Source organism: Dromiciops gliroides, chromosome 4 (assembly GCF_019393635.1).
Source record: "Dromiciops gliroides isolate mDroGli1 chromosome 4, mDroGli1.pri, whole genome shotgun sequence".
Taxonomy (NCBI): domain Eukaryota; kingdom Metazoa; phylum Chordata; class Mammalia; order Microbiotheria; family Microbiotheriidae; genus Dromiciops; species Dromiciops gliroides.
The window spans coordinates 30,872,240-30,933,365 of record NC_057864.1 but is presented as its reverse complement, the minus strand read 5'-3'; the positions used below and the strand labels follow the sequence as shown (position 1 = coordinate 30,933,365).

General features: G+C 43.5%; 1 protein-coding gene across 1 annotated transcript; it reads right to left on the bottom strand.

The window, feature by feature from the left end:
• Positions 1 to 17,885: 17,885 nt before the first annotated feature.
• On the bottom strand, positions 17,886 to 51,987 carry LOC122755585 (cytochrome P450 4B1-like). Its single transcript, XM_044004205.1, has 12 exons — positions 51,808 to 51,987; positions 37,072 to 37,213; positions 36,644 to 36,688; positions 35,949 to 36,076; positions 34,013 to 34,137; positions 33,581 to 33,732; positions 30,905 to 31,008; positions 28,600 to 28,790; positions 27,685 to 27,818; positions 21,841 to 21,905; positions 19,726 to 19,808; positions 17,886 to 18,054 (listed from the first exon to the last, which is right to left on the bottom strand). The coding sequence occupies exons 1-12, from the start codon at positions 51,985 to 51,987 to the stop codon at positions 17,886 to 17,888; spliced, it is 1,518 nt and encodes a 505-aa protein (XP_043860140.1).
• Positions 51,988 to 61,126: the final 9,139 nt, after the last annotated feature.

Sequence of the window (61,126 nt, the reverse complement as noted above, 5' to 3'; positions counted from 1 at the left end):
CCTAAATTTGATGAGGATCCTACAGCAGGTATCAGACAGTTTGGGGCAATTTATAGAGGATCTCAGCCCACTTGGAATGATGTCACTGATTTCATGGAAACAATATTATCCCCAGGGGAAAAGAGCTGATATAATAGCCACAGTGAACTCCTTAGAAACAACAGGAAAAGTTGCTATTGGATGGCCTTTAGAAGACCCTGACTGAGGGGCAGCTAGGTGGTGCAGTGGATAGAGCACTGGCCCTAGATTCGGGAGGACCTGAGTTCAAATCTGACCTCAAACACTTAACACTTACTAGCTGTGTGACCCTGGGCAAGTCACTTAACCCCAATTGCCTCACCAAAAAAAAAAAAAAAAAAAAAGAAGAAGAAGAAGAACCCTGACCAAGACCCCAATATCCCTGAGCATTTTGATATGTTGAAGGAAGCAAGAGAAACATTGTTGAAGGCAATGGAATCCTGTGCTAGAAAGACTGATAACTGGCAAAAATTTATAGATACAGCTCAGGAACCTAATGAATGACCTAATAAATTCTTTCTATTGGATCCCTAGATGAAGTTGGAGTTTCAGGAAAAATTCAAACAATTGCAAAATTAACCCCTCGCATAGTGAATCTGTGAAACAGTAGAACATTCATTTCTACTTTTGCCCAACTCTCCTGCAAACCTATTAGGTAGTTACCTCCTTTGTAAACTTAGAGCAACCATATCTTGTTATCCACATGGTGGCATTTCCCTGGAATTGCCAGAGGATACTGTTCACTTACTGCCAACCTTGATCTCAGACACTCAGGAAACAGTGGGGAATACATTTGAAATCTCTTCTGATATTCCTGAGTCCCTGTGGGCTTCCTCCTCTACCGATGTAGGTCTTCTTAAATCTGCTGTGCCTGTTATCATTGAGACCAAAGATAGACCAGCACCATCCATTCCACAATATCCCTTATCTAGGGAAGCCATTGAGGGAATTTCTCCTGTAATTGAGGCATTGACAAACCAAGGCATAATTATCCCATGCCCCTATTCTTTGTGCAATACTCACATTTTGCCAGTTAAGAAGCCCAAGACTAGACCAGATGACAAGCCTGTTTACCATTTGTACAAGATCTGTGAGCAATTACTTCCTATATTATACCTAGACATCCAATAGTACCTAACCCTGCTCCTATAATTTCCTCAATCCCATGTGAAGCAACATGTTTCACAGTGGTAGATCTCTGCTCTGCTTTCTTTTTGATATCAGTATATCAGGATTCCCAATACTTGTTTGCCTTTACCTGGAAGAATAGACAGTAGACTTGGACCAGACTCCCACAGGGGTTTGTTGACAGTCACACGCTATTCTCTCAAATTTTGCAACAGAATTTAGCCTCCATTATGTTTAAAGGTTCCACTTTAGTCCAATATGTAGATGACTTACTCCTGGCTGCACCTAATGCTGAGATTTGCCAGGAAGACAGTCGATACCTGTTATTAGAGCTACACAAATGAGGCCATAAGGTCTCTAAGTCTAAAGTACAATGGTGTCTACCTCAGGTGGAATATTTGGGTTCTGTTTTGGCTGCTGGTGCATGATCCATCTCTTCTAAGCCTGTCCAGACTATTCAACAGCTCTTGGCTCCCTCTACTAAGAAGCAGCTAAGGGCTATCCTGGGAGCGGCTGGATATTGTAGACAATGGATACCCTCTTTTGGTGAAATTACTAAGCCTCCTACAGCTCTAACCAAAAATTCTGTCCCAGAACCTTTGCAGCTGGATTCCCAACATCTTTCCTCTATAACAGAATTAAAATGGGCCTTATTATTAGCACCCACACTGCAATAAGTCTTTTACTCTTTTTGTACATGAACAGAGGGGAGTAGCTTCTGGGGTTCTGACTCAAAAATTAGGACCTGTCTAATGCCCAATAGCTTATTATTCTACTCAATTTGATTCTGTAGCTGCTGGTCTGCCACCTTGCCTTCAGGCAATGGTGGCTACTGCTCTTTTGGTAGAAAAAGCATCTGATATGTGACTAGCATCCGGAAGTTACATCTATTCATATAACTGCCTGTAAGTCATGTCAATCAATGCTACCAGCCAATTAGCTTAGAGCTGTTTGTGGTGACCTTCCCCTCTGGCAGGCCCTCAGAGAGCTTCCCCTTGAGGAGAACTGGGGTTGTTTCTTTTGGTTGGAGGTCCGGGCAGAGTAACCAGGATAGCTAGGCTTCCTCTTTCTGAACTCCATATGTTCTTCCCCTCTCTTTTGCTAACTTCTAAATACCTGAATAAATGCTTAATGCCTACAGACTGGTGCTATATGCTTCTAATTTAAGGCAACCACACATCAGATTTTTAGTCACACATTTAGATTTTAAACATCACACACTTTCTTTACTTTTTATGTATTTCCTTTTCGCTTAGATGTTTACATGTTTCTTCTAATACAAGTTTACATATTTCTTCAAAAAGAAACATACATAGCACCTGGCACAGAGTAGGTGCTCAATGAATGTAGAATGGATGAATGAATGATTGATGATCTCCAAACCTGTGTTTTCTTTCTTGGCTCTTGTGACACAAATGGAGGCCACTTAGTTAAAGGTGGGACCAACTGATGGGACAATGAACTTGCAGCCCAAATGTGTCTTGGCATCTGCAAAGTCAAGTAAAAGAACAGAAAAGTTCTAGATAAGGTGGAAACTTGCTAGCAACAATCAGACCTTGTTTTGGGGAACAGTACATGGGAACAGGATGCTAGTTATGTGATCTCAGGAGAAAAAGCTATTCTGTAGGACAATGTAACTGGCTTCATGACCTCCTTTGGCAGGCTCCTGAAAACCATAGCCACAGACTCAGGAACCAGACAAGGCAAATGAGGCAAAAGATTAAACACAACATTGAGGTCATTGGCTTTTCCTCCCACACAATGGATGGGGACAATCCCAGGCTGCAGTGCTTCCTGGGGCTCAAGTCCCAGAGGGGCAGCTGCACCAGTCAGAGTTCTGGGTTTGGAGGCAAAAGACTTGGACAGATATCTCACCTCTGCCTCTTAGCCACCTGTGGGACTCAGGGCAGGTCCAATCTAGGCTTACCAAATTGATGCATACCCAGAAGCCTTCCAATTGTCATATTTGACTCATTAAATACCTTCACACAGGTGGGGAGCCCTCATGGATAGACATGAGAATCTTATGGGATTGGAAGACTGGATTCTGTAGAACTGGAATGGGTTATAGAAGTCAGCTAGTCCAACTTTGATTTATAGTTGATGGAACTAAAGCCAAGAAGTATTGGCTGTCTTGTCCAAGGTAAAGAAACACAAAAACAAAACAAAACAAAAAAAACACCTCGGGCAATAACTTGCTCCTGGCAAGCTATCCTTGCATGGTCAATTAACAAATTCTCCTTTATGAATCAAGCCAGTATTACCAGCCTTTTCCGGAGTAACCACTGAGCTTTCCTGAAATTTTCTGATCTCTGTAGGAGGGAAGGGTTGATAGTCTTGACCAGGAACTTTTTGAGCAGGGGAGACAGTTACAGGTCCCTTTCAAATCTGGACTTCAACTTGGTAGACATCTGGGAGACTGGTTGGGCAAGACTCCCCCATGGAACTGATCATCACTGTGACCTCTCCAGAAAGCTTTAAGCCAGCCTGGGAAAGGGTAAGGAAGTGGTTCTTCAATCCATCCCTCCCAGAGGTCAAGACCATGTCCAGAATTCATTGATTTCCCTTTAAGGCATATCAAAGACACAGTTTAAAAAATCATAGGGGGCAGCTAGGTGGCACAGGGGATAGAGCACCGGCCCTGGATTCAGGAGGACCTGAGTTCAAATCCAGCCTCAGACACTGGACACTTACTAGCTGTGTGACCCTGGGCAAGTCACTTAACACCAACTGCCTCACCAAAAAAAATTCATATAGATGCTTTATGACCCTATCTAAGACTACGGTCTCACCACTCTGGGGGTGCTGAGGTTCATGAAACTTGTTTGATGTAAAGAAAAATTTTCCAACATTTGAAACTTTGCAGGGCTGTGCAAAGTCACCAGCCTCACTGTCTCCTACAGAACCATCTGCATCCAGGGGCAAGACACAAATCAGGACGACTGGAGATGGCCCTGGATGAAGTCAGAGACCTTGGTCTAGTTAAACTCAAGTCTTTACCAGGTCTCAGTTTGTCTGAGGCAACACTCATTCAGGGATTAGGCAAGGTAAGAAATGAGGCAAAAGATGGTCTTCTTTTTCTACTCAAAAAAAAAATAATATCTGGTAGTGAAAGACCCTCAGGGTTTATGCCCAGAATAAAAACAATTTCTATTTACACTCACTTTGAGCCATCAAAACCCAAACAATGACCAACACAGGCTTGGGCCAGGATTTATTACTGGCCAATCAGTGATAGCCTGAGTGATTTGGATTTAAGGCATACTCAAGTAGTTCCATTTGAATCCCAATGGACCTTGCCAAAGTCTTGTTTTTCTAGAACTTTATTGCAAGAAATCTACTTTCCTTTGGGCAGAGCAACCCACATATAAATGCATGATTCCCCATATGCACAGAGGGAAGAAGGAAGGCAGGCAGGCAGGATTGAGCAGTATTGCCCAGCTGGAATTATCCAGTTAGGTCCCCAGTGGGGCAGCTACTCTTACACGTATTGTTGTTTGTCCTTCGTTCTTGAAGTTGGCCAATGACATTAGGAAGGTGATACCTTTACTTACAAGTGAGTTGTATTTAAGTAAATCAGGGCTGTGCAAAGTCAACAGCTTTACTTCCTCCTCCACAGCCATCTGGGTCCAGTGGCAAGACATAGATTGACTGGAGATGGCCCCTGGTTTCCATGACTCACTCTTCCAAGCCTTTGAAAACACCAATGTCAGAGACTCTACTCCCTGTGCCTGGAATGGAAAAGAATTAATAAACAGTTTAAGAAAACAATGTTCCTGAGGAGCCATATGGCTTATAGGGTAGATGCAGATGGAGTCCATAGCCCTTCTTTTTTTCTTTCTTTTTTTTTTTTTGCTGGGCAATGAGGGTTAAGTGACTTGCCCAAGGTCATACAGCTAGTAAGTGTCAAGTGTCTGAGGCCAGATTTGAACTCAGGTCCTCCTGAATCCAAGGCCAGTGCTTTATCTGCTGCACCACCTAGCTGCCCCCATAGCCCTTCTTCCAGCATGTTCTCTCACCAGATATCATCACACCACCAGAGTCCAGCTGAAGACAAAGAGGTAGAATGTTGAGCACTATCTTTACATGTAATTGGGGGGGGGGATAAAATACTATTAAGTGAAAAAATGTTGGTTATTATTTCCACAGATTTACCTGTGGCATAAAAGAAAAAAATGAGGGGACCTTCAAGAAATAAAAGGGGAAGTGTCATTCAAAGGGAACTTAAAAAATTAAGAGAAGAAAGATAATATGAGTTGAATTAATGTTCCATGACTGAAAGCCTTTTACACCCTCTAAGCAATCAATATCTTTTTCTAGGAGAGAATATAACATATTTGACAACTCATTGATACTTTGCCTAAAGATTTTTCCCAAATGGAATACATTATTCCCAGAGACAGTATATTCGGATTACTTTAAAAGTAAAAGTCAGTTCTCTCTCTCTCTCTCTCTCTCTCTCTCTCTCTCTCTCTCTCTCTCTCTCTCTCTCTCTCATTCCTAATGCCTTTGGGGGAGTTTTGGGTCTAAAACAAACATGCTGATTTATGAGAGAAATTAGTTTTACTATTGTATTCATTGCCAATTATTTAATTAGAATGCAGGCTTTTCTCTTTAATTTCCTCAGTAAGACCCAACTCCTGTTAAAGTCAATCTCTGAAGGACATGATTAAATTGATGAGGTTACTCGTAGTCCTCAAAGAATATGCTCTTCAACCTTGGACAAGGTACTACCCAACTAAGAGACCCAACTTCTGTTTAGAATATAAATAGAATCCAGTCTGAGCAAGTTCTTACCCTGGGGAAAGGAACCCCTGTCCTTCTGCCCCTCCATTAGAGTTTAGGGTGACCCAGCTCATGAAGGAGACCACTAAAGTGGTCTGGATGGAGATAGATTCCCCTGTCCAGATTGTTAGAGATAGGTGAGGTTCATGATCAAGTCACGTTTTCAAGAGCAGCTGAAGATTTTTAGCCTATCTCCTTATTAAATGTCCACCAATCAGGGTTGATTTTTACTTGTCAAGGACATTCCCCTTCAGAAGGGTTATTTAAAGCTTTTAGGATATCCATTGGGGGGTCTTTGGTTTCTCTTGGTAACTAGCCTAATTAACAGCTAGCTTAATTAACAAATTATTAATTACCCAGAAAATCTTGTCTCTCAGGGTTTTTCATTTGTTTCATCTACTTGAGTGGGAAATTTTGAGCTCTAACAAAAAGGAACATGATGCCCTTGGGGTATAATGGAGAAGTCAAAAAACTGGAACCATGTGGGAAATTTATGAGTGATTTTTATCAGATGTTCAAGGAATAGTTTAACTACATAAACTGTAAATATAAGGAAAATGGTACTATCGCAATCTTTTTCTGATACAAAAATGCTCTTGATACCTAAGCCAAAAGAAAGAAATAAAATTCTAGACCATTAACCCCAATGAACAATTCATGTAAAAATATTTATATATAATATTAAAAATATTTTAAAGAACAAATGCTCTATGACCAAGTTGGATTTATACCAGGAATGTAGCGTTGAGCTAACATAAGGAAGACTCCAAATATAACAATCCATCATAAATAATGAAAACAATACAATTTGATCAATATATGCTAAAAGACTTTTTATAAAATCCAACACATAATCCCACTAAAAAAGAATAGAAATAAATTCATCTTCCCTGAATAGAGTAATTTGCATTGATCTAAATTCAAAAATAGGCATTCTATGTAATGGAGAAGAATGATGTACATTATCACCACTATTATTTAGCATAATGTTAGAAATTCTAGCTATCACAAGAAGACAAGAAAGAAAAGTGAGGCAATAAGAATGGACCAAGATGAAGCAAAATGATAACCTTTTTCAGATGGAATCATGGTATATTACAGAGCCCTAAAAAGTTATAAAGATTTTTAACAATCTATAAACAAACACATATTAAGCATGAATTACTATGTTTCAGGGCCTGAAAATACAAAGAGAAAAGGAGTTCTTACCTTCCAGAAGGTTACCTTCTTTGGGGAGGAAAGGAATTTGCCATTTTAACATATAAATAAAGGATATGTACAAAACACACACACACACACACACACACAGAGTGGTTTAAGTCTGGAACACTACTTGGAGAATTAGGAAATATCTCTAAAGGAAGGTGGCACCTACACTGAGTCTTAAAGGGAGTGAGGCATTCCAAGAGGTAGAAGTGAGTAGACAGGCATTCCAGGCATGAGGGGCAGTCTTTGCAAAACCACCAGGTGGCTGTGGGGGGAGAGGGATGATTGGAATGTTATGTATGGGGAACAACAAATGGGCCACCCTGACTGGAGTGTACAGTGGGTGAGGAGAGCAACATGTAATCCCCTAGAAAGATGCCCTGGAGCTAGATTTTAAAGAACTTTAAGTCCCAAAGAAGGAGTTTCTACTTTGTCCTGAAGGCAAATGGGCACCCACTGATATGTTCTGATGGGAGGGAGACATCATCAGAGCTGTGACATATCAAGGGTATCTGTGGAGCCCAGGATGGTCTGCCTATCATTCCTCACCCTCTCCACATAACTGGCTCATTTTCTTTTACCATCATACATTTCCCCGATTGGGTCTTTTGCTCAAATAACCATTTTAATAATGATGATGATGATATGGCAACAAGCTGGTTTTTCAGCACATTTCCTGATAACAGTGTCATTGACAACATCGAAATTTATAATTTTTTTTACCATGAAATATTTTCTTTATAACAGCTGTTAGCAGAGACACCCACATTCCACACACAGAATATTACAAATGGTAAGTAAAAGTTTTATTCTGTTGTTGGGAAAAAAGGAGACTCTCTATTCATCTGTAGCTAGAATATTATAAAGTTTTCAGGTTCAAAAATTTATTTCAAGATACTCTGATAAAAGAAGTCTATGAACCATTCTTATTCAGATAGAGTAAGAGCAAATATGTCAAAGTTGTCCATTGAGAAATAGCTAGATATTCCAAATAAAATGAGAATTGTGTCTATGGACTGATTAAATGATAAATAAGTAGCTTTTTACTTTTTTTTTCAATTTTATTTTCATGTCAGTTTTTTACCAGTTGGGAAATATGTAGAATATTACTTTGTAAATGTATTCTCCATATACCTTCTAACTTTTCACAAGCATAATGACTTTATCTTTCTGGATCTGGGTATGAATGTGATAGCCTTGTACTCATTTATTTAGAATACTCCATTTTTCTAAAAAATCCACCAAACATGCAAACTGCAGGGGAAACTTTAATTACAAAATACATTGATTTCGGGGGCAGCTAGATGGTGCAGTGGTTAAAGCACCGGCCCTGGATTCAGGAGGACCTGAGTTCAAATCCAGCCTCAGACACTTAACACTTACTAGCTGTGTGACCCTGGGCAAGTCACTTAACCCCCATTGCCCCACAAAAAAAATACATTTATTTCATCTTTATTGCTATCAGTAAGAAAAATGGCAATTTATCTTTTTACTCATCTACCCTTCAAAAGCCTATAGCACAAGAAAGCCAGCAGGTTCTGCAATAATACAAAAGAACCTGTGCTCTGTTCCCATATGGTTACACAACTTTGCAGAGGAACTCTTGATAGAGCAATTTTTACTAAATTTTATTGCATAAGTAGTACCTTGAGAATCTGTATGAGGCACCTCACTCACTTCTCTGCCTTAGTGATGGGATTAATGATGCCCCATGGCCACACTACATGAAGGGTCACCATCTTAGCACTTAATGAATGTTTTTATTCTGGACCTCTATTGAACTCCATGAAGGGAGAATGAAATATATTTTTCACACATTCTATAATTTTATTTTTTAATTTAATTTTATTATTTTCCAGTTGCAGATTACATATAAGGATAGTTTTCAACATTTTTTTTCACTGGGTTTTTAGTTCCAAATTTTTCTTTTCTCTCCCCGCTTCCCTCCCTCCTCCCCAAGACAGAAAGCAGTCTTATAGAGGTTGTATATGTACAATCACATCAAACATATTTATACATTAGTCATCTTGTGAAAGAATCAGAGCACAAAGGAAAAACCTCAAACAAGAAGAAAAAAATACCAGCCCAATAGTAGAAAGAGTATGATTCAGTCTTCATTCATAATTCACAGTTCTTGTTCCTGGATGTTGAGAACATTTTCTATCATGAGTTCTTTGAAACTTCTGGATTGTTGCACTGCTAAGAAGAGCCAAGTCTATCCCCATTGTTCATCACCCAATGTTGCTGTTACTGTGTACAATGTTCTCCTGGTTCTGTTCCTCTCAGTCAGCATCAGTTCATGTAAGTCCTTCCAGATTTCTCTGAACTCCTCCTGCTCATCATTTCTTACAGCACAATAGTATTCCATTACATTCATATACCACAACTTGTTTAGCCATTCCCCTATTGATGGGCATTCCCTCGATTTCCAATTCTTTGCCACCACAAAGAGAGCTGCTCTAAATGTTTTTGTACATATGGGTCCTTTTCCCTTTTCTATGGTCTCTTTGGGATACAGACCTAGCAGTGGTACCACTGGGTCAAAGGGTATGAACAGTCCTATAGCCCTTTTGGCATAGTTCCAAATTGCTCTCCAGAATGGTTGGATCAGTTCACAGCTACACCAATAATGCATTAGTATTCCAATTTTTCCGCAGTTTCTCAAACATTTATTACTTTCCTTTTTTGTTATATTAGCCAATCTGATAGATGTGAGGTGGTACATCAAAGTTGTTTGACATTCTATAATTTTAATTAAAAACTTTGTTGCAGCTTTGAAACCAGTTTGAGGACTGAGAATAGTGACATATTCACCAGAAGCAATGTAAATAATCAAGCTTGGTTGTGGGCACACACTTTTAACTAGGAGGGGTCACCACCATACTGGGCTTGGAGATGAGTGTGTCTACTCCTCCAATGAATGGGGGAAGGACATTTTAGGAGGTCCTGACCAGTGATGGTGAGCATCTGTTTATAGGACAAAGGATTTGTTTTGTTCCTGCATAGACCAACATTACTGCATATGTTAGATAAGTGATAAAATCTTTACAAGATATATATATATATTTATATATATCACACATATACACATATATATACATGTACATCTATGTATATGCATGTATGCATATCTGTGTATATTATATGTATATGTGTGTGAATATATGTGTATCCACCACCTCCAAATACCTTCAGCCTTCATAAATTTTTGAGTCCAATAGACTTTCATGTACTTTTGCTTTGGGCTCTTTCTTTCTTTCTTTCTTTCTTTCTTTCTTTCTTTCTTTCTTTCTTTCTTTCTTTCTTTCTTTTGTTTGTGGGAGAATGAGGGTTAAGTGACTTGCCAAGGGTCACACAGCTAGTAAGTGTCAAGTGTCTGAGGCTGGATTTGAACTCAGGTCCTCCTGAATCCAGGCCAGTGCTTTATACACTACATCACCTAGCTGCCCCTTGGATTCTTTTTAATCATATTTACACAAATAAGATCCTTCAGGATTTGAGTAAAGAGATGTCATTCTTTTCAAATTTCCTAAAGTAAAATGTAAATCCTAGAAGCATTTTAAACTCTTTTAGGTGCTTTGGAAGTGACCATTAAAAGAGTTGTTGTTTGTTTATTTTTTTTTAATTTTGTTTTTCCAGGTCAATGCTCACTCCCTGTTGAATTAGTAGATGTAAAATGCACAGGACATGTTTAAATTTCCCCTTCCTGATGGATCATACGGGGCATGTGCATATATTCTCTGCCAATTTCTAATCTGCCATTTAGAATTTAGGGAGCCAACTTCCAGTCACGGTTGACTTGGGGAGTTTTTACTGTATGGACAGAAAAAAGTCTTATTTGCTACTAAACGACAAGAACTGATGGTTCAGCTACTACTGAGCCAGAACTTGGTGGATAAACAAAGGGAAATCTAAGCCTCCGTCACTTGTTGCTTTGCTTCTGTGATTGAGGAAGCTTTACTTTGAGCTGCCTCTCCAGGGTCAGGTCAAGGAAGGAGAGTTCTCCTCAATCTCATCTGATATGTATGTGATCACATGGCCACCTCTTTCTCTTTGTGTTGTTTTTTGTGATTTTAGACCGAGAGTGCCAAGATGGCATTGTCCAAGGGGTGACCTTGTGAGTTTAGAAAGGTCTGGAGTTTGGCAGCTGCAGTTGAATTAGCAGTGTCCACCAGAACAGTAATGAATGAAGGCAACACCAGCATCAAGAAAGGACAGACCCAAAAAGGACAATAGGCTAGTCATTTGAGAAAAGGTACCTTCAGGGAGTATGCCTCCTCCTGGTAAAGAGAAATGCTAAGTGAGGAGTCCAGAAAGGCATAGATCCAGGAAGCCTGGCTGAGTGTCCCATACAGCAGTTACACATAAAGGAGGCATCAAAAGAACTCTACAAACAGAGAAAAAGGACTTTCAGTCATGTAAGTTGTGAGGTTCCCCTTTGTCAAATAGGTCCTCTATATGTCAGACTCACTAGGAAAGAAGGAAAGATGGAAGGAAGGAAGGAAGGAAGGAAGGAAGGAAGGAAGGAAGGAAGGAAGGAAGGAAGGAAGGAAGGAAGGAAGGAAGGAAGGAAGGAAGGAAAGAAGGAAGGAAGGAAGGAAGGAAGGAAGGAAGGAAGGAAGGAAGGAAGGAAGGAAGGAAGGAAGGAAGGAAGGAAAGAAGGAAGGAAAGAAGGAAGGAAGGAAGGAAGGAAGGAAGGAAGGAAGGAAGGAAGGAAGGAAGGAAGGAAGGAAGGAAAGAAGGAAGGAAAGAAGGAAGGAAGGAAGGAAGGAAGGAAAGAAGGAAGGAAGGAAGGAAGGAAGGAAGGGAGGGAGGGAGGGAGGGAGGGAGGGAGGGAGGAAGGAAGGAAGGAAGGAAGGAAGGAAGGAAGGAAGGAAGGAAGGAAGGAAGGAAGGAAGGAAGGAAGGAAGGAGGGAGGGAAGGAGGGAGGGAAGAGGGAAGGAAGGGAGGGAGAGGAGGGGGGAGAAGGGAAGGAAGGGAGGGAGGGAGGGTGCGTAGGGAAGGAAGGAAGGAAGGAGGGAGGGAGGGAGAGAGGGAGGAGGGAAGGAGGGAAGGAGGGAGGAAGGCATGCCAAGCATGGCCGATAGGAGAATTGGTTTTATCTGAAAATACATATTTGTAGTAGAGGTTAGGGTGTATGTGTGTGTGTGCCTGTGATCACTTTAATCAGTCAGAAAGTGGATCGTATGTTTCATCCTGAGTCCTCTGGAACTGTACTTGATCATTGCATGGCTGCTGGGGGCGTGATGGACAGAGCACTGGACGTGAAGTCAGGAAGACATCAGTTCAAACAGCCTCAGAAACTGGCTGTGACCCTGGCCAAGTCACATAGCCTCTGTTTGCCTCAATTTCTTCACACATAAAATGGAGATAATAACAGCACCTGCTTCCCAGGGTTATTGTGAAGACTGGATGAGGTAATTGTAGAGTACCTAGCAAAGTGTTTGGCAATATTTAAGTGTTAGCTATTATTAGTTTCTTTACAATAGTCTTGTTATTATATAAATTGTTCCCCTGGTGCTACTCACTTTACTTCAAACTAATTCATACATTTTTTCAATCCCCTCCAAAACTGTCCCCTTCATCCTTTCTGACAATAGTATTGCATCATGTTTATATACTATGATTTTTTCAGCCATTCTCCAATTAATTGGCACCTCCTCAGTTTCTAATTCTTTGCCAGCACAAAAAAAATATTAAAAATATTTTTGTTCATATAAGTCTATTTCTACTTCTAAAAATCTCTTTGAGGGTATAGACCTAAAACTGCTATCACTGAAGTGAAGAGTAGGTAATTTTGGGGGGCATAATAGCTTTTGAGGCATTATTTCAAATTGCTTTCCAGAATGGCTAGATAAGTTCAAGTTCTGGCAAAAAAGAGAATAAATGTACCTGTGAGTTAGAATCTCAGGATTTTAAGCTTTGTATTTCTTGAACTATTGGTGACCTAGAACATTTTTCCATATGGTTGTTGATAGCATAAATGTCTTACTCTTGAAATTTCCTGTTAAAATCCTTTTACTATTTATCAATTGGGGAATGACTCTGATTTTTATACATTTGAATAAATTCTATTTATATCTTTGATAATGATGATGATGATATTTATTTGAAAAACCAGGGTCTATTCCCATTGGACTCTCTTTTCTTCTTTGGGCCACTTCAACCTGCCCTACCCCAAATACAGCCCATTCCCAGTCTCTGGTCTAGACTTCCCAGCACATAGAGAAAGGGGCGACAAGGACATGCTACTAAAAGGCCCTACAGATAGGGTAAGAAAAGAAGTGGAGGATGGAAGAAAAAGGCCTGTGTAACCTGGACTCTAACCCTTATAACTGAAGTTGGTGTGATTTTGAATTATTCTTTTTATTAAAGTGATGTGATATAATGGAAATATCTTTCATGTCACCTCTGGGTATGAAGTAGGGGAGAAATCTTGCTAGCCAATGCTTATCTAAGAACTTGGGCACAGTGCCTAGCTAGTAGATGTCTGAATATACCTGGAATGACCTCCTTTTCTCTCTCTATAGAATTACAACATGCCCTTTATACTCAGTATTCAAATACTCAAGCTGACCTGTGGTTTCATCCATTCAGACATTTCCTCCATCATTACTCAAATGTATTCCACTTCCTTAATTAGAAATGCTCACATTAAGCTATATTACAATAATATCCCATCATTCTATCCTTCCCTATGCTGCATGCTTCCTAGTTCTATCCTTTACCTTCTTTGAAACCTCTAGTTCCTCCATCTCTCAGTCATTAGTTCTGACTTTACTTTCTTCCTCCATTCTCCACCCTATAAGTAGCCTTTCACCTCTAAACTGTCCTAGGCTCTCACATTCCTCTTCCCTTTGTCATATTGCTGCTCATTTCTTGCTCAATCTCAGCATGTATTCTGCCTACCATCTATCTCTTCAATTCCACTCATGGGCTCCTGAATGATATTCAGTGCATGATAAACATGTCTTACAGTTGGAGGCCTGACTAAAAGATGCAAAGATTACAAGAACTCTTGGTGGTCATTGTAAATTAAGCATAACGATAAGTTATGCAAAATGATCAGAAAATCATCTTAAAGGCTCCCCAATAAGGTTCCTCTCTTTCATATGTTAAGATTATATGGGGGGCAGCTAGGTGGTGCAGTGGATAGAGCACTGGCCCTGGAGTCAGGAGTACCTGAGTTCAAATCCAGCCTCAGACCCTTAACACTTACTAGCTGTGTGACCCTGGGCAAGTCACTTAATCCCCATTGCCCCACAAAAAAACAAAAACAAAAAACAAATTTTGGGGCAGCTAGGTGGCGCAGTGGATAGACCACTGGCTCTGAATTCAGGAGGACCTGAGTTCAAATCTGGCCTCAGACACTTAACACTTACTAGCTGTGTGACCCTGGGCAAGTCACTTAACCCTCATTGCCCCACCAAAAAAAAAAGATTACATAACAAATATTGGGGCAGCTAGGTGGCACAGAGGATAGAGCACTGGCTCTGAATTCAGGAGGACCTGAGTTCAAATCTGGCCTCAGACACTTAACACTTACTAGCTGTGTGACCCTGGGCAAGTCACTTAACCCTCATTGCCCCACCAAAATAAAAAGATTACATAACAAATATTGGGGCAGCTAGGTGGCACAGAGGATAGAGCACTGGCTCTGAATTCAGGAGGACCTGAGTTCAAATCCGGCCTCAGACACTTAACACGTACTAGCTGTGTGACCTTGGGCAAGTCACTTAATCCCAATTGCCTCATCGAAAAAAAATATATATTATATGAGGGGCAGCCAGGTGGCACAGTGGATAGAGCACTGGCCCTGGAGTCAGGAGGACCTGAGTTCAAATCCAGCCTCAGATACTTAACACGTACTAGCTGTGTGACCCTGGGCAAGTTACTTAACCCCAATTGCCTCACTAAAAAAAAAAAATATTAAATGAGCATCTACGATAGATTAAAAACTTCGGAGAAAACATTACTCAATGATTCTCTATCAAATGAGATATAACATGGGGAGATGTGTGCTCACTGAATTGTTTGTCACAATTATGAAGAGTATCCAAATGGAAGAGGAATTACCACCCTCCAGATGGTCTTTTTTAAAGGTGCTGGTTGCATTGAGCCTTTTACCTCTGAAATTTGGTTCACAAACACTTACAAGGGGTCAGTGGAACAATCCACATGGGAAATACTAAGTCGATGAAGAATTCTTGTTTACTAGATTAGTACATACAGTAAGATGTACAGCCCCCTGAATAAGCCCACCAGTTCATGTATAGCAGATAGACACTGAGAGGAATTTGGGATTAAAGGGGAGATGGTACAGGCTGGATTGACTTTGGGGAATTGAACAGCAATTCCACAACCCAAAGCTGATCTCTGGCATCAGAGCCCATCTTTCTACCACCAATATGCTTTGTGGCTATGATCCATGGAATGCCATAAACTCCCCAAAATTATATCCACAGGATACCCAGAGTGTAATGAAGTGATGCATGGTAAGAGTAAGAGAGGATTATTGCATATTGACAGTCATAGAATAAGGTGCAAAAGACATAAGGGAGGGCATTCATGCCTGGAAAAGGGGTCAGACCATTCCTGTTCCAGGAGGGAGGGATGGCAGATGAACAGAGAGCATGGTATACTGACAACCATAATGTATTCTGAGGACCAGAGGTGGGCCTCCAGCACTTTGGGTAGATCCTCCATGGAGGACTTGTGGAATGACATGCAATGATATGACTTGGCTTAGCTATGATCTACATCAATGGAAGAAATGCTGATGTTGATGAGGTTCATAGACCAATCAGAGTAACAGTGCAGTTTTGTAGTTTACAAAGCCAATGTAACGTATTTGGAAAGACTTGGTGAAGGTCCATCCATGGGGTGTCACTCTGAGTGTACTCTTGTGTGTGTGTGGCAACTGCAACATATAAAAGCTATCTTCTCTTTGAAGACTCCTCTCCTTAACACCTTCCTTGATCCCTTCCACTGAAAGTGACCCTTCTTTCCTCCATTGGCTCAGACACACTTTTCCTCATGACCCTATTGGCCCTCTTCCTCATGTTTTACTCCTCTGTATCACTACCCATTTCACTAATGTCTTCTGCCAATGCCTCTTCCTGCCATAGAGGGAAAGGCCATGAGCACTGATGGATTCTCCCAAACTAGAGAGGCTTAAAGCACCACTCAAAAGATGAATAGTGGGTCTGCTCTTCAAGGACCAGTCCAGTGCTGTTCATGTGACTCAGTCTCATGGTGGCTACATTGGGGTGAAGATTGGGGCCATATCTACTGAGTGATGGGAGAATGGAGGTGGGGGTTAGAAGGGTCAAGACCTCTGTGTGTTGTTTAAAAATCTAAGTGTGGGTTCTAATCTGCCCCCCCCAGTTTCGGGGGGTAAACTGGCTAAAATCACTGATAAATTCACCAAGAGTTTAGGCTTTTAAGGGTTTATTAAAAGATATAAGATAGTAAAGAGAGAGAAAGATTGAGAACAGATTTTTTTTTGGTGAGGCAATTGGGGTTAAGTGACTTGCCCAGGGTCACACAGCTAGTAAGTGTCAAGTGTCTGAGGCCAGATTTGAACTCAGGTCCTCCTGAATCCAGGGCTGGTGCTCTATCCACTGCAACACCTAGCTGCCCCAAGAACAGATTTCTTATAGCATTGAAATCCTAGCCTTCCTAACCTCCCACGTGAAGTCCTGCCACCAAGCCGATGTCTCCAACCCAAAGAGGAAGAACCCCTCCACCAACATCTGCTTCCTACTTTGTGTTCTCCTCCCCAAAATGGGAGGCTCCTCAAGTTGATTGACTGGTAGCTTTGATAGACAGTACCTATGAGCAAATGTCACTTCCTGACACCAAGGAACTGACCACATGGCTTGCCCTCAGATGCCTTCTCCTCATGGTGGAGCTTTCCTATGGTAACTCTCCAGCAGGTCGCATCACTCCAATCATTACATCTATGAGGGGAGGGAACATCCCCACAGGTGAAGCTGCAGCACCTAAAGTTTTTAAATATTGGGAAATAAAGGCAGGGAAGAATATGATGCATTTGGAAAGTCTTCTGACAACGATGGTTAAATCAGGTGTTTGGGACTTTGCCCTATAGACATAGATATAGACATAGACATACATATAGATGAGTTTCTCTTCAGCTACAACCTCCTCCAGAAAGCCTTCTCTGATCTCCCAGCTGGAAGTGGGCTATCTTTCTCCTAGATCCCTTGGTCTGATTCTCTCCTCTCTTCCCATGCTCCCACTCTCTTTTTTGTACAGGACTTGGCTGAGCAAATAGTATTTCTCCCCAGTAGAATGCAAATTCCTTGTGGGCATAATTACTGGCTTCCCAATGCTGAGCAGAGAGCCCTGCACACAAGAAGTGATTAACAAAGTATGGATATTGAATTGAATGACAGGTAACTTATGGATATTATATATTGATATATATTCACATGTGGATATAGATAGATAGATAGATAGATCTAACACCATATAGACCCTGAAACTCCCCACTATTCCTCTATTTCTTTCTTAAGAAACCATGTGCTCCAAATGGCCTGTGACACTTTCATTAATGCATACACACTCCCAACATATGTTCCCTTAAATGCTTATGTCTTTATTTCTGCTCTGGAGTGTGAGCTTCTATGGAATGGGGCGGGGGACAAGAACCCTGTTTCTGCTTCACCAGCCAACTGCCCCAAAGTTCCCCTTGGAGGCCCAGGAAGGAGCTCCAGTCTCCTTCACTAGGTGAGCTTCTTCAGGTTGAGGTGAATGCCATTCTTGGAACGCAAAATCAGCTGTAGCTGCTTGATGGGTGGCTGAGTGAGGTCTGGGGAGAATTCAAAGTGCAGCAGGCAGAGGGCTGCAACTACCTTCATCTCTGTCATGGCAAACTGCTGCCCAATGCAGTTCCTGTAGCCAGAGTCAAGAGAAAAATGGCCTCAGCCCCCGGTCCAGAGAGGCAGGAACAAGTTCATGCCTGCAGAACCTGGCTTCATGGGAGATACAGGTAGGGGATCAAAGCTGCCAAAGTACTTCATACACACACACACACACACACACACACACACACAGACGCACACATACATACACTATCTCATTGAAGCTACACAGCAATGGCATGAATGTTTATAGCCATTTTACAGAGGAGGAAATCAAGGCCCCATGCTCCCCCACATCAAAGGTGTGATTTGAACTGACTCCAAGAGCCACCCCACCCCCCAACCCCGGGCTTTATCCATTAACCTGTAATACTGCTCTAATAAAAACTGAAGAACACTGAATAAGAGCTGGATGGAGTTCCCCATGCAAACCAGGGTGCTGTGGCAGGCACGCAAGCTAAGAAGAGGGTACAGCAGTAAAAGGGAAACTAGACCTTGCTACTGATGGAAACCAAGCCATGGATGCAGCTAGTCGACCAACCAGTCAGTAAGTATTAAGTGCCTACTATGTGCCAAGCACTGTTCTAAGTTCTGGGGATACAAAGAGAGGTCAAAGATGGTCCCCACTTTCAGGGATCTCCCAGTCTAATGAGGGAAACAACGTGCCAACACAACTGGAAATATACAGTGATTCTCACAGAAATCAGGCATCTGGCCTGACTAGAAACAGGGTTATCTAGGCAGTGTGGATCCTCCTGCTCCCATACTGCTCCCACACTTGAAGGTCTGCAAAGTTCTTTGTAAGTATAATTTCATGGGGGCAGCTAGGTGGTGCAGCAGATAAAGCACTGGCCCTGGATTTAGGAGGACCTAAGTTCAAATCTGGCTTCAGACACTTGACACTTACTAGTTGTGTGACCCTAGGCAAGTCACTTAACCCTCATTGCCCCGCAAAAAAAAAAAAAAATATATATATATATATATATAATTTCATTAGAGCCTCCCAACAACCCTGTGAGGAAGGTGCTATTCCTATCCCCATTTTTACAGATGAGGAAATTGAGACAGAGGTCAAATGACTTGCCCAAGGTCACACACCTAGTAAGTATGTAAGGTTGGATTTGAATTCAGGGCTTCTTGATTGTATTGTACCTACCTAAGTCAGAATATGCTGCCTGATCAAGTCAAGTTATATTTATTAAAAACAGTGCCTGGAACAAAGCAAGGGCTTCATAAATGCTTGTTGATTTGACTTGATTTGCCTGACTGAGCACACTAAACTCCATTCCTTGAAATGTTCCTACAATCTTGCCTTATTCCTCTTCTGTGAGATGGCTCTACCTGCAAAGAGGGTGGGAAACAGGCTAATTGCAAAGCTGGTCCCCCCCCCCCCCCGTGTACTTGTGAGGGGAGGGAAAAGGGAGCTTTCATGGGGGACTTAGGTGAGGATAATCCAGGTAGGCAGTATAGTGAAGGAGCCTAGACAATTCACTTAACTACTGTGTTACTCAGTTTCCTTAACTATAAAATGGGGGTAACAATAACAACCTTCTATAGCAGTTGTAAGAATCAAATAAAATATTTGTAAAGTGCTTAGGCAGGACATAGTAGGTGCTTAATAAAAGGTTGTTTCTTCTTTCCTTCCTAATTCTGGGATTCCCTGCAGTTTCCCACTTCCAACATGCTGAGGGACATCACTGACCTGGGCCCGGCTGAGAAGGGCATGAAGGCAAAGGGATGACGTCCTGAGGAATTCTCGGGAGTGAAACGCAGGGGGTCAAATACCTGCAACAGAAGAGGGGGCTTGGCTTAGACATATCCTTAGCACCCCACTCCAAGGAACAGGAGATGAAGGACTGAAGCCCAGTTCTGACCCTGACAAATCTCCTTGTGGGCTTTAACCCCTATTAAGCACCAGCTGTGTGCAAAGCATTGTTTAAGTGGGGTAAGTAATACAAAAATAACTAAAAGAAGTGGCAGAAATGTTGGGCAACTTCTTCACTGCCAATAAATTCTGACAGATCTTGGGGAGGAGGGAATATGTTATACCATCTAAAGAGGGCAAATAGCACACCCACTTTCAGAAAGAAAAAGAGTGAAGTATCCACAAACTGTAGTTTGTAGTGAGTTTGCCTTCTATACCTGGTTAGCTCTAGATTCTGCTATCAAAGGGATGGTTGTTCAGTGTCTAGAAAAGGAAGCAATGATCACAAGGGGCAACTTGACTTCAAAAAGATCTGTCATTCTTTCCTTCCTTCCTTTTCTCTTTTCCTTTCTTCATTACTCTTCCTTTCTACTTCCCTCCTTCCTCTCTCTACTTCTTCTTTTCTCTCTTTCTTCTTCCTCCTCCATCTGCATCCTCTTTTCATGGTTACTAAAAGGGTAGGTCAGGTGAATTTTGTAGGCATTGAGATTTTAGTAAATAACTTCTACAATCTTTCTATTCTTATAATTAGATGAAATTGGACATGGTCATAAGACTGGCCCCAGAATGCATTATCAATAGCTTGATGTCAGCTTGGCAGGAGGGCTCCAATGTAGTATCTTGGGGGTTGACATTTGACCCTACGTCATTTGCCAGTTTTATCCTGGATGAAGGTTATTTGGCATGATTACCAAATTTGTGGATGATAAACATTTGAGAGGTGGGGGTAAACACATTGGATGACTGAGGAGAAAAAATCCTAATGGGGTAGAAACTTGAACTGAATCTAGTCGATTGAAATTCATAGGGATAAATGTAAAGTCTTCCACTTAGACTGAACAAACTCCACAAGTACATCAGGGAGGGCTTTCCTGGCAGGGAGCCTTTCTGAAAATGCCTCTGTGTATTTGAATGTCTGGACACACTAGCATAGGCATCAGCAGTGTGCTGTGTGGCAGACACACAAGCTTAGTGACCTTGACCTTCACCACAATGTAAAACTTCCATGAATAAGGAGGCAATCGCCCCTCCACACTCTGCCCTGAACAAACCACACATTGTGCATTCTAGGCATCTCATTTTAGGAAGGACTTTGATCAGCTGAAGAAGGTCTGGGGGAGAGTGACTGGGGTGAAAAATCATGCCATATGAGGATTATTGGAAGGAACTGAGCATATACAGTCTGGAGTAGAGAAGACTCAAGGAAACATAAGAGTTGCCTTCAAGTATTAGAAAGGATGTCATGTGGGAGGGAGGTTGAGTGTTGGTCAGCTTGGCCCCGGAAGGAAGAACCAGAAGTGTTGGGGGCAAGCTGTCACAAGGCTGGCTAGTCTCAAGGCTGGGACAACCTCCCTAATGATGCAAAATGAGCAGGCTCAGGCCAGCTCTACCGGAGTCATCCTCCTGGGAAGTGAGTCTTCAAGCAGAGTCTTTATGAGAGCTTGTCAGAGATGGTGCAGAAGGGCTTTTCATTCAGGTAGCAGTTGGATTTGAACACCCCCGCTCCCCTGCAACTTGGAGGTTCTGTCATTGTGATCATGGAAAGGACTTGAGGAGTGAGGTTTGGGAAAGTGTCAAAGGTAACCCACATAGGACACTGGGTGTGCGGTGGTGCCACAGACAGAGACTGGGAAGGCAGCAGGAATATCAGATTCAGGAGCAAAGAAAAGAGATACTTCCTTTCCTTTCCCTGGCCTCACTGCATGTCATTCTCTGCCCTCTCTGCCTGTATCTTTGGAGTGGCCTTGGGCAATGGCATCCTCCTCTTCCCCTTCTCTCCCCCCATCTTCTACCCTTTTCCTCTGCCTTATCCAGAGACAAACATCTTCCCTGAGAACAGCCTCCCCTGGTCTGTGGGAAACTTGCCCTTAGGGACATAGAGGACAGGGGTACCTCAGGGTCCATCCATACAGTGTGGTTCCTGTGAAGAGCATAAATGTGCAGAGAAATCAGGCCTCCTATAGGACAAGGAGAAAGGACAAAGATCAGCACTGATCATTTTGGTAATAGCCTTCACATGTCTGCCAACATGCACTCCCATCCGTTGCCTGCATAGCCCCACCTTCCAGCTTCCCAAGCCATTTGTGCTCCCTGTTCCATGGAGGGAACTGTCATCCATCCTTCCATCTCCAAGGCTTGAAATATCAGTATCATCCCTCTCCACCCTCCAACCTCAAGCTTGTAAGTCAACAAGTCTACAATTTTTCTGACATCCATCTCCTTCTCTCTACTCACATAGCCACTCCCCTAACCTTATCATCTTTCTTCTAGACTACTGTCTCCGACTTGTCTCCTTGCTTCTAATTTCACTCCGCTCCCATCTATCTTCCCCACTACTGATAACACAAGTCAGATCATGCTACTCCTTTGCTCAAAACCTTTCAATGGTTCCCAGTTGTGAAATCTTTGGCCTGGCATTCAGGGCCTTCCACAGTCCACATCCCACCTCTCCTGGCTTTGTTTCATTCTGCTCCCCTTCTACTCTAGGTTTAGCCAAACTAGAGTGCTCATTGTTCTACCCTCAGATATTTGTACCCCTACCCCAGGCCTGGGATGAATGCCTTCTTCAGGAGGAACCTCTTGTCATTCTTGTATTTCTTCAAAATTCAGGTCTCGTACTGGTACTACTGCTGGGATCACCCACCATCACCCCCAGGTGTTAGTGCTTTTTCACTCCTCCATCTTCCTTTCCATATATTTATTTCTGTGCAGGTTGTTTTCCTCAGCAAAATATAAGCTATTGGAAGGCAGGGGCCAACTTCCACCTTGTCTTTTTACCCCCACCATATAGCACAGTGCCTGACACATACTAGGTGTTTAATAAACGCTCTTTGGATTGTGAGACAGTGTTAAAGCCTTTTATCACACAGGGCTGTGAAGGAGGCAGGGCAGGGGGTTACTGGCTCCTTTTTATGACAGAGGAAACCAAAGCCCACAGAGGATGTGAATTGTCCAAGTGTCTGGGAATGAGCCAGAGGGAATCAGAAACAGGAAACACCAGCTTCAATTTTCTTTCACATCAACACTATATTTAGTCAATCAGTCAGTCAGTCCATAAATATTAAGCACCTACTATGTGCCAGGCACCATGCTAAGTCAAGGACCTCACAGGCTTAATGGGGGAGATGATGTTCAAACAATTATGTACATGGGGGCAGCTAGGTGTTGCAGTGGGATAGAGCACCGGCCCTGGAGTCAGGAGTACCTGAGTTCAAATCCGGCCTTAGACACTTAACACTTACTAGCTGTGTGACCCTGGGCAAGTCACTTAACCCCAATTGCCTCACTAAAACAACAACAACAACAACAACAACAACAACAACAAACAATTATGTACATGCAGGATGAATGGAAGGTAAGAATGGAAGGGCTGGGGGGGGCGGAGTCAAGACGGTGGAGGAAAGACATTAAACCCACAGGGCTCCTGATATAATAACCCCCAAAATAGCAATAAAAGAACCTTTGGGGCAGAAAAACACACAAAAATAGGGGCTGAGAGTTTTCTCCAGCTATAGATAGATTTTAGGGGGCCTAACCCTGCAATTGGGCAGACACACCAGACACCTGCCAGAGGAATTTGCCCCAGTGCCTCTGAATTGGCTGTAGCAATGGCACTGAGTGCTCGGTCAGACTGAATGGCTGGCCCGGGGCGGGGGGGGGGGGGGGGGGGGGAGGGGGAGGGGTTAAGTGCAGGGGTACTAGTGGACTTGGGGGAAGGATTCAACTATCCCACCCCAGTGGGGAACCAGGAAGAAATCCTGAGTGGCGAGAGACCCAGGTAGGGGAGGGGAGCAGGGGAGCAGTCTCATCGGAAGCTGAGAACTACACCACAGAAAGCTTTGCTGATTGGTTGCTTAGTGAAGTAGGCCTGAGGTTATCTCTGGACCTGAGAACAGGCCAGGTGAGATTAAAGCCTGCCTCCCCTCAACCCAAAACACCTGGGACCCTCTGAAGCTGAGAACAGGAGTGGAGCCAAGAAGCAGTGCCCCCCAACCCCCACTGGAGAGTTTAAAATCAAATGAAAGTGAGGCCAGGCAGGCTGAGAAGAAGCCCAACCATCCCCCGGGCCACGCTGTAGCTTGAACAGTATGTCCTGGAAGCAGCGCCACACTTAAAGAAGGAGTTAAAAGCCAAGAAATAGTAAGCCAGGATGAGTAGGCAGAGAAAGCAGAAGACCATTGAAAACTTTTTTGGGGGTAAGGTAGAGCACAAGACAACCTCAGAAGAAGAAGATAATAACAGGGTCAAAGCTCCAACATCCAAAGCTTCCAAGAAAAATATGAACTGGTCTAAGGCCATGGAAGCTCTCAAAAGGGACTTTGAAGAGAAAGTAGGAGAAATAGAAAGAAGATGTAGAGAAAAGGAGGAAAGAATGGAAAGGGAAATGAGAGCAATGCAGGAGAGTCATGAGAAAAAAAGTCAACAGTTTGAAAAGCCAAATGGAAAAGGAGATTAAAAAACTGTCTGATGAAAATAACTGCCTAAGAATTAGGATTTAACAAATGGAAGCTAGTGACCTTATGAGAAACCAAGACACAGTAAAGCAAATCCAATTGAATGAAAAAATAGAGGGCAATGTGAAATATCTCCTTGGAAAATCAGCTGACCTAGAAAATAAATCTAGGAGAGATAATTTGAAAATCATTGAGCTACCTGAAAACCATGACCAAAACAAAAGCTTAGACACCATTCTCCAAGAGATTGTGAGGGAAAATTGCCCTGATATTCTAGAAGCAGAAGGCAAAATAGAAATTGAAAGAATTCAGCGATCACCTCCTGAAAGAGATCCCAAAAGGAAAACCTCCAGGAATATTATAGCCAAATTCCAGAACTCCCAGGTCAAGGAGAAAATACTGCAAGCAGCTAGAAAAAAAGGAATTCAAATACTGTGGAGCTCCAATAAGGATAAAGCAAGATCTAGCAGCTTCTCCATTAAAGGACCGAAGGGCATGGAATATGATACTCCAGAGGGCAAGGGAACTGGGACTTCAGCCAAAAATCACGTACCCAGCAAAACTGAGTATAATTTTTCAGAGGCAAAAATGGGATTTCAATGAGAAAGAGGTCTTTCAAGCATTTGTGATGAAAAGACCGGAACTGAATAGAAAATTTGACTTTTAAATACAAGATCCTGGAGAAGCATAAAAAGGTAAACGGGAAAAAGACTTCATGAAGGATATTAAAAGATCAAACTGTTTACATTCCTACATGGGAAGATAATACTTTGAAAACATAAGAACTATATCATAAGAAATTCACAGAAGACAGGGCTGAACTGAATATGAAGGGATGATATCTGTAAAGCAGTTATGTTTTGTTCCTTGTAGGGCAGACAGGGTGGGGTGTCTTATGTCTGGGACTGGATTTAGGCTTGGGGCCTCCTGGGTCCAGGGCTGATGCTTTGTCCACTGTGCTAACTAAGTAATCCATGATGACATCATTAAAATAGGGTTGAGGTGTAGGAGGAATAAACTGGGGGAGGGAGAAGGGGAGAAGGTCTGGGGAGAAGTAGTTCACATGAAGGAAACAAGAAGAAAGCTTATGGAGGAGAGTAGAGAGGGGGAAGGAGTTGAGGAGTGAGTGAACTTTAATATCATCAGAATTGGCTCAAAGAAGGACTAACATACATACTCAAGTAGGTATAATAATATATTTTTGCCCTGGGGGGGAGGGGAAAAAGGGGGGAAAGGGAAGGAGGAAAGGGCAGATTGGGGGAGAGAGCAGTAAAAAGCAAAACACTTTCAAGGAGAATGAAGATGTTCTGCATTACTGCACCAGTATGACATATTGAATTGCTTGATCTCATAGTGAGGGTTCAGGAGGGAGGGAGGAAGAAAAATTTAGAACACAGAATTAGCTCAGGGACCCTGATATCATTGGAGTGGGCTCATGGAGGGAATAGCTTTCATACCCAATTGGGAGGAGCAATCTATTTAACCCTGCAGGAAAATAGGAGGGGAAGACGATAAGGAAGGAAGGGCGGAAAAAGGGAGTTCAGAGCGAGGGAGAGGATAGTCAAAAGTAAAACACCTCTGAGGAGGAATAGGTAAAAAGAAGATAGAGTAAATGTCATGGGAAGGGAGTGGGATGGAGGGAAATAGTTATGATGATTGATTATAGTGGCAAAATGTATGGTACCTCCTTTGCTGGGCTTTTATGAAGAAAATTCTCTGTCAAGCTTAAGGTACTATATAAAGGTTATGATGAACAGGATACTATCAGAAAAACCTGGAAAGACCTACATGACCTGAAGCAGAGTGAAATGTACTGTATACAAAATAACAGCAATAGTTGGGGATGATCTGCTGGGAAGCATGTGGTTATTTTCAGCAAGGCAATGATCCAATATAACCCTGAAAGACTTATGAAGATTGCAGCTCATCTGCAGAGAAAGAACTGATAGTATCTGAAAACAGATGGAAATACATTTTAAATTTTTTTTCATTTCCTCTTTGACAATTCCTTAATCTGAAGTTTTGGGGTTTTTTTTACTGTTTTCTCTCACAACTAGCTAATATGGGAAATTTTCCATGACTACTCGTGTATAACTTATTTTGAATTGCTTGAGTTCTTGTGGGTGGGGATGGGAATGGAGGGGGGAAGAGATGTTGGAACACAAAGTTTTTTTTTTTAATTGATGTTAAAATTTTGGTTTTACATATATTTTGGAAAATAAAATTCTATTCAAAAATAAAAAAGAATGGAGGGGCTGCACTAGTAGAGGGAGTAGAGGGATTGGGAAAAGCTTCTTGAAAAAGATAGGCTTTGAGATGTCTTGAAGAAAGCCAAGAAAGCTAGGAGGTAGAAGTGAGGAAGGAGAACATTTCGGGGATGATGGATAGCCAGGAAAAAGACACAGAGATGAGAGATGGGGGTAGCAGGGGTGAGAAACAGCAAGTAAGCCAGTGTAATAGGAACAAGTCCTACAAGTGTAGATGAGAGTCAAGCACGAGATGGGACAGCTTTGTGTTCCAATTAAAGGACTTTATATTTGATCCTGGAGGTAACAGGGAGTCAAACCAAGTCAAATTATCAAGAATTTATTAAGGGCTTACTAGGTGCCAGGCACTGTGCTAAGCCCTAAGGATACAAATACAAGCAAACCAAAAAGGAAAAAAATGAACTTGCTACTGTATCTTTAAGATGCTATTGAATCTTTGAGTGTGGAATCATTCTGTAGGTCTCTGGGAAAGGAGACTTACTCAGGAGATTGTAAACTGAGATAGCTAAAGGACGGATAGAAGAAAAGAACTAAGAAAACTGAGTTAACTCATGGTATAAAGAAACATAAAGAAGATTTTGAAACGAGATTGTTTTATAGTTATCTTGTGAAAATTGAGTAATAGGAGCTGGCTTCTAGAACTGAGAAGTCAGGAGTTGTAATGATAGCTAAAGGTGACTAGCTGTGATCTTTCTTACAAATGATAGAATGTAAATAATTTGTTTTATTGTTACAGTGTTAATATAAAGTAATAATAATTGCCAGAATTTATATAATGCTTTAAGGTTTGTGAAGTGTTTTATGTGTACTCTCTCGTTTTATCCTCACAGCAACCTTAAGAGGGATATGCATCCCCATTTTAGGGATGAGGCATAGAGAGGTCAGGTGATTTGCTCAGGGTCTTATAGTTAGTAAGTACCTGAGGCTGGATTTGAGCCTAGGCATTCTGTGATAAATCCAGCACTGTTTACAAGTATAGGCTATGGCCCCGGGGATCTGAGTCACCTTCAGCCTACCTTTAGGCAGTGACCTCCCATCTGGGAAGGTTACAGGCTTGCTGAGTTGGCGGTACACCTGGGGCACAGCGGGATACAGGCGTAAGCTCTCCTTGATGCACAGGGTGAGGTAGGTCATTTTTGCCAGGTCTTCCCTGTGAGGTACACGGTTATCCTTTCAAGAGGGTCCAAGAAGGATCGCAGGTCCTGTGGAGAATCTCCCACTCCCAACCCCTCTCACCCTTCTTGATCCCTACAGCCCCATGTTCTAGCTTCCTTGGGGAGTCAAGGCAAGGATGGGGAAGTGGGGGGATGTTTCCCAGGTGCCCAGGTTGGGAGCCTTCCCATTTATTGAGCCCAAAGTTGATCTCTGTTGTTTCTCTCACCCTTCTACCCCAATCTCTAAGGACTCCCAGCCCTCCCGGGTACACAGCAGGCTAAGTCTGACCTCTGAGTATTTATTTGCTCGGGTCAATAATCCACCCAGAGTGCCCTCCGTCTTCTCTCTGCCTCCACAAGTCAAGCATGTTCTCCAAGACCCAGCCTGAAGCCTCTTGCTGGCTGCCTTTTCTGACCACCCCAGCCTTCAGTCTATGAGTCCCTGAAGTATTCACTTCCTGAGCCATCCAGGTGAGCCCCTGATCTCACACTCTCCTGTCCCTTTCATGTGAGCCTTGTCATCTCTGCCTGCCTGAGGGCTGCCTGAGCACAGGCTACGTCTCTGTACCTGCCTCTCCAACAGGGCTGGGAATGCAGGAGAGTCTGGCTCAACTTTCCCTCCCTTTTCTTCTCCTGGAATTTAGTTCCAGTCAAACTGACTCCCATCCCTTCCCTGATCCCCAGGGAGCCAGGAGAGAATGCAACAGGGACAGACTGGTTCTTTCAGTCCCTGGCACACTCCAGTTCAGAAATGGGCAGGGAAGAGGTTGCTCTCACCATTGGACAGTGTCACGACCCTGTAGGATTTCCTGGATCTCCTTCCGGCAGAGGGTCTGGTGCTCAGGGTAGAGGGCCATGCAGTACAGGAACCAGGAGATGCTGCTGGTGGTGGTGTCATGGCCTTCAAACATGAATGTGTCCACTTCAGCCCGTAGGTCCATGTCTGACAATTTGGTCTTGCTCTCATCCTGTGGGGATGGGTAAGACGGGGGAGGGAAGAGGAACCCAGACATTGCTCAATTGTCCATTTTATGGATTAGCCATACCTGAAAATTTCCTCCAAGGTTAGTTCCCTTTGGAACCTTTCCTCCAGCTCTGGGATCTCTCCTCACCCCCTTCTTAGTCCTCTCCCTAACACTGCCCCTCAGTATCCCTGCACACCAACATCTCCAGAGGCCTTCCCATAGACACACAGAGCTCTACTTCCCACACTCAGCCCCACTTCCCTCTCATTGCCTTGCCTATTCCCAAGTCTTATTGACTTCACCTCCACAACATCCCTCACAACCGTCACTCCTCTCCCTGCCCCTAGGCAGCCATCACCTTCCTCCTGGTCCTTCTTATAACCTGCCTTGACTATTCTTGCCAAGGGCTTCTGCCTGGTTCTAGTCCCCTTCCTCGTCCTAGTATAAGCTGCCTGGGCCACTCCACAGTGCCCCTTCCCCACTCTGCACCCCCCCCATAAGTAACCCTCCAATGTGTGGGGGATAAGGGACAAACTCCTGGCCCTGGCCTTCAAGGCCTTTCACAATAAGGCCCCAGTCAACCTTTTAAACCTTATTTTAATCTTCCATATTTTATTCCTTTTTTTACAGACAAGAAAACTGAGGCTCAGAACTGAGTTAAGGCCATATGACTAACAAGTCTAGGAGTAAAGATGGAACATGGGACTCAGGAAACATCTCTCTGTGTCTGTCTTTCTGTCTCTGTCTCTCTGTCTCTCTCCCCATCTCTTCTTGCTGTGCCTCTCCCATGATCCTCCATTCCTCATGCCTTTGTACAGGCATTCCCCATGCCTGCAATGATCCCACTCTTCACCTCTACCCCTTAGCATCTCTAGCTTCCTTCCAGGTTCAGCTCAAGTTTTCCCTTTATCAGATTCTCTGTTTGACCGGTGACACCCCTCTCCATGACCCCTCCTAATCATGTGTGCATATTCTGTGCATACTTATACTGTGGACACATTGTCTGAGCCTATGGAATGTAAATGCCTTTAGGGCAGGGCTGTCCTATGCTTGCTTTTGTATCCCCAGTGATTCTCAGTGTCTGCAGATTGGGCCTTAATTTATGCTCTTTGGTTGGTTGACTGGATGACCAGTCCAGCCCATTTCCAATCACAATCTCCTGGTTGACATTTTTTAGACCTTGTATCATGAACAAATCATCCTTGGTGATCGCTTCAGCCTACATACACCAACTATGGAGCCCTCGATTGCTCTTTGGTGCTTTGCCATTCAAATTCTTTGGAGACAGTGGTCTTCCATGGTTCACCTTAGATGATGAGCCTGAGAGCTGCACCAGAAGAATACCGGTGTACAAGAAGGGGTTTTGTCTGGGAGAAGCTCAGTATCCTTTGGAAGCTCTGGGTAATTTTCAAGTCTATCCTGGGAATCTCTCCCTGGAAGGAGCTTCTCTGTGACAGTCAGTGGAAGACCCTTGGCGAGTCACCACCTCTCTGTTTTATGCCTTTCTTGATATTGGTCATCAGAGAATCATTGAACAAAGTCAACTCGATGGTCACATGTATTATTTTACAGGAAGTGGGGTGGAGAAGGGGCTAGATGAGATGACCCCTGAAGTCTCTAGTTCTGAAGTCTCAGCGTCTTTCATTGTTTTGTTTTTGTTTTTGTTTTTTTGGTGGATTTTTGGGGTTTTTTGTGAGGCAGTTGGGGTTAAGTGACTTGCCCAGGGTCACACAGCTAGTAAATGTCAACTGTCTGAGGCCAGATTTGAACTCAGGTCCTCCTGAATCCAGGGCAGGTGTTCTATCCACTGCACCACCTAGCTGCCCCTTTTCATTGTTTTTAATGGTCCAGGAGCTGAGAACATCAGTGAGGTGACGGGCACCATTTAGGCTTACTTTGATAAAGGCTTTGGAGGCAGGAAAAGGTCCAGGGAGGAGAATTCTGCCCATGGAGAATAGCCTGAGGAGGGCACAAGAAAGGCCTGAGTGTCAAGGGAAAGGGAGAGGACAGAGACAGTAGCAATGGAGAGAAAAGAGTTTCAATTTGGCCTGGAGAAAAACCCTGCGGGTGAATCTCAGCTCCTCTGTCTACACATCTTGGAGGCCTCCTTGACTCACCTTTACTCCAAGGAGAATGTCCAGAAAATCCAGATGTCTCTTCTTCTGTGTCTTCTCCAGCTTCTCCCCCTTCAGGGCAGCCTTTCGTTCCCTAATCACTTTGTCTGTGCCAGGGAATTATAATTAATCCCAGAAGAAACCTTATGGAATCCACAGTCCAACCCCCCATTCCTAATTTCAAAGAAAGGGAAAGTGGCTGGCTGACAATCACACAGCTCATCAGTGGCAAAGCAAAATGAGAATGGGGCCTCCTGAAAGTGCCCACTTTGTTTTTTGGGGTTTTTTGCACAGGGCAATGAAGGTTAAGTGACTTGCCCAGGGTCACACAGCTAGTAAGTGTCAAGTGTCTGAGGTTGGATTTGAACTCAGGTCCTCCTGAATCCAGGGCCGGTGCTTTATCTAATGTGCCCCCTAGCTGTCCCCGGGGGAAGGAGAGTATTGAAAAAAATAGGGGAAGAATGAAATCTTCCTAGGAAAAATCTTACAGAAAATCAGAGATTGAATAACTGAGTAGGGCATAAAAGAGGTCTCAGCATAATGAATAAATGCTGTAGAGAAAAGAATGCCAGAAGAACTCTCTGCAAGGAAATAACAAGATAATAGCACCCAACCCCCTTGGACAGAGTGAGAAGATCTCTCATAATGTTGTTTGGAAAGTCAGACATGGGAAGATCTTGGCATTGATGAAAATGGGAATAAGATCTTTGAATGTGAACAGGAGAATCCACAGTGTAAAAATTGGTGGTAAATTGTGTCAAAGCAGTGGACTCCCTGAGGAGTAAGATGGTGCTGGCATGGATGGAAGTCCCAGTAACAGCAGCATCAGTGAAAAATGCACATGTGGGAGACTTCAGATCTCTCCAAACTAGAGCAAGAGACTCAAGGAAAGAGTTCATTCATCTACCCTGAGAATGACTGATATTGGAAAATATTAATAAATAGCCTGAATATCATATTATAGAAAATCATCCAAGAAAATTGACCTGGAATATTAGAAACAAGAGTCTGAGAGCAAATGGTTAAAATCTATAGGATGTTAAAGGGTGAGACAAAAACAGAATAAAAACTGGTTTGCGAGCTAAGGACCTGGATTTGAATCTCATCTCAGATACTTACTAGCTGCTAGGGCAGTCCTCACAGATTACCTGTGGGAGAGGGAGACAGGGACAGGAAAGGGAAAAGGAAAAGAAAGTGGGAGAGGGAGAAAAGAGAGAGGGGGGAGGAAGAGGGAGAGGAAAAGAAAGAGACAGAGAGGGAGAGAGGGGGAGATAAGGGAAGGAGGGAGGGAGAGAGAGAGATATGAAGGAGGGAGAGAGAGAAGGAGAGAAATGGGGAAACAGAGAAATACAGAGACAGGGACTCGGAGATAGAGAACAAAGTAGATGTACAAAAAAACTCCCCTTAAAAGATATTTAAAACATTCACGAAAGATGGACGGAAGGGCAGGTGATGGATAATTAATCCAGAAGAGAATCACCAATGTCCAAGAGTAGTATGAAGGATCCAAGGTTCAGGATTAATAAATACTAAGGATTCTGGAAAGGTTATTTAAAACATTAGGAAATGAGAGGAAGCCAGGAGTCAAACCACCCCTCGGAATGTCTGAGAGATAACAGAAATCCTTCTCTTATTGAGAGGTAGAGATAGAGTTTCTGCTCTTGCCACTGAGCCCAGGAAAACTCAGGCTTTGGATGCTGAAAGACCTGAAGGATGTCATTTCCAAGTCCTGGTCAGTGACCACCCAAAAGACCTTGGAGAACTTAAGAGGTGCCACAGGCCTAGAAAAGGGCAACAACCAGGATTTTTTAAAATTGGGATAAGGTGAGAGGAGGTAAAATATAAACTGATAAGAATTTGACTTTTGATTCCATACGAAGTTGTAGGGTATATTATTAAAGAGTTGGCTTGTGGCCATTTAGAAAGGGAAGCTGTGATCACTCAGGATCAGTCTGGCTTCCGCAGAAGCAGGTTAATTTCCTTTTCTTTCCTGTTCCTTTGACTGGCCAATCAGGAGAATGCTGCAGGTTTTGTTTATTTAGATTTTAGCTAGGTATTTTACAAAATCTCATCTGCTCTCCTTGTTGACCAGGTGGGGAGCTCTAGAGGAAAATAACATTTGCTGGTTAGAAGCTGATGGAATGATGGGAACCTGCTCAGGAATTTCTACCACCTGGAAGGAGGTCTCCTGTGGAATGCTCCATTGATCTGAGCCTGGCCCTCCGCTGTTTAACACTTTTATCTGTGACTCAGGTGAAGGCATAGATGGACTAATTGTTAAATTTACAGGTGGCATGAAGTTTTGAATTCTATCTAATACCATGGATGACATGATATAAGAAGATCTTGACAACTTAGATAAATAGGCCAGATCTAAGACACTTTCAAGGTAAAAATGCAGAGTCCCACACCTGAGTTCCAAATATCAATTACAAAAGTAGAAAATAGACATACACTGAGAATCTGGAGGAGAAACTAAGGGTATCTAAGGGGAGAACCAATGGGAGACACAGGTAAGATTTGTCTTGTGATTCTTCTACCTGGTGGAGGGAGAAACTCTAGCCTGTATCCCTGAATCCCTGGCTAGTGACCTGGTTCCCTGCAATGCTTCTGGGAAAGTCAGGTGAAGGAGGAAGGGGAAGAGGAAGGAAGAGGAGGCAGCCCTAGGCTGATGCCTACCTGTGTGGTTATGGGCAACCTTGCAGGCCCTCAGAAAGTTACGCCCATGGGCCGTGATCCAGTAGAGGAAATCATTATGGTACTGAAAGGTGAAGATTCGCTCTTGCATCAGGAGGGTGAGGTCAGCAACAGCCAGGTAATAGTCAGTGTCACTGAAAGTGACAAGGAGAGGACGTGAAATAGGGATAGAGTCTGTGGGACCCAATGATAGCCATTCTGTCTCCTCTGCCCTGGGATAAGGGCCCAGGACAGTACTGGAGCCACAGTTCAGAGTCCCACCTCTCCCAGAACCTCTGCCCTGACCACTGCAGGCCTCACTGAAGTCTGCCCACATATGTCTGTGTTTATCTAGGTTTTTGTGTGTATCCCACAGGTTCCTGAGGGCCAGGGTAGGGACAGCTTCCCCAGGATATTCCAGGCCCCCTTTCTGACCTCTGTGTTTGGTCTTTGCTTGTCTTCCCAAAGAGGCATTTCATTAGGGTGTCCAGAGCCATGAAGCCCACATCATTGAAGATCTCCACATTCTTATTCACACGAACCTTCTCCTTCCACTTGTCCTGGTGGAAATATGAAATCAGGGCCCTTCCTTTAGCCCCAGACCCACAGGCCTACAATAAGGTGACAGCTCCCTTCTTCCTTGACTCTCCCCAAGTCATCAATGCCTTTCTCCCGGGCCCTTGTTCTCCAGGAGTCTGATCCAGCTACTGACTTGGCTTGAGCCTCAAACTTCAGGAGCCCTGGGCTAGATGTAAAGGGCTTTGTGGGAGGCCAATGCAGTAGGGATCAGTAGCCAAGAACACTGGGGGCCATCCTGGATGCCCTAGGACAGGGCGGGGAGGGATAGGGACTGGTCTTGTGGTTTAAGGGGATAGGAGATAGGGAATGCATCTACATTTCCTTCAATGTAGGGAACTACCTGGTGTTCAAACTCCCTCTCCCAATGCAGATTGGTGTTCTCTGCAGTTTACAATATAAAAGAGTAGGCTGGAGCACTAAGTTAACTAAGCGAACATCACAACTGTGAAGTTTCATAGACATGACCTGAACTCAGGACTCCCTGGCTTTGATGTCTGCTCACTGTCAAAGCTACCCCATACTGACCATTTTCCAGTGGTGGAATTTTGGTCACTGAGGCAGCAGGTGGGAAAGGAACCAGACTCACAAGTCATTAAGCTGGAAGGGAGTTGAGAGACCATCTGGTCCAAATCCCTTATTCACCAGAAAAATAAACTGAGACTGAAAGAAAGGTGAGTGTAGGTACTAAGCAGCAGGTCTTTAAAAAAAAAAATTTTTTTTAATTTTTTTGCAGGGCAATGAGGGTTAAGTGACTTGCCCAGGGTCACACAGCTAGTAAGTATATGAACATTCCCTTATATCACACTCATTCCTTGTTCTTTCTACAATACCAAGCTATTGGGGAGATGGCGGTAAAGCAATATGGCCCACTGGACAGGGAGCTGTTCTCTAGAGCCAGGAAGAGCTGGGTACAAGTCTTGCTTCTGACACCCACAAGCTGTGTCACTCTGGGCAAGTCACTATACCTCCCCACACTTGCAGCAAAAGACTATAGTTTTCAGAAGAGGTGCATTTCAGAAGAAATGTCCTCTTCTAGGAGTTCCATAAAACAATAAAGTCCCCGATCTGATCCCTTTTCCTCTCCCTTGGGGATAGGGGAGCTCCCTGCTGTAGTCAACTTCCCCTTAGCCGCAGGAATGAGAGGGCGGCCATGGCTTGGGGCACGGAGGACAGGGTCTATCCCCTCCCCCTCACCTAAAGCATGACAAGAGGGGAGGGTTGGCTCCCCATCATGAGATGCTGGCTCTCCCAAGAGGGAGAGGAGAGAACCCAGGAGAAAGTGTGGGCAGTGGGTGGGGAAGCTGGAAGGGAGGGCATCCCCTCTCCCCATCATGGAGCTGAAGCAGCAGTAGCAGCAGCAGCAGAAGTTTCCTTCCTCAAACCGGAGCCTCCAATGGACACCATGGGAGGGAAAAGGTAAGAGAACAAGTGGCCAGGCATTACCAGCTTGGGGCCATTCAGTGCTCTCTGTTAAAGGCAGAGCCTAGAGCTTATGCGACCCCTAGTGGCTGCCACAGTTGGTTCTGTTGGTGAGCCTGGGAATTTCAACTCTGCATTTCCTTGTCCTTAGGCATACACAGAGCACTTTTCTCTTAACTGTGCCTAAACTCAAGTCCAGGTTTAGGGGCAAAAGAGCTGAGTTTTATGTATCACCTGCCACGGGGCAGAGCCCCAACCTGGCTGGTGGCCAGTAGGGCATGAGGAAGGAGGCTGCTTCTTTCTCATTAGGGTTTTGCCAGTGCCCACACTGGGGAGATGAGGGTGAAGCCAGGGCAGGGACAGGATTTCTTACCAGCATGGCATGGGTGGACTCTGCAAACAGGCTCACATAGGGCTTCAGCACCTCACTGTGGAAGGCAGGTGTGAGTAATTTCCGGTGTTGGAACCACTTGGGCCCGTCCTGGACCAGCAGCCCATTTCCTATAGTAGGGGTAGGGTAGGTTAGTGTACAATTAGAAAGAGTAGAGGCGGGGCAGCTAGGTGGCACAGTGGATAGAGTACTGGCCCTGGATTCAGGAGGACCTGAGTTCAAATCCAGCCTTAGACACTTCACACTTACTAGCTGTGTGACCCTGGGCAAGTCATTTAACCCCAGTTGCCTCACCAGAAAAAAAAAAGAGTAGAGGTTCTTTTCAGCCCCCTTTCCCTCCTGTCCCCTCCTCCTTGTCAGGCCTGGGCCAAGACCCCCTAGGACCTAGCTCTCTGGCACTCTCTGGGAACACATGGCGATTCCTCAGCAACCCAAGGAATGTGATCAAAAGGGGATGTGTGAAGAATGGCTGGCCATGTAACCAGGCTTCAGGAGGGGCCATTGAGCAAGGGATTCAGAAGGGACTGGGAGCCTGGCAAGGTGAGGAGGAAGGAAGGGCTATAGTAATAGCTTCGTTGCTTTCAACCTTCCATCCTTCCTCCCCTCTTTCAGCCCACAGGGGATGTCTGGGTGCAGTTGTGTGTATGTTTGTTTGTGTGGGGGAGGGGCCCGCTTACCAATCCATGGAATGAAGAAACCATACACATCCCAGGCCTTAGGGTCTTCAAGGAAAAAAAAGATACAAGATTAGGCAGTTTTTCCTGTCCCTGGAGTTGCCAAAGCAGGTTGAACTTTCCCAACAATGGGGAGCACCTTTCCATTTCCCCTCAGGACCCAGAAGTCTAGAGGCTCAAGGATTCTGACCTCAAAATAAAGACTTACAGGACAAGGCCTCTCCTTGCCCTCTTGAATTCTCCCTCACATACTTCCTCCCCTTTCCTCCGCTCCCTGTCACACTCCCAGAATGCCAAATTGCACTCTCTACTCATTATCTAAGCTTCCCTCTTGGCCTTTGGGGGACAACACCCTTCCCCATCCCTATCCCCACCCCCATCCCCACACAAACCCCCCTTTCCCCCACACAGACAGTAAGTAGCTCCCTCACCTCCTCGGCTATACACAGCCTTGGCGTAGTCAGGGTCATAGATATTCAGAAAACCAACAAATCTCCCAAACCACAGAGAATGGGCAGAGGGGTAAGTGTTGGCCCACAACATCATCTTGTCCAGGCCCCCTCCCTCTTGGATCTGATTGGTGAGGAGAAGAATGGGAGAAAAGTTAATAGTAACAGTCATGGTGGGGTCATAGAGAAGAAAGGACAGGGATTCCATTGACATTGGGAACTTCTCCATCCATATGATGTCAGAGTATCAGTCCTTTCAGCCTCCAACTGACATTAAGTAATCATCATTATAAATAAAGGACAGATGGAAGATGAGATGAGGAAGGGGAGGGAGGTGAGTAAGAAATGGTAGAAGAAAAAGAGGAGAGGCTGGAAGAAGAGGGAGGGACAGAAAAGTTGGGAGGGGAAAAGAGGCAAGAGAAGAATAAAAGGAGAAGAGATGGGCAAGGAGAGAGGGGAGAGATGATAGAAGAGTGAGGGGAAGGGATATTGAGCAGAGGAATAGGAAAGATGAGAATCAAAGGGGAAGAGATGGGGAAGAAGATATGAGAAAGAAAGGAAAGGGGAAATGAGGGAAGAAACAGGGAACAGATAAAGGAAATTAGGTAAGAGTATTTTCTTGTCCTCATCTTATTCCAGGGAAATAAAACTTTCCCAGACATTGTTCTGGGACCTGATATTCTTTGAATTCTAGGGCCAAATGGAGAAAGAAACTGGGATTGCTTTTGAGAGAGAGCAAAATCCCAGTCAAAGAGGGCTCAGATAAGAAATAGAGTAAGATGGGAACAGCTAGGTGGCACAGTGGCTAAAGCACTGGCCCTGGATTCAGAAGGACCTGAGTTCAAATCTAGCCTCCAACACTTGACACTAGCTGTGTGACCCTGGGCAAGTCACTTAACCCTCATTGCCCCTCCCCCCAAAACACACACACACACACACACACACACAAAAGAAATAGAGTAAGATAGGGAGGGTTTGGGAGCAATCTTGGAGTAGGCTAGATTTGAAGTCTAATTCAAAGACAAGCTTGTGACAAGACCCAGTTGAGGGGTCAGGCTGAAGTGTGCTCAGAGTTTGGATGTTGGGGGTGCAATTAGCTGATAATGGGGAGGGAAGCTGAAGTCAGGAAAGAAGGGGTGAGGTAGGATCTAGAAGCAATGTCTCACAAAGCCCCCATTGTGTCTATGGATGATGGTAGTCGATGGCTGCTAGGGGAAATATCAGAATTTGAACCTGGTCCCTCCTGACTCTAGGTCTGGTACCTTATCCACCAGGCCATATTGGAGGAGATAAGTCTTGAGAAAGAGCCTGAGGCTCGTGGTAGTAGAAGAGATGAAGGGGGCAAAGAAGAGCCTTCTAGGTGAGAGGAGCTGAGTAGAAATGAAGGGGGCATGGAGATGGGCAGTGAGAAACCTGGCCTGGTGGGAGCAGAGTGCATGGAGTTAGCAGTGACACACATGTCTAGAGCAGAAAGTTATGAAGGGCCTTAAATGCCAAACTAAGGCTCTCCCACTTCTCATAGCCCTGGAGTGGGAAGGAATGATGGGAAAGCAGATATGGCAATCAATGGTTAAGCGGAGTCTTGAATGAGAGTCCAAGGAAGCCACATGTCACCTTTCTTGTGTCTAAAACCCCAGGACAAGGCACTGCCAGAGAGGGGTCCTAAGAGTGGGTGGCAGTCAGAAGGAGTAAACTTGGCAATTAGAGTGGACACTAACGAAGCCAAAATTCTTTATTCCATCCTCTCCAGGCTAGTAAGCTTTGTTCTATTTCACAGGCCAAAGGTTGAACCTTGAACCTGGCCTCATCTGGGGCTACTCCCAAAACCACTAGAACCTCCATTGCCCTCTTTGTGAAATATCGATACAGGTACATGGTAATGTCATGGGGTTTTTGTGAGGATAGAATGAAATTACTCCAGTCAATGCCCATAACTGGAAAATACCATATTGATGCAAGGTTTCATTCCTGAGGCTACTGTTGTTATTTCTAGGGCTGTCCAGCAATATCACCTCTTGTTCCATGAGGTCCAGAATTCCTGGCCACTGGGCATTCTCACCCAAAGTTTTTCTAGAGGATCAAGGCATGGGCAAGACTTGGTCCTGAATGCCCCATCTCCCAGACTCTTTTTATGCTGCCCAGCATAACAATGTAAATTCCTAGGTGCCCCCAGGAGCAAGGGCATCCAGGGGTGGTCAAAGAAAAAAGAGCTGTTTGGGGGCTGTTGAGGACTCTGTGCTGAGGGTGCCAGGGGGCTTACTTATTGACCTCACCCAACCATCTGAGAGGTCTGCTTTCCTGACAGGGCCCAAGGCACCAGAGGCATAATGGAACACATCCAGGGCTTTCAAATCTTGAACCCATGAGTCAGTTACTGGTGATTATTCACATGGGTACAGGTAATCCTATTAATGAAAAACCTAAAAAGACAAGCTAAGGATTATGAAGTCTTGGGGCATAAAACTCCAGACCCCGGGGGGCATGGGAGGAGTTTTCATCACTATTGTTAAAGAGAAGCAAATCGGGAGAGAGAAGCATGCTAAGAAAGTAGAACCTAATCATGGTATGTAGAATTTTGAACCTAGGACTAAAATATAGAAGTTATGGACTCTTTAGCTATGGAGAAAGTGTACCTGACAAGGACCAAGAAAAGATTTGCCTGGACTCTGTAATGTGATCTAAACTAAAAAGGGAGGAGCAGCTGGACAAAAAGCACCCTTATTTACCTGCCAAACCTGATGCCAAAGAGAGTGAGAGGTACAAGAAGGACAGGAGACTGCAAGAGAGGCCAAGGAAGATGGAAAACACTATCAAGAAAAGAGCCACCACCAAAGCCCATGGTCTTCTACAGTTCTATAGAAATGCACAAAGAAGGGATAATCAACTGAGTGAAGTGGTGAAGCAAGGAGTTCCATTTGACTTCTCAATGACCAGTGAGATGTGGTATAGGATGGGACATAGAATCAGAATATGGCCATGCATTGTTATTTGTTGCTGTTCAGTCATTTTAGTAATGTTCGACTCTTTTCTTTTCTTTTTTTTTTTTTTTTTGGTAAGGCAATTGGGGTTAAGTGACTTGCCCAGGGTCACACAGCTAGTAAGTGTCAAGTGCAGAATTTGAACTCAGATCCTCCTGAATCCAGGGCTGGTGCTTTATCCACTGTGCCACCTAGCTGCCCTTATGTCCAACTCTTTTCAACCCTATTTGGAGTTTTTCTGGCAAAGATACTAGAGTGGTTTGCCATTTCTGTCTCCAGCCCATTTTACAGATAAGGAAACTGAGGCCAACAGGATTAATTAACTTACCCATGATCACAGAGCTAGTAAGTGTCTGAGGCCAGATTTGAACTCAGGAAGAGGAGTCTTCCTGACTCCTATACACTGTGCCTCCTACATCAGAATAGATTTTTTTAAAAAGAGTGGGTGACATTGTATATTATTATTTTACTCATGTGAAGAAATTCAGGAATCCGAGGGGGAAAATGTGGTGGACAACATTTGGACAAGGATTAATGGAGTGGTAAACAGAAAAAAAAATTGTTAAAGGACTATACTTTAGACCACATGGGCAGAAATTAGGGGAGAAAAACTAAACAATTGGGGAACCAAATTACAGTCCTGGCACGGAGCAGTGATAGATGAATGATGGAGAAGCCCAGCTCTCTGCACATCTACTGGCACTCTCCCTTTCTCTGGCAGAGGAAGAGCAGGTGACCATTTGGGGACTTAGACTGATGATAATTTTATTCCTTAGAAGCTGTAGGAAGTGAGCCCCAATGAACGACATATCAGCAATTCACAGAACAAGAAGCCCTGTTGTCACTTGTCACTTTGGTGCCTGTGCTGGTCCAGTCAGTTCCTGGAATAACCCCCTCCTCACCCATACTGTCCAGAGGCCTAACGTTCTTCAGCTGAGTCCAGTGGCTGCCTCTGGGAAGCATGCCCTGATCTCTGCCCCAGCTACAAGAAATCCCTCATGATTTCCCAGGAACATTGGGAATCTCCTGGAAATGGCACATCCAGACAGTTTGTTATTTCACCTCAATTGGTTCCTCATGGCTGTCTGCCAGTCTGTTCATCCTTTCCTATTAATCAATCAATCAGTAAACATTTATTAAGCACCTCCTATGTGTCAGATCCTGTGCTAAGAACTGGGATTATAAATATCAAGAAGTCTTATTATTATCAAAATGCTCACAGTGGCTGCTTCAAATCTCTATTTAGGGCACCCACAAGGATTCCTTTCTTCCCTCTCAGTAGAGGATCTTTCTCCTGTACAAAGAGGTCATCTGTCTTTTGATGACTCTGCTCCCCATTTCTCTTTGGTTTTTTTTTTTGTTTTGTTTTGGGTTTTTTTGCAGGGTAGTGAGGGTTAAGTGACTTGCCCAGGGTCACATAGCTAGTAAGTGTCAAGTGTCTGAGGCCAAATTTGAACTCAGGTCCTCCTGAATCCATGGCTAGTGCTTTACCAACTGTGCCACCTAACTGCCCCCTCCCCATTTCTCTTAAATCCCTCACTATTACCTCTTACTCTAAATCTCTTTGCTCTAGTCTCTAAGGAAGAGGTAGCTCTTCTCAGTATCAAGGCCAGTCCCTTTCCTTGGGTTCTTCACCCCATTTCCTCCTTCTGTTTCCTGTCATGTTGGCCTAGTGATCATCCCCACTTTCTAATCTTCCATCCTTTCTTATCCAGTGGTTCCTTCCCTGCTACTTACAAATATGCCCAAGTCACCCACCTTAAAACTGAGTCAGCCATGCTGACTCTCAAGTAGATGAATAGAAGATAAAATTTCAGAGCTGGGAGGGGCCTTAGAAGATGGAATGTCAGGGGTAGGAGGGGACTTAGAACAAAGAATGTCAGAGCTGGGCCTTTGAACACAGAAAATGGAACCATGAGGATCATTTCTAAACTCTTAACATTGATTGTGGTCCTGGGCAAGTCACTTCACCCTGTTTGCCTTGGTTTTCTCATCTGTAAAATGAACTGGAGAAGGAAATAGCAAACCACTACAGTATCTTTGCCAAGAAAACCCCAGATGGGGTCAGGAAGTAGAGCACAACTGAAATGACTGAACAGGTTAATATCCAAAGCTTTCTGTGGTCTAATGCTCAATGGAATAAAGAAGGAAGCGAGAAGTGAGGTAAGGGTGAGAGTACCATCGAGGGTCTCCAAAGAGAATGAAGGGGATGAGTGAGAAGTTATGAGGAAGGAGAAAACCAATGAAGTAGAAACCAGCTTCTTTTTGTCAGGCATTGCCCCAAAGTCTCTGAGCAATGGATGCAGGCTCAATCAAGCCAGTTATTACTGTTCTTCTAACCATGACTGGACATGCAGTGTATAGCAGGGAGCTCTGGGCTCAGGCTGGGTTCAGGTTCTAGGCTCAGGCAAGGGCTGAGGTCAGGACTCAGTCTATTACTGAGGTCAGGACTCATTCACGGACCGGGATTAAACCTCCAAAAGGTATGCATGTTGGGGGAGCTAAGTGGTTCAGTGGATAGAGCACTGGCCCTGGATTCAGGAGGACCTGAGTTCAAATCCGGCCTCAGACACTTGACACTTACTAGCTGTGTGACCTTGGGAAAGTCACTTAACCCCAATTGCCTCACCAAGAAAAATGTATGCATGTTTTAGGGCTTTGTTTAACATGCCTTTTTTTCTAAAAAACTTACCTCCAATTTCAATTGTAGGTAAAAGTACAAGAATTATGATCCCTGTTTTTTAGGTAAAGAAACTAAGGACTGGTGAGAATAAATAGTTGTCCCATTGTTGTATACTTGGTATTGGAGCTGGGACTGTGATTCTGGGATATTAATAAACCCCAGGATTCTGAGCTCTTCTAATTCTGAGCTCTTTCTGGCATTCCTGCCAAGCTACAGCTTGTCAGACCCATGTGTGGGAAGGATAAGAAGAAAAGACAATCATCATGACAACCTATTGTTATCCAGATCAGAAAGAAGGGGAAAGGATCCAAGCTGTCCTTTTCCCAGGCTGTCAGTGCCAGCACAGGGGAGGAATGATCTAGCTTTAGGATAAGATGTTTTATGAAAGGAGAGATGAGGGAAAAGATCATGGAGGGCGGAAACAATCTGTATACTAGTTACCTGAACTTAGAAGAGTGGGGCTTTTTTCTTGTCTTGCACTTCTTTTGTCTGGCTTTGTCTTGGCTAAAACATTCCTTTAAGCCCCTAAGTCATCCTCCCATGTTTGATCAAAGTAGGCACAAGGTGGAGGAGGCTGCCACAGGTTCTCAAAGAGGCCAGGAAGAAGGAAGCTGGCATCAGTTGTGTATGGGGTTGCCATGACCTCTGCACAGAAAGAGCTCAGGCCTCAAGGCTAAGGCGTCATCAGGTTGGAGAAAGGCTGGGGTTGGGGTGTGGGAGTGGGGGAACTTTGGGGGGGGGAAGCTTGAGGCTGGGTGGCTTTGGAGGCAGAATTTCAGATAGGATCTTACTGCCAGACCAGCCAGGAAGCCCAAGGAAGCAAGAGGGCCAGAACCTGACCCCAGGGGACTTTGGACTTGGACCTTGGAGGGATTGTGCTACTTAGGAATTGAGCTAAATTGTGAACCTGATGCCCGCTCTGGTCCCCAGAGCCTGAGGTAGTGTAAAGTGGGCATTATGCCCCCTCCAGGTGTTGGGGAGGGGTATTTGTATGTTAGTTCTTGCTATTCATTGGAAGTAAATATCCCTTTTTAAAAGTGGCTAAATGGAACAGAGGTATAGTGGCCCTCCTTGAATGTGGGGACCCCAACTTTGAGCTAATGGCAAAGAGACTAGCCATCCCTAGGTTCCCTTAAGCATACTAGAACATCCTGAGAGAGGGGTGAACTATAACAGGCCTGGCCTTTTGGTGGTAAGGTTTGGAGGAGACATTGATACGTAGGAGGAAAATAGTTACTGTTAGGATAACACACCCAACAAGTGGTTGTTCAACTTCTGCTTGGAGATTCCAAGGAGGGGACATCCACCATCTCTTGGAGCAGTCCCTCCAACTTTTGGATCGCTCAAATCATTAAGAAGATTTTCCTCACATCAAACTTAAATCAGGGGATAGGAATGGGGGTAGTGGAATATCATTTATACGGCACCTACTGTATGCCAGGCATTATGCATGCTAAAATGCTTCACAATAATGATCTTATTTGAAGCTCACAGTAGCTCTCTGAGGTAGGTAGTGGTATCATCCCCATTTTACAGTCCAGGAAATTGAGGCAGATAGAGGGTAAGTGGTTAAGGGACTTGCCAAGGTCACACAGCTATTAAGTGTCTTGAGACCAAATTGGAGCTCAGAATTTCCTGACTAGAGGTTCAGGCTTCTCTCCATCGCACCACCAGCTATAGCTCATCTGGGCCAAGGGATTTAATTCATCAAGGACAGCTGGATTCTCTCTCACTGCCTCTTTATCTGTCTTGTCTATCAGCTCCCTGTTAGTCATGGTTATTCTGTCCTTTCCAATGTAAAGTTATTCTCCCTGGCTAAGAAAACAGAAACAAGACAAGAAACAGCAGCTCCACCTTGTCCTTGCAGTCAGTTGTCATCACCCCATCCACCTCAGAACCAAGGTCCTCTCTTTTCTTGCATTCCCCCTTTTCTCCCAGTAAAATGAAAATGAAACAAAACCCCTTATTTTTTAAATTTGTTCTGCTTGAACTTGGAGCATTGGGGGAAAGTTGTAGAGGAAACTCTTAAGTTTAATGGCAGCAAGAACAACCTCATAAATAAAGTTCTTTCCTGGGGGGAATGGGCTGCCTTGTGTCTGCCCCCTTCTCTCCTCTGACACCGTCACTTCCTGGTGCAGTCCCTCCTCCCCTCACGCTTGGACCCAAGGGGGTAGTTCTGATTGCTTCCAGTCTCTACCCATTCCAGGTCATCCTCAGTTAGTCACTAAAGGGATGTTCTGAAAGGGCAAGTCTTATCACACCTCCCTTTTTACTCAAATACTTGAGTATCCAGCATCTATCACCTCCAGTATCAAACATAAAATTGTCATCTGAAGCACTTCCTACCCGGCCCCTCCTGCTTTTCTAGTATTTTTTATACTGTTGAAGGTGGATTTGGGGGAGAACAGAAGGGACTCCATTTAATCTTTTATTTGCTGTTCCTTCCCTTTCTCTTCCAATCTCCTTTGACACATTTGGCACCTCAATTCCCCCTTAATCACTCTGCAGTTACAAAGTAGGATCTCAGGAGTCCTAGAAACTCACCCCATCCCCTTAATCTTCTCTAATAAACCATGTTGTGGGAGTTTAACAAATGCTATTTAACTAACTGATTGATAAAGAAGATTCTGTTTTCTTTGGTCCATCATAAATGGCTGACAACTTTGTGTAGCTCTGCCTCACTGAAGTCCAATTCACACAGAAGTCAAGACATCACTCCATCACATCTTTGGCACTTTTCAAAAATGAAGGATAAACAGCAATCTCCAATATATCCTGTCTATATAAGTTCATACATATTTCTTTGTATGTTGTCTGCCCCATTAGACTATGAGCTTCTTGAAAGCAGGGACTGTCTTTTGCCTTTCTTTGTATCTCTAGCATTTAGTACAGTGCCCAGAACACAGTAGGTCTTTTAATAAATGGTTGTTGACTGACTGAATGAGGAGATGGATTTCTACTCTCCAGAGAACTCAAGCAGATAGACTGGTGCTTTTTCAGGTAAGCCCTCTGAAGTGTCCCACCACCACAATAATGTTCTGTGATTCTGATTCTGGTAGGAAGAAGACCAACCTGCCTTTACCAGTGTATTATGGGAGGCATGGAAGATGTAGCTTGTTCCATCTGCTCACTAATCTCAGAAAATCAGAGTGGTGTGTGTGTGTGTGTGTGTGTGTGTGTGTGTGTGTGTGTGAGAGAGAGAGAGAGAGAGAGAGAGAGAGAATGCCTTCTGTCTGACTAAGGTAACGACTTCTATTTGCTAAAGCATTCTTTTGAACCCCCAAGGGTCTCCAGGATTTGATCAAGGCTTTCACAAGGAAGACCAGGAAGAGAGAAGTTGCTTAAGCTTTTGTGTAGTATTGCCTTGGCCCCTGGGAAAAAGCAGCTCAGCCTTCCTGTGTATAAGTTTGTAGCTGGTTGGGACAGTGTGGGGATTCTGGCTGGGGAAGCACCTGATATCAGTGCTTAGATGAATATGAGGGGGAGGGTCTTCAGACTTAATGTAGAGTCAGGGTTCACCTTTCGGGAGTCAGGGCCTGGGCTCAGTCTGAGACCTGGACAGTATTTCAGGCTGAGGCTGGGTTAGGGAATAATAGAATCACAGAATCAAAGGGATCTGGAAGAGCTTTGGCTGCCTGACCATCCTTTCCATTGGACATCTCTTCCTCTCCATGATTTTTTTCCCCTCTTTCCTGGAACAAGGAAGGGTGTTTTCTCCAGAAGGGTATTGGGAAAGTGAAGGAATATCAAGATAGAAGAGGGACTATGGGGAGAACTATTTTCCCTCTTATTCACATAGAAGGATTTCCTAGATTGGATCCAAGTTGGGGAGAAGATGAGTGGTTCTAGGTCCTGTGATCTGAGATTCCCCCTAAGGCAGAGAATACCTAGACAGAACTTGCTTTCAGTGAGCTTTGAGGTTACAAGGGCATGACAAAAACTGCTGAGAAAACTGAAGAATAATATGGCAGAAACTAGGCATAGATCAACATCTCACACCATATACCAATATAAGGTCAAAATGGAAACATGATTTAGACATAAAGGATGATATTGTAAGCAAATTAGGAAAGAAAGGAATAGTTTACTTATCAGATATATGGAGAAGGGAAGACTTTATGACCACACAAGAGATAGAGAACACTATGAAATATAAAATGGATAATTTTGATTACACTAAATTTAAAAAATTTTGCACAAACAAAATGAATGCAACTAAGATTAGAAAGAAAGCAGAAAAAAATAAAAAGGAAGGAAAGCAGAAAGCTGAGAAACTATTTTTACAGCCAGTATTTCTGATAAAGGCCTCATTTCTCAAATATGTAGAGAACTGAGTCAAATTTATAAAATACAAGTCATTCCCAAATGGAGAAATGGTCAAAGGATATGAACAGGCAATTTTCAGATGAAGAAATTAAAGTTATCTATAGTCATATAAAAATATTCTCGATAACTATTGATTAAGGAAATGCAAATTAAAACATCTCTGGGGGCAGCTAGATGGTGCAGTGGATGGAGCACCAGCCCTGGATTCAGGAGGACCTGAGTTCAAATCTGGCCTCAGACACTTAACACTTACTTACTAGCTGTGTGACCCTAGGCAAGTCACTTAACCCCAATTGCCTCACCAAAAAAAATAAATAAAAACAAAAATCAGCCCTGAGGTACCACCTCACACCTATCAGATTGGGTAATATGACAAAAAAAGGAAAACGATAAATGTTGGAGAAGCTGTGTAAAAATTGGAACACTAATACATTGTTGGTGGAGCTGTGAAGCAATCCAACCACTCTGCAGAATAATTTGGAACTATGCCCAAAGGGCTATAAAGCTGTGCATACCCTTTGATCCAGCAATACCACTACTAGGTCTATATTCCAAAGAAATCATAAAAAAGGGGAAAGGACCCCCACATGTACAAAAATATTCATATTAGCTCTTTTTGTGGTGGTAAAGAATGGGAAATTGAGGGGATGCTCATCACATGAGGAGTGAATGGCTGAACAAGTTGTGGTATATGAATGTAATGAACTACTATTGTGCTATAAGAAATAATGAGCAGGTGGATTTCAGAAAAACCTGGAAAGACTTACATGAACTGATGCTCTGTGAAGTGAGCAGAACCAGAAGAACACTGTACACAGTAAAAGCAACATTGTGTGATGATCAACTGTGATAGACTTAGCTCTTCTCAGCAATACGATGATCAAAGAAAATTCCAAGATTCATGATGGAAAATGCCCTCCACATCCAGAAAAAGAACTGTGGAGTCTGAATCCAGATCAAAGCATACTAATTTCACTTTTTTGTTGTTTTTTATTTTTTCCTTCTCATAGTTTTTCCTTTTGTTCTGATTTTTCTTTTATAGCATGACTAACATGGAAATATGTTTAACCTGATTGTACATGTATAACCTATCTCAGATTACTGACTGTCTTGGGGAAAGGGGGAGGGAGAAAAATGTGGAACTCAAAATCTTACAAAAATAAATGTTGAAAACTTTAAAAAAAAAGAAAAGAAATTACATGGACAGGGAAGACCAGGACACAGGAAAACTTGGGCCAATGAGGGTCACAGTGATCACAAAAGTGTACATTTCTCAGAGGTCACCTTGGAAGGATTAAGAGAATTGAGAAATCAGCCAGTGGAGGTGGGACTGGGTGGGGTGCAGTGGCACTTCCTGGAAGCAGTACAGTGGGAGCTAGTCCTTGATTAGAGAAAGACAGAAATGGGGGTGGGGGAAGTAAGTATTTTGAAAAGAATCCCAGGAAGCATCAAGTATATATCAAGAGAGGAGAGGGGAAAGTTGGTGTAATTACCTCAGTTCTATGGGAATCTGCTTTTCTGCCTGGCTGAGAACCCATATTTCTAGTTTGGAGAGATTTTACTATCTTCTTCCCCCAGTCAAATTCAGAAGACTTCAGAAAAATTGAAGGAATCCTTCCACATTTAGAATTCTTCCCCACCCCAGGATTTTTATGGTGTCAAGTAAGGGTTTAGAGAAGCTAACTGGTGAATTTCAAAATCAGGGAGGCGGGCTGAATGCCAACTCCAGATAGAGATTGAGACCAAATCCTAGTCCCATATTAGGCCCTAACTCAGAACAAAGATTGAGCCCCAACTCTGGTCCTAGGGTGAATCCTAATACTGGACAGAGATTGAGCCCCAAGTCCAGTTCCAGGCCAAAGCTTAACTTTGGACAAAGATTGAACCCTGAGCCTGGTACAAGAGGAACTCTCACGTTGGACACCAACTGATCCCTGTGTGAGAGATACTATAGGGATTGGTACTATTTTAAAAAGGAAAGAAATTGAGGCCAAACAAGGTTAAGTCATTTGGCCAAGGTTCCTCAAGAGATATGGAACTTGAAGCTGTGTCTTCCTGACTTAAGGTCAAGTTCACTGTCACAATGCCAGTGCAAGCCAAAGGCATGGGGGGCTGGCAGGATGCAGCTGTCAACTTTCTGGATAGGTGGTTCTTGGTTATAATCCCAATTCCTTTGCCCTCTGGAATATCATACCTTCTGATCCTTTAATGTAGAAGCTGCTAGATCTTGTGCTATCCTGGCTGTGGCTCTACAGTACTTGAATTGTTTCTTTTTGGCAGCTTGCAATATTTTTTCCTTGACCTAGGAGCTCTGGAATTTGGCTATAATATTCCTGGGAGTTGTTGTCAACTTTCCAAATTCTGAGGCTGGTCAAGCTAGTGGGCTCTGGAGGGCTGAGGTGTCATCCCTCCAATCTGGGCTCCTGGCCACTTCTCCAGGCAAGGGATGCCTGATACCAATCCCAGCTGCTTCCCATTACTCCAGTACTTACTGCTTTCCATTACTGCCAGTCACCCCAAGGGACGGCCAGATCAGCTGATAATCCATGAAGTCAGATATTCTGTTAGTCAACATGTCCTCATTGACCCAACAGGTGGTCCCAGCTCTGGGTTGGGCTCCACAGTGAGGGAGAAAGAGGGAAGGAAAGACCTTGGAGCCTCCCCTCAACCTTGTGGAGGGGACAAGACTCAGCATCTCAGAGGGTCAGAGCTGAGGGGGACATTAAAGGGCTAATCACTCAACTTCCTCATTTTACAGATGGGCAAACTAAGGCCAGCACTGGAAGGGACCTCAAGAGGTATCTAGACCAACCTGTACCTGACCAAGATTCTTTGTTACAACACATGGAGAGATGGGCACCCAGCCTCTGCTCTAAGACCCCCAGCAAAGGGCGAACCACCACCTCCTGATTTTCCATTCTGGGCTTTTCTTGACATTGAGTCTCAACTTGCATGTCTACACCTTCTTCCCATTGCTCTTGATTCCACCTTCTGGTGCCAAGCAGAACAAATCCCATCGCTCTTTATACAAGGACATACCATTCCAAGGAGCTGAGGCAACACATAAGAACAATTCCAGCTATGGAAAAATGAATTTGGAAAGTAATAATGTTATTGCACTGCAGACCTGGGCTCCATTTGGAGACAATCCTTCCAAACTAGACCATCTTAGCACACTGCTCTCTGATTTTCTCTTCCCACCCCCCACCTGCCCCCGCCACCACCATTCCTAATTCATTTTCTTTCTCTATCTCTGGGAATTTTCATTAAGCCAACACTATGGTTCCTAGAAAGGATGACTTTCCAGACAAAAATCCCCTTCTGTGGCCACCATTCAGAGAGAAATTGATTTTAATGTTGTACCATTTGATTACTAATAATAATTTGTAATATTCCCTTCTCTCTCAAAAAGCTAGCTTGGGAAGAGGCCCCCTATCTGGCTGGAGAATGTTATAGGCATTCCAGCTCCTTTATAGGCATTCTGCTCAAGTCATCTGGGAAGGACCCCACATAACTGAAATTACTGAACAGCAGCAACAAATTGAGCCCACTGGTTGAGTGATCACAAATAAAAGAATGATCAGAGCTGGAAGGAAAAATCTGTTAGCTGCAATGGAAAGGGAATTTGAATTTGAGTCAAAGAACCTAGGTTTTAAATTCCAGCTCTGCTACTCACCACCACTGTGACCTTGGGGAAAATCTACACTTTCTGAGCCTCACTTTCCTCATTTATGAAATGAGTGTTGACCTAGCAGATAGCTAAGATCCCCTCTGGCTCAAAATCTATGATCCTTGCCAGGGAAAACTTGGGGTGGGGGTGGGGGTGGTGACAGATTTGGGGTTCTGTTTTATAGGAGAAAGGGGTGTGGGAGGGAAGCAAAAGGAAAGATAGAAAGAAGGAAGTAGGATGAAGTTTGTCCTCAGGGCAGAGTCTTTGGGCAATTTAGAGGAAGAAAAGATTGGGTTGAAGTGTGCCCTTACTTCTCTTGCTTCCCCCTCCTCCATTTCTTCTCTCTCCTCCTCTCTTCCCCCCTTCTTCTTTCTCCATATCTTACTTGGCATTATTCCTTTCTCTTCCTCCCTCCTCATACCCTTTCTTTCTCCCCTCTTTCTGCCTCTCCCCCATCCTATATTGGCCCTTTCTCTTTGGCATAACCAAAGTGAGTAGGGAACCTGTTATGTTCACTGTCTCTACCTCCCTCTTCCTCTGTCTTCTCCTCCCCCCTCCCCCCTGCCATCCGTTTCCCTCTTCCTCCCCCTTTTCCTTTCTTTCTCCCTCTCCGCCTGAGTGTAGAACTAGAGACAATATGTGGAAATGGAAGAAACCACTTTCTGTCAAGTTAAAGAAACCTTTCTAATGATAGAGCTGTCCAAATGTAGCCACCTTCGTGGAGTTTGAGAGGGTTTTCAGAAGAAATTGCTTAACCACTTGCCAGGGATGTCAGAAAGAAGCCTCTGCCCTAGGTTAGACTAAATGACCTCGGGGCCCCTTTTCCAGATCCAAGATTCAGTGATTCTGCATCACACTCCACCCATCTCTCTCCCCATCTTCTCCATTTCCCCTGTGTCTTTCTCCTGTCCTGAACTGTGACATGCTATTGCCTATAAAGCCAGAAGAAGAGTGGCTTCTTCCCTTCACTAACAACCCTTTTTTCTTCATCTTCAAACCCTCCTCTTTTCTCCCTCCATCCCTATGTCTGCCCCTGCCCCTGGCTAGGGGTCCAACCCTACCTCTTTGGCATGCCCAAAGAGCCAATGGCTGGGTGGCCCAGGGAAGCTGTCCAGAGCTCGGAGCAGTTTCTGTCTCCTGGCCAGCATCCGGGTCAGCTGAAGAAGGCCCAGGGTCAGGACCAGAGCTGTTGACCACAACCACAACCTCGGGAGCCATGAGGATAGCCATGGGAGCAGCATGAATGCTGTGGAGAGCTCTGCTCTGACCACTAAGAATGTTACTGCCTGAGCAGCCTCCCTCCCTTATACACCAGGCTTGGGCACTGGGCCAGCCTCCACCCAAGCCATACTCCAGGGAGGCAGGTTGAATATAAGCTGGGTACCCAGGGAAGGGAGAGGCACCTCTGGGGTGGGGAGAGGCCAGATTCGAGATAATTTCATTCTTTTGCCTCTGAGAACTTTTTAGAACTCTAGGAACAGAAGGGAGAGCAAGTGATGTTTCAAAGATGCCATTTGATTTCTATTCATATACTTTGACATATAGACAGGCACACATATATGTATATGGGATAATACCTATACAGTACATATTTCTGTATGGGTACAAATACAAAGGAATGCATACATGCATGTGTATATTTCCATCATCTTTCCCGTAAATAACCTTAAATTTTACCCCCTAAATAACTTTGCAGACCTTAAGGCACAGCATAAATGCTAGCTAATTATGATTATTAACTTATCCTCAAAGAGTGAGGATTCTGGACAATAAATGACCTGTGTGTTTATAACAATGGTGGGGGCACTCACTGGGGCAATGCTAGGTCCCAACCAGGGGTATCAAGGAAAACAGAAAGGGGATGAAGGATGGAGCAAGAGTGACAGTATTGGCTCCTAATGTCTGTGATTGAGAACCCCTGAATGCTTTGCCTCTTCCCTCCAGCCTGGCTTCCTGGGCTGACTAGGCCTGAAGGAGAGTATTAGCCCTTCATAAGAAGCAGGTAGGCTTCTGTGAATGGGAATCTGAGGCACAGACCACGCAAATGAGAAGGCTCTAATACCAGAACTTATTCTCCCAGATGAACTTCCTCACCTCATCTTTCTCCCTCATCCCCTATATCCAGGAAGTTGACAAGTGGTTGATTCTATCCCAATGTCCCTCAAACCATCTCCTTTCCATCCACTCACACAGTAATCAGTATTCTAGGTCCTTGTCACCTATCTCTTAGACCGTTTAAAAATCTAACTGTGATGACTAAAAATCTAATGTGTGGGGGCAGCTAGGTGGCGCAGTGGATAAAGCACTGGCCTTGGATTCAGGAGGACCTGAGTTCAAATCCAGCCTTAGACACTTGACACTTAACTAGCTGTGTGACCCTGGGCAAGTCACTTAACCCTCATTGCCCTGCAAAAAAAAAAAAATCTAATGTGTGGTCGCCTTAAATTAGAAGCTTATAGCACCAGTCTTTGGGCATCAAAGTATATTAGAAGTTAGCAAAAGAGAAAGGAAGAACACATGGAGTTCAGAAAGAAAAAGCCTAGCTACCCTGGCCCTGCCGTGCCACAACCGAGACCTCCAACGGAAAGAAGAATCCCCCGTTCTCCTAGAGTAGAAGTTCCCTGCAGGACTGCAAGAGGCATGGTCCCCATGCACAGCTCCAAGCTAATTGGCTGGTAGCATTGATTGACATGACTTACAGGCGGCTCTATGAATAGATGTAACTTCTGGAACTATTACAACAGCCTCCTAGTTGGTCTCCCTGTTACTACCTCTCTCAAGTCATACTCCACGTAGCTGCCAAAGAGATTTTCTTAAGGTGCAGGTCTGACTAGGCTGCTCCCCTCTTTAAGAAGCTTTGAGGACTTCCTCCTACCACTAGGAAAAAAAATACCAAATGTGCAGAGTAGCATTTAAGGTCCTACCAAGGCTGGGTCCTATCTACCTTTTCTCTTCTGGATAAGTGCAGGCAACCAGTGTTCATTGCTTTTCCTCAAGGGTCTTATATTCCACTTCCCTTGTGGAAGCTACTTGCCATGCCCAGAATTCACTGTCTCTCAAGCTCCACTTTTTATTGTACATAGATTCCTCCAAGCTTCAGCACAGGGGCCACTTTCCATGGCGCCTGGTTCTGAGCCATAATCCACTTAGGTCTCTGACCCCTGATTCTCTCCTGGCCAGTGTGTATGTTGGGGGCAGGGGTCAGGGAGTGAGGGAAGACCCATATAGGTGGAAGGGAACCCCAAAGTGTGCAATGCAGCCAGAACCAGCTGATTGTTGCCCACAGCACCAGGCTGAGTGCGTATTTGATTACAAAAGTGGTAGGAAGTGCTTCAGCTATTAATGGGCATGTGACTGTCTTTGGGAAGAGGGGGCTGGTGCTCATTTGGAGGGTTAGGGTCAGCACCAAGGTAATTTGAAGCCTCTGTTTACTGACATAAAGACAACGCGGAGTGTTGGAAGGAGTGAGTACAGGACTAGAGTCACAACACTCCAGATCCACACCTGGCTCTGACCCCCCCCCCATCTGTGTGACTCTGAGCAAATCCCTTACAGTCTCTAAGTAGCAGTTTGCTAATATGTAAAATGGATACATTAATATTAGTGCTATCTACCCCAGCAGGGGAGTAAACCAGAGGGAGAAGACACGATCCCAATCCTAAGGAAACCCTCAATTTGGGAGGGTGGCACAGCATCACGCTCACCCAAACTCTGCTGATCACTAGCTAGCTATATGACCTTAGGAAATTCAATTAATCTGTCTGGGCCTCAGTTTCCCCATATGTAAAATTAGAGGCTGGACCAGATAGCCACTATAAGAGCTCTGACGCTGTCTTCTCTCAATATATGTCTATTGTAGCAAACGTCCTGGGGCTACTGTTTCCATCACCCCCTCCTCAAGTTCCCAGAGTATGGCTACATAAACCCTTTCATTAGGGAATGTTTTGTAAATGCTATAATTCAGGAGATCCCACTGGTATGCCTCCCTCTGAGATTATCAATTGATATCAATTAACCAGATTTAAGAAGCTTTTAGAAAAGGGTATTTATCAGGGTGCTACAGTAAGAACAATTGTTAGAAACATCTTCCTTCCCCCAAAATCTCTGAGACACTTTCCCACCAGATCATATAAAGTTCAGGCGAAGGTGAGCTCAAACTGAGAGATCATGTGTGGCAAAGGGGATATTAGAAGCCCTTTATCCCTTTCGTGGCACACTCAGGAAGTTTCCCTTGCTGTCACTTCTTTGCAGAGGTTCTTGTGGAGTTGTGCATCTGTCCAGTCTGCCCTTATCTCCCGAAGACATTTGCTGTTGCTGTGCCCTAGTCAATGGCCAATTTTTGTAAAAGTTCTATGTAGTGTAGAGAAATATTCCTTTGCGGGGTATATTCTTTTGCTGTCCCATTTCAAAGATGCCATAAGTATTTTAACTCTAGTTTCTCTAGAAATTTGTTCAGTTCCCTGCTTTTCCTTTTGTTTATCTTTCTGTTAGACTTATATAAAACAGAGGAACTATTGTATTATTTTCTGTCTTGTAGCTCAAATAATGGTTTCTTTACAAAATTGCTTGCTTAGATATTTGGATTGTATATATTGATCTGTTGTATGTTTCCTTTCAGGATAATATCATTTTGGGGGCAACTAGGTGGCGCAGAGGATAGAGCACCGACCCTGGAGTTAGGAGTACCTGAGTTCAAATCCGGCCTCAGACACATAACACTTACTAGCTGTGTGACCCTGGGCAAGTCACTTAACCCCAATTGCCTCACTTAAAAAACAAAACAAAAAAAAACCCAAAAATCAAAAGTGGCTCAAAGGATAATATCATTTCCTTATTTATCCCTTTTTATTTTTGAATGTTTATTTTTCCTTTGTGAGAAAGCATGATTGTGACTCCTACTTTTCTGAATTCACTTGAAGCATAGTAAAAAAAAAAATTTCCATGCCCTCAGTTTTATTTTGTGTATGTCTTTGCTTTTAAAATGTGTTTCTTGTAAGCAACAGATTGTATGGTTTTGTTTTCTTACCCATTCTGTTACCCTTTTTCATTTTATTGGAATGATTATTCCATTCACATTTAAAATCATGACTTAGGCTTATATTTTCCTCTATCACTAATACTGATACTGATTTTTTCCTCTTCTGCTATAAACATAGTACTATATACCTTTGGTTACTTTATTGTTATATTTTTTTAGGGTGGTCCTATTCCCATTGGCACTCTTCTCCTGATCTCCTCCTCTCATCTGTTACCCCTTTCTCTTTGAGGTTTTGCTGATTAATGCCTTTTCTTCTCCTGCTTTTATCTAGTTATATTTATTCCCCCCTTTTCTCTCAATTCTTCTTCTCCCCTTCCATTAGTCCTATTCATTAGGTTTTTTAAAATTTCATTTTCCCACCCCTTTCCAAAGAGGATTTCTCTCACTCTTTTCCTTATCCATCCTCTTTTTCTGTCTACTCTAGCCCCTTATTATCTGATTCATGACAGCTATAATTATTTGGTCTCTCCTCACATATTCACAGCTTCCAAGGAGTCCATTTTAGGTTCTCTCCTCTAGGTGATTTCTGCTACTGATTTGTAGAACTTGATTTCACTGTAGACAGAGTATTACCAGTTTCTGTTTATAACACCTCAGGCCTATTTTTTCACTGTTACCCTCATCAAATTTCCACCTTCAGGGGCAGCTAGGTGGCACAGTGGATAGAGCACCGGCCCTGGATTCAGGAGGACCTGAGTTCAAATCCGGCCTCAGACACTTGACACTTACTCGCTGTGTGACCCTGGGCAAGTCACTTAACCCCCATTGCCTCGCAAAACAAAAACAACAACAACAACAAAAACAAACAAACAAACAAAAACTGAGCCTGAGGAATAATGCTAAGGAAAGTAAAAATAGTAATTTGCTATTATTTTTTACTGTGATGGCAATAAGGGTAGGAGGGAACTCATAACCTATATGACCCATTAGCTTGAAATTGATGTCCAGGTTAATAACCATTTGGCTTTTGGTAGAATCTGAATGATGCCTTCAGATGTGAGAATATGGTTTTTTGGTTTTCTTTTATTGTGCCAAGTTAAGAACAAAAGCTGGCACTGATGTGATGTTTTAAATCCAAGGTTTCATTAGAGTCCCAATAGAGCCATCAGGCAGGCATTACAGGTATTATTATCTCCACCTTATAGATAAGAAAACAGGACCTCTGAGATGTCCAATAACTTGCCCAGGGTCACAGGTGTCCAGGCTGAACCTGGTCCTTGTCCTCTGTGCCAGAGGAAGAGATAAGTGTTGGTAACTACAGTTGGTGGAGGTCCTGATTAGGAGAAAGTAAATGGGAGGTAGCTAGGTGGCACAGTGGATAAAGCACCAGCTCAGGAGGACCTGAGTTCAAATTTGGCCTCAGACACTTGACATTTACTAGCTGTGTGACCCTGGGCAAGTCACTTAACCCTCATTGCCCCGCCACAAAAAAAAAAAAAAAGGAGAAAGTAACTGCATCTTTCCCCCAATGGCCTCTGGTATGAGGAAATGGCAGTGGAAGGAGGGAGGGAAGGCAAAAGATAAGGTTACTTTTTAATGCGATTAGAAAACCTGAGCAATCACAGGGTTCAGTCAGAGGTAGCATTGGGGTCAAATAGGGAAGTGAGAAAAGGAGAAAAGGTCAAGTGGTTGAGGCTCTCAACATGCACAATACAATTGCAACATTCTCTATGTCCCTGTTACAACTGGACTGTGACAGGATACTGAGCCTACAGGCTGAGTTACATGCCCAGTTGCCTAGTACAGCAGTCTCTTAAGTGGGGACTATTGCATAACTTCAAGCAGTGCCTTATCCTCTAATAAGAGGGTGGAAAGATGGGTGTGCATCCCACCCTCCCCAAGATAGTCAATGCAGGGCTTGTTTCCACTACTGCCCTCCTCACCTATTATCATAGACTTCCCCAATACTTTGTATCTTTGGCCTCCTGTGGCTGCCCTGGGCATCAGCCCCCAAGGACAATTTGAACCTAACTTTGGCATCAGCAGGAACTGAAGAGGTAAAACTCTACCCCCTCCCAATATTCCCCTGCCCTGCCCTCCAGGTTATTTCATGGTTGTGGTGGGGCAGGCTCTGCAGTCTGGCATCATGGCCAGTGGGGAAGATCCACCTCACCATAACTCCCCTCTCCACCTCCAGCATTTTTTCCCCAGTGGGAAAGAGCTAGTAGTAGAGATGGATGAGTTGTAATCTGTAACCAGATCTCATTACATTTTCTTTCCCCTCAAACATTCCCTTCTTCCAAACTTCTCTACTTCTGTTCAGTGTACCACTATTTGCCCAGTCACCCATATTCTCAAACTTTTCCTTACCCTTGACTCTTCACTCAACTGAAATGGCTCTCTTTAAATTACCGATGATCACTTTTTTAAAAATTAAGGTTTTTTAGTCAACAAAAATTTGCCGTCTCTCCCTTCCCACCTCTGTATAGTCAAGCAAAGAAATTATCCTATTAGTCATGTCCATATAAATGTGTGTGCGTGCATATATACATATATACACATATGTGTGTGTGTGTATATATAAATCTTCACTCTGAATCTAGCACTTCTCTGTCAGAAGGTGTATTACGTATTCTATCATGTATCTTCTGGAACTGTGGCTGTTCATTGCTTTGATCAAGGATCTAAATGTTTCTCTAGATGTATATTTTTCAGATTATGATATATTTCTTCTATATATTTAGTATTTTCTAACTCTATAAAATAATGTTAGGCATTTGATTGTTATAACACTGAATAAGTAAATTCATATTGGTAATGTCATTTTTATTATATTAGATTGGCCTACCCATGAATAATGAATATTACTCTAATTGTTTAGATCTGTCTTTATTTTTATAAAGAATGTTTTATAATTGTATCCATATAGTTCCTGTGTGCCACCTTGGCAAGTAGGCTCTTGAGTATTTTACACTTTCTATAGTTAATTTAAATATAATATCCTCTTCCACCTCCTCCTCTTCTTCCACCTCCCACAGTCCCTGTAACTGGATGCACTCCCTTTTCTCTTTGTCTGCTCCTTCTAGCCCCACCAAACCCCAGATCAGGTCACTGGGAATATATATATATATATATATATATATATATATATATATATATATATATATATATATGGGTCACGAACTTTTACAGGGATTGGGGCAGAGAGAACACTCCAAACATGGGTGCAGTCACACCAGGCAGAAAAGGTAGGCCAGCCCTTATCCCGTGCATAGGGTTTGTGTTGGAGGGGCCAAAAAGGGATATCACAATAGGATGCTTTGGAATGATATGCCTTTCTGTACAGGAGAAGCTTGGGTTTACTAAAGAAATTTTACACTTTCCTGAATGCCGTCAAACTCATGCTCCCCATCTTGTCCAATACTGGGGCCATCTCAGTACAGTATAGTGTCAGTCCCAGAGAGGCATGATGATGGACAAGTTCTACATATGGATCATACAAATTCTTGTCCTAATCTGATCAATAGACATTTTCCCTTTACTTGGTCTTTCCTTTGTAGATGTTCAGGTTAGATTCTCCCAGGGGGCTCTGTGATGTTCTGGGATCCACCCTCCTTAATCCATCAATTAATCAATCAGCATTTATTAAATGCCTACTATGTTACAGGTACCATGTCAGGCAATGAAGACACAGAGTCAGTAATAAAATCATTCCCACATTCCTTTACACTTCCTCTAATATTCCTGCTTTTTCTCTTTTTATTCCTATTCATATCATTTCTGTTTTCCTGTAACCCCATCCAGTGTTATAATGTTAGAAACCACAAGTGGTGGTATCCCTAAACTTAATGGTAAAAAAAAAATTCCTTGACAGATTTCCCCCCTTATTTTTGATTTGTCAACCCTCCATTTTCATCCTTAAATGCCCTCAGGATGACTTTGTTTAGTTAAAGCTCTTGATAAGTTTTCCTTAAAATAGAAGGCTTTATCCTCAACTGCTCCAGGAGAAGACATTTCTTTTTGTTTGTTTGTTTGTTTTTTGTTTTTTGTTTTTTGTGGGGCAATGGGGGTTAAGTGACTTGCCCAAGGTCACACAGCTAGTACGTGTCAAGTGTCTGAGGCCAGATTTGAACTCAGGTCCTCCTGACTCCAGGGCTGGTGCTCTATTCACTGTGCCACCTAGCTGCCCCCATTTCTTTATTTCTTTATTTGTGTGTTTGTTTATTCATCCATCCATTTATTTATTTATTTTTATTCATTTGTTCATTTATTGATTGATTGGAGGGACAGTGAGAGTTAAGTGACTTGCCCAGGGTCACACAGCTAATAAGTGTCAAGTATCTGAGGCCATATTTGAACTCAGGTCCTCCTGAATCCAGGGCCAGTGCTCTATCCACTGCGCCACCTAACTGCCCCTCAATGACATTTTTTATAATCCTCTGTCTTCTTCATTAGATGTTATAAATCAGCTTAATTATAAATTTGTATGGTCTTTGGTCAGTGTTCTCCATTAACAATTAACAGCCTCAGACACTTGACACTTACTAGCTGTGTGACCCTGGGCAAGTCACTTAACCCTGATTGCCTCACCAAAAAACCAAAACAAAACCAAAAGATAAAAATCAATTAATTAAGGAGCTCCTGGGCTTTCTTTTTTATTGGGGCAACTGACTTACATTGATAAAATTCTCTGTAAATGTATCTGTCCTTTATATTCTAACTCAAATGTCATGTGGGGCACTGGTGCCCTTTCTTGACTCACCTTGGGGTGAGGGGGCTCCAAATCTCTCAAAGAAAACCCTATGTCATTCTCAGGCAGTTAGCCTCTGGGGACATGACAAACTCATGGTGCTCCACCCATGGGACTTTCCCTCCTCCCTATGTCTCACTTGGGCAAAGAACAAAAAATTCTGTAATTTAAATTTTCCTATCACCTCAAAAAACAGAACACTTCTGCTTAAAGAGTTACCCCTTCCTTTGCACATTTTATAAAAGTAAATCTTCTTGGTAAGAGAATAAATAAGGGAAAGAAAAGGGAAAATACATTTATTAAGTACCTATTACTGCTAAGGGCTTTGTACAAACATTCTTTCATTTGATCCTCACGATAACCCTGGGAGGTTGGTGCATTGTCATTCCCATTCTACAGTTGAGGAAACTAAGACAGACAGAGGTTACCTAGAGGGAAAAGATCTGCTGCTATTTCCTATGTGTCCATGGGCAAATCTCAGCCCCTCTGGGTCACTTGGGAGATAGGAAAGAATCCAAACAGCCCCCCGAGCATCCTTGGGATGAAGATAACAATTCACACATGAAAGAGTCTGAGAGATGTTGTGATGAGGGGGTTTGAGGGCCATACTCCATCTAGGGAACAGAGGAGTAGCTAACATGGGGAGGAGGGA

Coding starts and splice junctions, on each gene's coding strand:
- LOC122755585 (XM_044004205.1), bottom strand. CDS start 51,987: ATGCTGCTCCCATGGCTATCCTCATGGCTCCCGAGGTTGTGGTTGTGG. Junction 31,009..33,580: donor GGTTGCCCATAACCACACAG/GTAGGCATCAGC, acceptor TCCCTGGCACAG/ACAAAGTGATTAGGGAACGA. Junction 21,906..27,684: donor TGGGAGGTCACTGCCTAAAG/GTAGGCTGAAGG, acceptor CTTGTCCTATAG/GAGGCCTGATTTCTCTGCAC.